Raw genomic sequence first — 54,550 nt, forward strand, 5'->3', positions numbered from 1 at the left:
ACCCGTGTTCATTGGCATCCACGAGAGTCATTCTAGACATAGAATGCTAAGGGTAACGATTGCTTAGTGTTCATGTCACTACTTTGTGTCTTGACATGACACGAGGTACTCGAACGGTTCCAATTTCCCATAAAAATTGGTGGCGACTCCATACAAAAATGCAAACGCTTGTTTCTCTTTTCCTCCCAAGCGCCCCCGTGGGCCCCCGTTGTCCACAGTAATGTAGTCCTATAGACACATTACATAATAAAATTGATTACAGGCCATTATAGTATGGCATTGCTTTATTGATCTAATAAAAGTATACCACTAGTAGTGGTTAAGTATGAGGATGTGGATATATTCATGAGTTATGTGTTTCTTTTAAAACACTGGTATTCTCACCAAAAGTGGACATTACTTCACATTTGAAATACGAGTGATAATGTGACCAACATATAATATATTGTGAAGTAAATGGTCGAAAAATACAACTAATTTGAAAGTTGTTGAATCATCTCTAATCCTTGAAGGGAATAATTGATTCATAAGTTGAATTTTGATCAACTTACATGTATTATCATGCTATATAGCACATTGAAACATGCGTTGTGATAAGCATGCATATGTCATCATTGTATATGTTGACAATTATAATTGTTGGTCATATGAAAATACTCAAAGAGTAATATATTCCCTATTGGAATATTGACGAGTCTTGCTTATATATATGAGACACTTATTGTGTCATATGTCAGATGTCACATCATTTATCTAGCCGGATATAAAATTTTAATTTGAGATTTACTAATACAAGTATTGCTATAAGATTAGCATGATGAATATTGTCAACTAAACTATGGCATGTGTCCATGTGATAAGTGAAATTATTGAGATACATCCAATTCTCATTAAAGATTGCCGTGTATTTTTGGCAAACTAAAAAAGTTGACATGATATGATTCTTATGTGACAAATTAAAGTCATTCGGGTTCTTACTATATCCGTTTTGATAAACTTTGAGTTTATCTTCAAGAAAAGATAAGTGCTGAAATTCCCTAATGTAGAAATCTTATTAAAGGTAAGACAATACACTGAGATTGAGTATATATGATGTTGGAGATCTAAAAACTACTCGAAAAAGAACTTAAATGTTCGTGTATGGATTGACACTATATTGTGTGACTTGTAGTCACATAATGATTTTTCTGAGTATTTCCCAGGATTAAAAATCACATTCAGATTTTTATATAAAATCGTTGATCTCCTAAATTGGGCATTGTAAAATCAGCATATTAAAAATCCAACTGCATTATACATTTCTTCCAGAAATATTTTGTTATTGTATAAAGATGCCCATATAAATTCTCACCGATGATATGAGAAATTGAGATCTAAGGTGGTTATGATAAATATTTAAACTATACATTGGTTATAGTTTTTACCACCTTAGGGGGAGAAAGTGTGTTAAAGCTGGTAAAAACAAATATGATCCATACTGAACCAGAAGTTCAGAGAAATATTATACATTAAATTCATTGAGTAGAGGTTTTTGAATTTGATATAAGAAAATGTTTTACCACAATAATACAAGTACACATGAAGTGTAGTATAAGGAAAGTCAAGATGAATTGACGGTTCCAATGAATAAATGTGAAATAGGAAGTTCAAGCAGTTGGTATGACATATAATTGCTATATTTGAAGTGTCCCTGAAGTGACACGATATCTGAAGTATAATAGATGGCTTAAATGAATATAATGGTACTAAATACATACAAATTCAAATATCATTAAACAGTACTGATATCATCAACAGATGATGAAATTATATCGATATATTTATGGAACCTACATACATTTGCGCACGATATTTTATATATGGACTCGATAATGGGGATCTTATATAAGTCCATTTTGATTGTCGACATATAATCAATGATTATAAATGAGCTCATAGACTAGAAGTCTAATTATTGACCTCAAGTTAATCCAAATTATGAATACTGGAAAAGAAAACTGTACAGTTTGCATTTTGAGTCATCATCATGTGCATATAGAGAGTAAGTTCATCATTGCATCTTAGTTTTAATATATACATTATTATTGCATATTTGTTAGAATATGTTATTTAGAACTTAGTTTCATATCATATGCATGCATATTTTTCGTAATATTGTTTGAAATAGATAAATGTTTAAAAGGAGTAATATATTTTACTCCTATGAGGATAACTCTCTGTAGGAGCCTCTTATAAATGATCATCAATTGTTATTGGTTGATCAATTGAGTTATTGAAAACTCTTGATGAAATATATAAACCTCTACAATACGATTGAAAGATATCGTAATTAGTTCCAAAATGGAACAGTAAAACTCTTATAATGTTTATTTGAAAAGTTATTGTCTCAACTTGAAGTTTGAGCACATTGAACGAGCTTTTTGCTAAACATGTGAAATTAGTTTATGGTCCAAAAGTACCATAACGTTTAGAATAAGGTGTAGTGAACATCTACAATGAAAAATGTCAATCCATACATATATGGTTTAGCAAAGAACCGCTCAAAGGTATTAGATGATTTATTCAATAATGATCGAATTGATTCTCCTGAACATAATGAATTTAGGAATGAAAGCTACACTCTTTTTCCCTTCGACTAGGTTTTTTCTCCCAATGGATTTTTCCTAGTAAGGTTTTTAACGAGGTAGCATTATAAGGCATGAGGATCCTCTCCATTTCCTTTCTCTCCATTTCCTCTCTAAGATTCATATAATAATAGGTTTTATTCTACACCCATTTTCTCTTTATTTTCATGCATAAAATTGGAGCCTTTGGATGAAGCTAGAATACGATCCGGTCCGTTAAAAAGAAATGGACCATCCATTTCTTTTAAGAAATGGAGAGAACCTTGGCTCCATTATAAGCGCATTAATACGCTATAGTTATGATCATCATGATTGTTGAGATGACAGTTGTTTTAGACATAATGTTATATATCATCTATTGTACTCTATCATATTATGGAGCCATGGAGGTATTAATTGAAATGAAGATTTAAGAGTTATTATGAAATATTATATCCGGACTCTGAGTCTCAAAGAAATATGATATCGAAGCTGTCATGGATTTTTATTGATCGAAGATTCAAGTTTATTATTCACAATGGGTACCACTTCAACGATCGAGAAGTTATATCAAATAATAGATCATTTCAAGATTTATCAAGTTATGTAATTATCAGGGGGAGCACGCGCCGTACTCTTTTTCCTTAGCCATGGTTTTGTCCCACTGGGTTTTCCATGGAAAGGTTTTAACGAGCCAGCTTGTTATGCGTGTTTGAAGATTAGTGTACTCTTTTCCTTCACTAGTGTTTTTCCCACGGGGTTTTTCGAGGAAGGTTTTAACGAGACATCTTCTTCAGTGATGGACATCCAAGGGGGAGTGTTATGAAATATTATGGTATAATATTATATGGATGTCCATATCTTAGAATATTCTAGAGTATATTATCTTATGAAAATTCTACCCTCATTGTACATGTATATATACCCCTTCATAATAGAATAATAGACAGTTATGTCTCCCTCTATATTCTCTCTAACTTTCTCTCTATAATTATCTTTTGTCTTTATTTCACAATAAGGTGAGATTTTTCTTAATTGAAGAGAGTACATCGTTTAGAAAGAAGCATTGAAGTGACATAAAACATAAAACATTTTTATAATTTCATAAGCGCGAAAGTGGCAATTGAGCCCCATTAATTTGACTAATCATGAGATTAAACCCCTTAAGTTTGGATTGTAGCAATTAGGCCCCATAAGTTATGCAAAAGGTAAAATTAAGCCCCTTACCCAAAATCTCATGATAAATTCAATATATCATATTACATAAGTGAAATTGATTACACTTTTTACAATATATACAATCAAAATAAAAGTTAACAGTGAAATCAAAATTGAAAATGAATTAGCATCAATTAGAGAAGATTTTAGATTATTTTATAAAAATAAAATATTTATATTTTATTAAAGAATTGGATATTTTTCTTAAATTTGTTAACAATTATTTCCGGAAAAAAAATATATATAATGCTTTTTATTTTATTTTGTGAAAAGATGAGACATACCAAAAATGTAAAATGATGATTTTCTGCGAAAAAAAAGTAAAATAAAACTAAAGTTTTTTTTTTCCAGAATTTTAAAATATTGTCTTTGTTTACATCTAACAAAAAAAGAATTTTGCACTTTTCTTTAAACAAAATATAACCTAATTGAGTTATTGTGATATAAGAAAATGAATTTTTATGAGATTTTGGGTAAGGGGGCTTAATTTCACCTTTTACATAACTTATGGGGCGTAATTGTTACAATCAAAATTTAAGGGGTTTGATTTCACCATTAACTAAAGTAATGAGGCTAAATTACCACTTTTGCGATTTCATAAGTTTTCCTTAACTTTTCAACATATATTTACTACCCTATATTGAAGATTGATCCCCAAATGACTATTGCATAGTAGGTGTTGATGCAATGTGGTGTCGATTTACTTTAATATCTTGACTTTTTATCTAATTTATAAAATAATTAGATATCTTGACTTTTTAATTTTCATACATTTTTATAAATAATACATAGATAAGCAGAATTATAGATAAATAGATACTAGATTATACCATTTCTAAAGACGGCTTATCTCACCTCCATAATCAATACTATATATTAATTCCAGAAACCAAGGGACTTCAATGTAATTAAAGAAAGTTATACAAATTAATTATAATATATAGTTTTAAATTACTAGCACCGTGTGATGGACCCGATTAAGGGATTTCAATGCAAATATTATATAGTTTGGGTTAAAATTAAATTATATAGAAACTTGGTAATTTTCCTAAATATTTGTAAGAGGCTAAAACATGGTTAATTTTCTTAAAATAAAATAATTAATTAAGATGGTCAATTTCAAGGAGACTAAAAGAAAGAAGATGTTTGGTAATTTTCCTAAATATTTATAGAAGACTAGAAGATGGTCAATTTCCTTAAAATAAAATAATTAATTAGTATAAACATGCACACTTATGGTGTTAATTATTATCATCATAAATTATATACTAAATTTAAAACTATGCAATTTTATTAAACTTTTAGTTTATTAGATGTATAGATATGTTAATTATTTAACATAGAAAAATATAATATAAGTAGGTTATAAATAATTTAAGTTGCATAATTTTTTCGAATTGATTTAATGCATATAAATATATAATCCTCTTAAAATTGCATGCCTAAGTAGTAAAAATAATTTCGTCAGTAAAGAAAAGAATTGTAGTAACATTGAATATAGTTATATGATAGTAATCACTCGATCATTTGAATAGTGAGTAACAGTATTATCAGCGAGATTAGTGAATGTGGTAGAAACAACAACGGGAGTATTGAAATAATCAATATTAATCCGAGAATAATGAAAGTAACAATAATTACGGCGGGAGTAGTGAAATTATCAATATTGATGCGGCAGTGGTGACAGCAACAATAATTACGGCGGGAGTAGTGAAAGCAACAATGATTACGGGCAAGTAGTGAAATGTTATTACTATTGTTTCATTAATAAGAGTAAAATATTAATAGCGGGAGTAGTGAATTTGTCTCAAAATTTATTTTATCGTAATTTTAGGATACGTCATATAAAAATATGTTAATTTTAAATTTATGGGTGACAACTTTTAATTTTATTTAATAAAAAAAAATTAATGGTAAGTAGAGGTAGCCCGGGCGAAACCGGGCACCAATACTAGTTCAATAATATTCTAGACACCTTTAAAACCACCTGAGCTACAACTATACAAGTCAATTGATATCTTCATTATATATTTTTTATGGACAATTTTTAAAATAAAGTATATCCCACCTTACCATACAATACAATGTCCATAAAACCCGATTACCTAAAATCCTTAACTCCTTGGATGCTTTACCTATATATGAAAAATTCTTATGTCCTTCGGGATGATTGTATTCCTTACGCCTAAGCCTTTATAATGTATTTCATTTGGTGGATTGCCTTTACTTATGTAAGTTTAAGGAGGACGGTCTTCCCAGACGACACATGCATTTTTTTTACCTATACTCGACCCTTCATTATCAAACTCACTTCATAAATCGAACCATATCTTATCAGAGCAAATCTCCCTTGTGACATTCACAAGCTTGCGACGGGTCAAGTACTATATATGTGGGTCAATAAAATAAAATAGATTGCTACTTCCTAAACACCTAAACACTCTATTTTTATCTTATCTACTTACATAAGCAACGAGTGAATGATACTTTAACCGTTATAAACTTACGATGAATATATCCGTCACATATTTGTGATCTTAAACTTGCGATGAATATATCCGTCACATATTTGTGATCTTATCACACTCCAACTTTCACAGTCCCACCAATTCTTAACCTTTTTCTTCATCTCATTTAAAAAAACACCTCATCATTGATTTACTCCGCTAGTAAATAAACACAATACAATCAGACACAATTATCGCCTGCCGAAGAAGACGACTACTCCGTGTTTGTTTCCGTATCCGTATCCGTATCCGTATGTAGGTAAGCCACACTTTTCTCCTCCTTCTCCTAGTATTTCCGTCGCTATCTTTATTCTTACTCTACCTCTCAACTATTTTGTAGGGTTTTGCAGTCATGTATGCCAGCAGACGCTATTCTAACGACACCTACGGTGACCGTCGTCCGGTCACCAACCGTCACCACTATAACCCGCACCCGCGCCCTCCGTATCGTCCCCAACAACGACTCCCGCCCCCACCCCCACCTATACCGGAACCCCCAAAAAACCAAACCGACAATTTCATCATTAAACTACGAGTCGGAGTCGGAGTCGGAGTCGGTTTTTCTCGTAGAAATGCGATTGTGTTGTTAATTAAACAATGCTGCACTACTCCACCTGACACATTTTCCTATAGGGAATCCGGTTCACTTGCCGGAAAGCTGTTTTTTACTGAATGGACCGCGGCTCTAAACGCTGTCGTTTTGATTTGGGAAACTCGTCTCGCTGGGTCACATAAGTTTACCCCTACCTTAGAGTTCAATGTTACCGTCCCATCTGACGTGGATGAGCTTAATTCACGGCTTAGACCGGTTTTCTCCCGGTTTATTCAGGCTTCGCTTTCCTGTGAGGTGATGCTTAATCTTGAGGCCAAAAAAAAGGGTTTGTGGGAGGAGATTAAACGGATTTCCGAGGTTTTGAGGAAGCAACAGCCTATGAATGTCTATGAGGAGCTTGATTATAAGCGAAAGCGGTTGAAAGATGAAAAGGGTATGATTTTGAAGAGGATTGAGGAGTTTAAGGGTGCTATGGAGTGTATCAAGTGTTATATTCACGGTCTTGAGCTTAATCTAGAGTTTGATGATCGGCCTCCTGCGTTTCGGTTTAAGCCGGGGTTGGATTGGGCCAGGATTTATAGCTTGATCATGAGGGAGTGTCGTAGATTTGAGGATGGTTTGCCTATCTATGTCGACCGTCGTGAACTTCTCAAACTTGTCCAACGTCAGCAGGTATATTTACTACCTTTTCAGAGGCAATTTTACCTATAAAGTTGTTTCCTTTGTCTGACTTTATTATGCGATTGTACTGCTACCGTTGCTGGTTTATAAATGTAGGCTGTAAATTTTCTAATGTAGTGCTATCTTGATGTCTTGCTTGTTCCATAATCGACACCAGGACCTATGTCTTAGCTATACAGTGTATCGTGTAAATTGAATTTATTTCTATGTTCTACTCTGTTGTAACGACAAAGGCAAGCCTTTCTGTGGCTCGTTGTAAGCAATTTGGGAAATTAGGAAGTATTGGAATGTAATTAGCTCATTAAACCTAAAAAACGACCTTAGACACGTGATTTTGTAATCCATTGCTTAACGTTGGTATGTTGCTCCTCTTTAGTTTGTGCGCAAGGGGTACAAGGAAGAGAGAAGGTACACAGAAAGGAGAAGTTGGCTAGGTGGTGGGTGAGGATTAGATGGGGGTTGGATTGGTGGAATTGGTTGGATGAATAACAAAAGTTGAAAATGAGATGGCATGGGAACGTCAGGTAATTGACTGTCTGTCCGGCATCCAATACTTCCAAAAGTAAGAAGAAACGAGACTTGGGTTTAGGATGATTTATTCTCTCTTTATTTAACGAATTTGAAAAATTGCTAGATTTGTTGCTTCAGTAAAAATTCCAATTTTCATCACTGATAATTAAAATTCTATTGACATAGAGAATTACACTGTTCAATGCTTCCAAAAAGGTAGGTGTGAATCTTTTGTTAATAACTACTAGTATTGTTCTCTTTTATAGAAAGATATTAGCAATTTAGCAGCTGTTTAGGTTTTTGGGAGTTCTCATGAACATTCATTAGAATAGACTATGTCAAATGCTTATTCAAACCGCCACTTTATTTATTTGTAGTGTGTTGATATGGTTTTTAATTAATCAAAAATATATCAAAGGTTTAAGTTCCTTATGTCAAATGAAGTATTTTGAAGCCTTTTCTCCGGATTTTTTTTTGGTGGTCTAGCTTAAATTAAACTATACATTTTGTATTCAAAACAAAAACAAGGCTCCTTTTCTTTTTGAGTAAATTAAAGTATCGCAAACGGGGTGTTGGGTTCACCGAATATATGTATGAAGTATGGATTTAGAAAACGCTCTCAAATTTCTAGAATTTTGAAGAGATCTAGGATCCCTTTGTTTTCCTGGTCTTCTTCCTCAACACTTCTTCCCTTCCCTTCAATTCTTTTTCTTCGTAACCATCTTCTCTATGTTCATGGTTATGTAGATTTTGTTTTTCTGTTTAGTCATTATTGAAAAAAAGTCAGTTTTCTTTCTTGATTTTTACCTTCTTAAAGATTCGACTTTAATTTACTCTCCATATTAGCCTAGGAGAGTTTATTTTAGTCATTTATCTTGCCTATAGAAGGTTTAAATCAAGGATTTAAAAGCATCTTTTGTAAGAGTAGATGATATTACCATATCATTCTTAATCTTCAAGAGTATTTGAGAATATGTTTGACTCGTTTGGCACCTTTGGATTTCTATGAAATCTGTTTTGGTTAGTTTTGGGGATCTCGTTTTCTCATTGGTTGGTTGTTTTTCTATTTTAGATTGATTGTCAAACAGAGAAACTTGGTTGGTTGTTTTTCTATTTTAGATTGATTGATTGTCAACAAGATTTGAAACTGTGAGAGTAAGAGTAAGTTAGCTTAACCTGATAAATTTTAGTACTTTGTAAGACTTTTACTTTAAGTTTTTTTTATTTTAGTTTATATTCTTTAATTCTTTGATAGGAGCTTTAAAGTGACTTTCTTTTTAGATGAGAAATTCCTCTTATTGCTCTTATTTATATGTTTTCTTTGTATTGTGAAAATCATTGATTTTCATTTACCTTTCTCATCCGCAAGGATGGTATATATGTTGATTTCCGATCAATCTAATTTCATTACCTTCTCAAAAAAAAAAAACAAAAAAAAGAAAAAAGAAAAAACCATAGCAAGTGTTTGTGTAACAAAAATGAGGTATTCATACCCATACCTCAAACCCATAACAAATGGGTTTCTTATACCCAAGGAGGGGTGGGGGTATGCAATTGATACCCTTGGATATCAAATTACAAAATTAGAAAAAAACAAAAAAGTGAAAAAAAATTTATGGCATACTGCAAATGACATCTTTTATACATTTATTTGATTAAATTTATCTACATGATTTTATAATATTGAAATTTTTTACTTAAAATTATATTATATTTTAACTTTGATTGAGTTTCAACCTCATACCTTGCTTGGATTGAGGGTAAAAGGAGGGGAATGCATATGGGAGTAATAGTTAAGGTGCATTTTCCATGTTTGGCATGAGAGTAAATTATTCACTTCCTGAATCTATTACCCTCATGAAAGGGTAATACATTATCCACCCTCCCCCCGGGTAATGATTAAGGGAGTAAAACATCTACTCAGTAATCATTACCCTTATGCCAAACCTATCATCAATGAACTCATTACCCAAGTAATTAACTTCTCCCGTAATTATCACCCAATTAAAATTTACCCCCGAATTATTCCATGGATTCTAGGCAACCCCTTAGAAGTTAGACTTGATATAAACACAAGGTATGAAGAATCAAGCTCCAACCCTATACCACCGGGGTATGATTACAGTAAAAGAGGCATGGCCATTTGAGTCACAAAACAAACCTATGCCCACGCACGAAACAAACGCGCCCTACGGTATGTGATTAGGAGTTACTTACTTTTTCTGGTTACGGTAAAAGGGGGAAAGGCCATTTGGGTCACAAAAGTGTCGACATATCCATTTTGTTCACTTTCTCTAAACTCTAATTATGGTATAGGTTTCAAAGAGCTATAAACTTGGACTGATTTGGATGGGTATATCAATATGGCATTGTGTATCATTCGAGAAACAAATCTAGGATGATTAATAGAACACAGGTGACTAAGATCGATTGAGAGGGGTGATAAACATTAGGCTGGACATGTTTGTATGAGTGAGTTGAAAGCAATGGAGTCTCCCGCTACTTGAGGGTGCATATTTACTCGAGATTTTCTAATTGGCAAAAATGAAAATGATACGCACAAATGTCAATAAGAATTGTAATCGTCTTACAAGTTCATGATTTGACGTTTATATTGCTTAAATATGATAAGCCAATACGGTGGAATGGTGGATTAATGAAGGAATTATGTGAGCCTAACGCTAGTGGTGCTATTGATTTGTGGTTAGTATAATATGTTGTTCACACACCATTAACAAGTTTGCTATATGTTGTACATCCGACCCGCTGCATCAGCGGGAGCCTTTGGGCGATATTGTTGGCATTCTATAGTTTAATGATAAGGTGGATAAATGAAGAAATTATGTTACCCTGTGCTAGTAGGGAAATAGATTGTGCTTTATAATTATATGGCACAAATGCATAATGTTCAATTGTCAGGTATCTTTTAAATACTTGATCTAGCGAACTACTTTTATATTTAGTTTTGTGAAACACCAATTTTTTTTTTTTTTTAATTATTTTTTTATGTTTAACACTTCCCAAGTTTTCTTCAAGGAAAAAAAATCAAGTTTTCGGGGTTAGGCGATTGATCCGATGTAGAATGGCTGATGGCACATGCCAATATGCCATTAACAAGCTTACATGGAGACAGGAATTTCAAAATGAAGAGATTACTGATAGGATTTACCGTTTATAAAAAAATATTGAATTTTTTTTGGTGTTGCTTACAAGAATGGTGTAATTCCATGACTACTATCTGCATCGTTGTTAGTGGATATTATTAGTTTTGGCGATAAGATGTGCAAGGGCTTTGATGATAAGTAGGTTTAGTGGATATCACCGTTTCTATAAAAATAAGATTTTGGCATACTATAGTCGGAGCAACATGAGTCTTACAGAGAAAGTTGTCATCGTTGGAATATTCTTTTCTTCAGATTTCTTAATGATTGTGAGGAACCCTTTCTGTTGAAATTTTTGAAGTTGCTTTTTCTCTTAAAATTGTGTAACAATGGCTGATAAGATATCTTCGAAGCACAATTCTTCTGGATCTTTCTTTGCTATGAATTTCTGCAATCTTTCTAAAAATCCACAAACAACAACTTCTCGGTATTTTCGCTTAGGCTGTAACTAAAGGGAATTACTTACAGAGGATATGCTCGAAAGGAAAATTTTAGCTTTGCTAGTTGTGGTTCTTTCTGTGGTAATGTTTTCTGGAATTTATCCTTTTTGTTCTTTGAAAGTCAGTTGGGTACTTGGGTCCATCCTCGAAAGGCGAAAGATGTTATCTCTACTGAAAGGGTTTCTGAAGTTTGGAAGATGGTTCCTTTGGCTATTTTGTGGTGCACTTGGATTGAATGGAACGATCGTATTTTTGATGACGTAGCCTCTTCATTTCAAGAGTTCATGTTCATATGTTTCACCCAGATTGAAACTTGTCTTTTCTTAGTGTCGTTGATATGATCAGCCACGATAGCTTGAGAGCATCCTTTTCCATCTCTCATTTTGTATATGGGTGTCACATTTATGGTGTTTTTTGTATATGGGTGTAACTTTTAGGGCGTCTTTATCTATATGGGCGTCACCCAGTGGCGAATCTAGGATTTATGGAATGGGGGTGTTTAGTAAAAGTTATAGCATAAAAAAACGCCAAAACTCAAATCAAGGCCATCCCTAACATTTCGGGGGCCTTGTGCAATATTTAAAAAATAGACACTTTTAACAATAACTTATATAGTTATATTAATATATAATTTTTAATTAATGCTTGATAAATACTAAAACAATAATCTAATAATGGAGAGCGGTAGCAAGGTTCACGGAAGTACTTATTTTTAAATATGATTATGCTTCTTTAAAATATCACTATATTGTCATTGTCATGGTGGGTTGATGAAGGTAAATAGCAAATAAGTTGATGTAGGTTTGATCCTTCCTAACAACACTTTCAATTGATTTTTAATATGCAAATTTAAAAATAAAAGTAAAAAATGCAATTGTTGGGGCTCGAACTCAGGTTGTTTAGTAGGTGGGTGATTGTTTCTATTTCTACCACTAAACCACTTAAGTTAATTGAAATATAAGCACACAACTATACATATATCTTTTGTTTTCCAGGATTAATGGGGGTGAGGGTTTACCCCCATCACCTCCTGTAAATCCGCCCCTTGCATCACCTCTATGATATCTATTTTACATAGGTGTCATGTCTTTGATATCTTTTTGTACATGGGCAATTGGGCATCACCCCCTTGGTGTCCCTTAGTAAGTACTCTGTATATTACAGTTATACAGTATATCTTACTTTAAAAAAAAATTTGTTGTTAAGAAAATGATTGATGGTGTAAAAGGGCTGATGATTTAATGGGGTAGAGTGAAGAGTCCAAAGACATGCATCAGGAGTAAGCTGATATAGCCACACACACTATGTTGTTGGATATTTGAACCTAGACACTACAATATATTCTTTCATTTTCTTGCAGTATGCTTTTGCTTGTTGTACTATCATTTGCATAACAGCTAGAGCTTCTGTTGTTGATTCATTGGGATTCGTTTTTTTCTAGTGTAAACTTTTCGTTGTGTTTTATAAGTTTGAGTATCATTATGTAATTGTATGATCAATTGTGCAGATTATGGTATTGGTGGGAGAGACTGGATCAGGAAAGAGTACTCAGCTAGTGCAGTTTCTTGCTGACTCAGGTCTAGTTGGCGATGGTTCTATTGTCTGCACTCAGCCAAGAAAGATAGCTGCAATTTCACTACAACACAGAGTGCAAGAAGAAAGTCATGGGTGCTATGAAGAAAACTATATCACCTGTGTCCAATACTATTCCTCTGCTCAGCAGTTCGAGAGTAATCTAATATATATGATGGATCACTGTTTGCTGCAACACTGTATGAATGACGGGAAGCTCAAGGGGATTTCCTGTATTCTTGTGGATGAAGCTCATGAAAGAAGCTTAAATACTGACCTCCTTTTAGCAATGCTTAAGGGTTTGCTTCCTTACAGGCCTGACCTGAGGCTTATTATCATGTCTGCGACAGCTGATGCCTATAAACTTTCAGAATATTTCTTTGACTGTAAAATGGTTGAGGTGATTGGCAGAAAATTTCCAGTAGATGTGAAATATGTGCCGTGCTTTGAAGGTACATGTCAGTCTGTGAAGTCGTCTGGCGATATCGTAGCCCATTATGTGTCTAGCACCGTGAAGATGGTTACTGAGATACATAGAACAGAGCAAGAAGGGACAATTCTGGCATTTTTGACTTCTCCAATAGAAGTTGAATGGGCTTGTGAAAGTCTTAAAGAGACCAATGCTGAGCCTTTGGCTTTGCATGGCAAACTTCCGTATGAGGATCAGTTGCGTGTCTTCCAAAATTACCCTGGAAAAAGAAAAATCATATTTGCGACAAATGTAGCCGAAACTTCCTTGACAATCCCTGGGGTCAAATATGTTGTTGATTCTGGCATGATGAAAGAGAGTAGGTTTGAGCCTGGTTCTGGGATGAATGTTTTGAGTGTTTGCCAGGTCAGCCAGAGTTCTGCTATTCAACGAGCTGGCCGTGCTGGGAGAACTGAACCAGGGCGCTGTTATCGGCTGTATTCACATGGTGATTTTTGTAATATGGCTAAGCAGCAGAAACCTGAGATTTGTAGAGTTCATCTTGGTGTTGCTGTCTTGAAAATTGTTGCAATGGGCGTAAAAAATGCAAGGGAGTTTAATTTTATTGATATGCCTGACCATGATGCAATTGATAAGGCTATCCAGAATCTTCTACAGCTGGGAGCTGTTACTTTGAAAAATGGTGACCTGGAACTGACTGATGATGGGAGCAAGCTAGTGAAACTTGGCATTGAGCCTCGCTTGGGTAAATTGATACTTTGCTGCTTGAGTGAGCGCCTGGGCCGAGAAGGTCTTGTTCTTGCTGCTCTTATGCCAAACCATAGCAGCATATTTTGTCGAGTTGGTAATCAATCAGATAAGCTGAAGTCAGATTGCCTCAAGGTGCGTTTCTGTCATGCTGACGGTGACCTATTTACTCTTCTCTCTGTTTTCAAAGCATGGGAGAGTGAGCGTCCAGATTGGAGGAATGGATGGTGTTGGGAGAACAGTATCAATGCCAAATCAATGCGCAGGTGCTATGATACTGTTTCTGAATTGGAGAACTGCCTCAAAAATGAACTCCACATTGTTGTACCAAGCTACTGGAATTGGACACCTGATGAAGCAACAGTGCATCACAAGAATCTGAAAAAGGCCATACTTGCTTCTCTTGCTGAAAATGTCGCAATGTTTTCTGGCTGCGATAGGCTCGGATATGTGGTGGCATTGACTGGAAAACACGTCCAGCTTCATCCTTCATGTTCTCTGCTAATGTTTAGTCATAAGGCTGATTGGGTTGTCTTTGGTGAAGTTTTAGATGCATCTTGTCAATATCTGGTTTGCGTGACTGCGTTTGACCGAGAGTTCTTGTCTACAATTACTCCTCCTCCCCTGTTTGACCCCTGTGGAATCAAAAAGCAAAAGCTACAATTAACTAAGTGGTCTGGTTTGGGGAAGACTATTCTTAAGAAGTTTTGTGGGAGGTTTAATAATGGTCTGCTTTGTCATGTGTCAAGAATCAGGGAAAACTGTGGGGATGACAGAATTAGAATAGACGTTGATATTGACAATAATACAATCCAAGTATTCTCCGGTGCATATGATGTTGAAAAGGTTTTGAAACATGTCAATGATGCTCTGGATTGTGAAAGAAGGTGGCTGTTGAATGAGTGCATGGAGAGATGCTTGTATCATGGCAGTCCTAGTGCAGTGCCACCTGTAGCATTATTTGGATCGGGAGCTGAAATAAAACATCTGGAGTTAGACAAGAGATGCTTGACTGTCGATGTATTTCATTCCAATGCAAGTGCAGTTGATGATAAGGAGCTTCTGTTACACATCGACCGTCATACCTCAGGGATTGATGTATTTCATCCTAATGTAAGTGCAGTTGATGATAAGGAACATCTGTTACCCACCGAACGTCATACCTCAGGGATATGTTCTTTTCACAAATATGAAGGCCAAGAGAAATGGGGTAGCATAACATTTCTGACACCAGGTGCTGCTATTAAGGCGACGGAGTTGAATGATATTGAGTTTTATGGTGGTAAGATCAGAATAAATCTTTCAAGGGTTACCTTCGGAATGAATCGGGCATTTTCATTTCCTGTTGTAAAGGCAAAATTGTTTTGGCCACGTAGGCTCAGTAAAGGATTTGGGATTGTTAAATGCGATATTCACGATGTTGAATTCGTAATCAGAGACCTTTCTGATCTACTGATTGGCAAAAGGAACATTCGCTGTGAAGCTGGCAAAAAGTCTCCAGATTCCGTTGTCATAACTGGAATTGATCGGCTAGCTTCTGAAACTGAAATTTTACAAGCATTGAGGAGTGCTACAGATCGTACAATCCTGGATTTCTTTTTGGTCAGAGAAGATGCTGTTGATAATCCTCCTTGTCATGCTTGTGAAGAAGTTTTGTTTAGAGAACTATCTGCCTTTATGCCAAAAGGAAGCCCTCAGATAAATTTTTGCACAGTCCGTGTCTTCTCTCCTGATCCCAAGCATGCTTTTATGAAAGCTTTAGTCACATTTGATGGAAGGCTTTATTTTGAGGCAGCAAAAGCACTGGAGCAGATTGAAGGAACAACTTTACCTGGTTTTCAACCCTGGCAGAAAATACAATGCCAGCGGTTATTTCATACATCAGTGTCCTGCCCTTCATTTGTCTACTCTGTGATAAAGAGTGAGCTTGATTTAATGGTTACCAGATTCAATCGTCAAAAAGGTAAGTGCTAGCAAGTATAGATTAATTGCTTTACCAATTCATGATCTTCATGTTCTAATATTTGATTTCGTACTTACCCACTCCACCCCTCATTTCTGTTCATTTTTGGCGTGGCCAAAAACCACTGCTTTTCTGGCTTTGGGATATGCGGAATCTTAATTCCTATGTGCTTATCTCATGAAGTTGCAAATAGGTTTCTTGTTTACAACTTTTGTGTACATCCGACTCCCCATTACCTCACTTGGAGCAGTCGCCTCTTTGGAGGTAGTAGAAAGTGGGTAGTTGTGTTGATTTTTTCTTTAAGTTGCCAATGCTTTTGATTTACTGCCCTTCGCTGATACATTTATATTTCTATTTGTGTTAATATTGGTAGTAGTGGTCATCATTTTCGTGAATTGCTCATGCTGCAAACTCTGTGTTTTAAGGTCTAAGCTTTATTTAATTTGCCAATAGTTGCTTATGTTGTACCTTCTTATTCTTTGGAAAATTCGAACTTTCCAGAGGAAGATTTCAAGAATCCATTAAATGTCTACTTAACCCTCACCCTCATCTGTGTCCCACACCTTCTGAATCTCTCTCTCATAGTCTGACCCTACATATCTCCAGTGTCCGCAAATACTACCCCCGCCAAAAAATTGGCCCATCCACCACAGCTACCACACAAAACTCATCACCACCACCCACCCACCTGTCGTCACCACCGACTTTTAGAATCCACCACCATCCGCATCACTACCCTCTATATGAGCTAGGAATCACCCTAGCTCACTTGAACCACCACTCCCCCACCCCAAAGCCTCCACACCACAACCCCTCACGAGCCCAACCCACCTCATCACCAACCAGAATGCAACCTTGACCCCAGCCACCAATTCCCCCACACCAGATATGCCCTTCTCCCCTTTGAAACCCATCCGCCCACCATTTCATTCTCTGAAACCCCTTCACTACCACCAAGCCCGCATATTCTTCCCTGCTCTCTCGACACGCCCTTGCATCAGAACTGTCGCACCACAACCTCGAAACACCTAGTCTTAAACCCTGAATCTCCCTCCTTCATCCTCAAAAACCCAAAATCTAGGGTTACCAATCCCACATCTACTTCCCTGCTCTCTCGACATTGATAGTGATAAAATGTTCTGGACTTCATGCAGGAACTTTGTCAACAAGTTGAGGTATACTGTATAAGCAGGATCTGGGATTGTCTTAATTTATTTACTGTAGCTTTAAGCCTTCGACCATTGAGAGATGGAAGGGAGGGATTTTAGACAAGGGACATGATTTTGACGTTTGTGGTTGGGGAAACCGTAAGGAGAACAAGAAGTTAGAGCTTTGATGAGTATCGACTTGACCGGGTTGGGCTGTTGAAGCGTGCCATGCGGCTGGATGCGATAAATGATCATGATGTACCTCAAGTTAACTTTCACTGTCTAGGTTTTGTAGTTTGAATGGGTGATCAAATTTTGATACAACAAGTGTGTGCAAAAACTTTGCTGTTGATGTGTGGCCTTGGATTCAAAATCTGTCTTGTGTTTCTTTCTAATATTTTTATTTTTATAATTTATAATTCATTCCTTTCCAAACCAACTATGTAGTTTTCATGCTGAAGTATACATATCCTATCTTCCAATTGCCACAAATTTTCTTCTTTCAACTTTTTACCTTCCTCTGTTTTAGGCCATTTCAATGGCAGTTGTATGCTAATTAATTTCTTGCCACATGCCTTTGCAATCAAGCTCATTGATATAAGTTTTCTGTTTTAGGTGCAAAATGCATTATCAACAAAAATAACAATGGGTCTGTTTGGGTAAAGATATCAGCTACAGCGACAAAAACTGTTGCTGAGTTAAGATCATCTCTGGAAGAGCTGATGAAAGGGAGGACAATTTTGCATGCCAGTCTCACTCCAGATGTATTACAAGTTCTGTTTTCTAGAGATGGGAATGCACTGATGAGGGCACTTGAACGAGCGATGGAAGTGTCGGTGTCTTTTGATAGGCAGAGACTAAATTTGACATTATTTGGGCCATCCGAGAAAGTACTATTGGCAGAAGAGAGGTTTATTCGGTCTATTGTTAACCTTCATGAAGAGAGGCGACAGGTAATCCATCTCCGTGGTGTTGGTTTACCCCATGACCTGATGAGAGAAGTTGTAAGGAGATTTGGGCATGACCTCCGTGGTTTGAAAGACAAGGTACCAGATGCAGAGTTCAGTTTAGACACACGACGTCATGTCATTTTCACGAATGGTAGTGAAAAGGCAAAGCAGAAAGCTGAAGAGATCATAAATGAGATTGCTCAAGCAAGTGGACAATGTCCTGCAGCTAATAATGATAATAATGATGGTGCAGAGATGTGCCCAATATGCTTCTGTAAAGTCGAAAATGCGTATAAGCTAGAAATCTGCTTGCATGTTTTCTGCAAATCATGCTTAGTGAAGCAATGTGAGTGTGCGATACGAAACAAAGACAGTTTCCCACTAAGCTGTCTTCATGAAGGCTGCAAGCTTCCTATTTTGCTTGTAGACTTGAAGGAATTGCTGTCTAGTAAACAGCTGGATGAGCTGTTTGAGGCATCCCTGGCGGCCTTTGTTTCATCAAGTTGTGGGGCTTACAGATTCTGCCCTTCACCAGATTGCCCTAATGTTTATAAGGTGGCAGACGCTGATAAGCCTGCAGAGCCCTTTTCATGTGGGGCGTGTTACGCAGAGACTTGTACAAAGTGTCACCTTGAATACCACCCTAATTTATCATGTGACAAATACAAAGAGTACAAGGAAGATCCAGACGCATCCTTGAAGGAATGGACAAAAGGGAAGGATGAATTTGTGAAAAAATGCCCTGGCTGTGGGTATACAATAGAGAAAGCGGAGGGATGCAACCATGTCGAGTGCAAGTGCGGGAGGCATCTCTGTTGGGTCTGTTTGGAGCACTTTCTCACCAGTGAAGACTGTTACTCTCACTTGCGCACTCTTCATCAGGGGATCACATAGATTATACCGCTGTCCTGTTCTACTTGTCCATATATATATATATATATATGTAAATAGAGTATTTATTAGTATTCCGTCATATATATACACAGATATTCAGATGCTTATGTAGATATGGCGAGCTTGTCCCTGTAATGTGATCATCTAATGTCGATGCAATGTCTCGAGTTTGATCCTCTAATTCTGACCTCTCGAGGTTTGCAAGACTATGCTATAAAATACAGTATTCAGTACCAGGGAGCCATACTTTCGGCTGGATATTATCGTTAATATCCATGTCTTCGGCGTTTGATGGGTAATGACCTGGCCACCATCAAGAGGCCACCTTAATGTTCACCGTCATAATGTCCTCCATTTCCGTCCGGTTCTAGTAGCCGTGCGCTTGAAAGAAGCAGATGAGCTCTTCCCTATCAACTCACTGCACACATATTAATGCACCGTTCACTGCAAATGGGGCTTTTTTTTGACAATGATTAACTTTCATAAATAAAATAGGAGACTACACAAGGTTCGATTACATACTCACCAACTACAATCCAAACCGTGAGGAGGTGGTCCTTAAAACTATTAGACATCCAACCTACTGAACGGAAATTAAAAACATGCGAGACACAAACAGAAAGACGGTCATTTTCTATAACTATGAGACAATCTCAAAAGTAATCCTCTACCCTTATCAACAACTATAACATTTGCCTTATTGAAATTTTAATTTTAATTGTTGTAGTGAAAATCTTAGCCTTCCATCAATTTTGGCCAAAGACCGTACAAGAACCAAAAAATTAGTTCGGTCCTATCCAAGACCAAACATACAAGATTTGGTTTCCGGTTCACTTGATTTGTCTTTCCTCTTCGATTCAATCTGCTTCAGTCTGGCAAACATACGCTCACCCAGTCACCCCTAGATTACACGACTACTAGAGTACTAGAGTATCCAATTATGTCTGAAAAGCATGCATTCAGTATTGTCCGCGAATTGTATAACCAATGACAATACTACCTCAGTGTCGCATAGGCTCACACCAGTAGCAGGGTAACCATGTATCCAGAGCACAATGAGATTATTCCCACATGCCTCCTATCGAGAATTATAGCAATTCACAGCTTTGTGACTACCCAATAGCACAATGAGAGTGTTCCAACATGCTTTGTATAAAGATTATAAGAATTGACGACTACTTCACGACAACATAATAGAAGCATGTTCACAAAATAGGACACAAGAACAAATGTCCCCTTAAATTCGCCAAATTAACAAGTCGGTCTGTGACAAAATCCAACTATTAGATGTGCTGATAACAAAAACGATTTTCGAGTTTTAAGCTAGATATCAGAGAAACAGCAGTTAAACAATAGCATTGGCAGCACTTGCTATCCTCGGCCAAAGATCAGCGCACTCTTTCCCGATAGGTCCTGTTATGGCCGATCCTGTCCACAGAAAACAACACAGTCAATGTCATGTTCGGACATTCATTAAACTAGATGGCTTAGGGCAGAAAGGGGATAGAAGACTAATATTTACCTTTCATTTCTCCCTTGGGATTCACAATCACACCAGCATTATCTGATAAAAAACACAAGCCAATTATTAGAAAAGAAAATATACTGGCAGACAAGCAAAAAGTCATTTGAAGGTGGTTTTTCAATAAGCTTCTGATAAACCCTCGTCAGAGAAATCAAAACCCTACCTTAATTACGATAGTAACAGAACAGTCTCATTACAGGGGTATTAGGGTAAATAACTTACAGTTTACAAAAAAAATGCTGGTGTAAGACCATCTTATACATTTATAGCAAATAAAACCAGCATCCTAATGATGAATATAGACCTTGTTAAATAGACCGATTTAAATTTTAAACAAGCACAAGCTCCAAGTTAGAAAGAAAAAGCAGTAGTATTTTGTAAGACAGTTGTACATTTTTGTAACACTTCTACTTTAGTACTCCTTCACATTCTTTGGAATTAGCCCATATGCTTTTGGCACAAAGGTATAGGAGAGCAAGCAAAAGAAAAACGATGAGTGTTCATTAGGTAGCCCTAAGCTATCCACTATGTGTCATTACAATTCAAATGCATGGTTGAAAGAGACATTTACATGACAATAATTTGTCAATTTAGGAATGACTCAATTCAATTGGATTGGCAACCAAACGAAAGCAGCTCAATTAATAAGAAAAGGTGTTAGAAACCATTAGAGCGACAATACACCAGCAGACAGGCAACACCATGGCACGAGTAAGTGACAACATCACTATGCTGTTTAAAACCCGTAAATACTTTCTGGTTCTAAACAAAGACAGGCCAAGGATTAGGTATGGTTCTAAACAAAGAGAGGCCAAGGACTAGTTGCTCATGCTTTTGGTTAAGAAGCAACAAACAGAAATAACGACATTCATCAATGTCATCAAAGGCCGAAAACTAGTAAAGCTAAAACGGAAACCAGATACGCCTAGGCCATACAAACTTAGCATATACCTATGTCACTTCTACAAGCCTACAAGTGTCGGACACAACACACTTACAAAGTGCCAGTAAAGAATATTGAACACCCGAGACATGAAGCCAAAGCACAACGACATAGTAACATAAGTACACCCACCCGTCATCTTTTCTATTGTTCCCATTTAATAAAAATTGAAGCTTGTCTTTTAATCTATATGTATATTCAAGAAGCATCAAAAGTCAATGAGTACCCAAAACCCGCAACTCCTCAAATTCAATCACTAATCCTCTAATTTCATCACCTCATCAAACTATACAACTTGACGCGCTAAACACATAAATTGAACATCCAATTAACCACCAATTAGGGCTCTGAGTTCAATCACACCATAATAAATAAATCCCTAAAATAGAATAGGTAAACAAATAGAGGGGGTAAAAGGAAAGGCAGAAACCTTCAAAGTACATGAAAACACCATCCTTTCGGCGCCAAGGTTTACGCTGACGAACAATAACAGCAGGCATAACTTTCTTACGAAGATCAGGTTTACCCTTCTTAACAGTAGCCATAACCATATCACCAACACATGCAGAAGGCAACCTGTTAAGTCTACCCTTAATACCTTTCACTGATATTATGTATAGATTCTTAGCACCTGTGTTATCTGCACAGTTTACTGTTGCTGCCACTGGTAAACCCAGTGACATTCTGAACTTGTTTCCTGCTGATCCTCCTCTTCCTGCACCACATCATATTATACATCATATTATGTGACGGGTATTTTAATCCATGGTAAATAAATGATCGAGACGGAACGAAATGAGTGTATTAAAAAGGGAGTTAATGTGATTACCTCGCTTCGACATGGCTGCTGCTTTCTTCTTACTAGAAATCTAAGGGAGGGGGAAATGTGGCGTTATATCATAATGTGAATGTTAGGGTTTTTTGGGTTTCTTGGGCTGGGCTTGTGGGTTGGATTGCATGGGAATTGGGAATGTTTCGAATTTTGGAGGTTCGGCCCATGGCAGATCTTACCCGACTCGAACCAGAGCAAACCCGGCCTGATGACGACCCGATAATCTTGCAAATCCAGATCGACCTGACCCGATTACGACCGGTAGAGCTGACAAGTCTTACCTGACCCGAGCAAACTCGACAAAAAAAAATACTGCAAGCCGAGACCGACCCGACTAGACCCGCTGACGACATGACCCGATGACCAGTGTCTCGAACCCGAACCGATATTGACCCGATTAAAGTGATGACCTGACAATTATTAAACTTAATATTTATCCAAATAAAGCGGTTTAGTGTTTAGTTTGATACGTTTTGACTTAACAAATAACAATGAAGTAATTAAAACCAAATAATGTGTGGAAACTAAATTTAATGGTAAAAAATTGAACTGATTTTACAAAGTGATCGAACCCGATAATGATCCTTCTCAATCCCGACCCGTCCTAATACATCATTTGACCCGAAATGACTCGCGGCTCGACCGAAAAGGTAGACTGACAAGGCCCAAACCTAACCCTATTGACCCGATTGCCACCTTTAGTAGGGGTGTTCGTCCTCGGGACCCGCGTCCATTACGATTGAAACTTTTGTTAAAAATTGTGTTCGTCCTCTCTAACCGTAAGCCCCGGCTCTACCGTAGTAGCAAACTAGCAATAGGTATGAGTATAAAGATGTTATTTGAAATTGAGATTTTGCTCAAATTTTGGGTTTGTTATGGCGATCACCCCATTTCCCCCAGCTAACTGTCCCTTTTCTTTATCAATAGTGTCTGTTAGTGTCGTTCCTTTGTTTGGTCTGGTTGCATGTAAAGTGGTGGTCCTGGGAGGTGTCGTCTGGTGAAACGGTTGTCTTTCTGGTGTCTTTGATCCGCTTGGTGGTTTTGTTGTTGGGTCTTCTTCTCCTGTTTTTTGTTGCATGCATGTGTGTTTTCGATGTTTTGTGCCAATTGCAGTTGGAGTCTTAGGAGCTTGAAGTTTTGGGTGCTCTGGTTCGTGTGATTGTTGACGGTCTTGGGTCCTTTGTGGTCCTCCTGGTGGTCATCGGGTCTTTCTTTTCGGTTTGGTGAGTCTTGGGTGTTTGTGTGGCTTGCGTGGATTTTGGGTGGGGTTGGTGGTTTAAAGGTGGTGTCTCGGTTTATGGTTGATTGGGTTTTTTTTATATGAGATATTGAGATGTGCTGGGTAGGGTGAAGTCGGGGTCTGGCAATGTTGTTGGTTGGCCGGATGCGGTGGTCCTGTTTTTCATCTCCTCCATCTTGATTGTGTGTCTCGGATTGATTCGTGCTTGTGGCATTTTCAGTTTGGTCTCGGTTCTATCTTGTGATGGCTTTGAGTGTTTTTGATGATTCTAAGTTTCTCGATCATCGTCTTCCTGTGTTCCGTCGCTGTTTGAGCTAGCTGTTCCATTAATGGCGGTCTCTTCGACTTTGGCTTTTTTTTTTATAAGTTTTAACCCTCCTTGGTGGTGCTGTCCGTTGTTTTCTTCGTCGGCCTCAAGGAGGATTCGTGTGAGGTGTTGGATTTTGGTCTTGCTGATGGCTTCCAGTGCGTTCTTGGTTGGACATGTTTTTTAAAAAGGAAAGGTGGTTATTTTGATGACTAGTCTTTGTTGGTGTTTATGAAGAATTAGTCTTACGCCTGTTTTGTATTAGTTACTATTTTTAAAGTTTAAGAGTGTTTTATCCGTTCCCTCGGGTACTTTGTCCTGTCACCGCCGTTTTTCGTTCACAATTCAGGGGTGATCCCCCCATTCCCCCCACCACTGGATTGTTGGTCTTGTTTAAGACCTCGCTTATTTTGTGTAAATGAGGTTTTCTCATCTGTTGAGGTTGCTACTCACCTAAGTGGTTGCCTTTTGGGTCAGATACGGTGATCCCCCCATTTCCCCCACCTGTCGTTCCCTCTCCTAGTGTCGTTTTGTCTGTTTGCTTGCTTGGCGGTGGTCCTGGGAGGTGTCCTTTGGTGTTTCGGGTGTCTTTGTGGTGTCTTAGTCCACCTTGTCGTCTTTCTGGAGGGTCTTAATTTCCATCTCCTGTTTGTGCTGTTTGCAAGTATGCATTTGAGGTTCGAGTCGTCGAGACATGTTGGCTTGGCTTTTTTGGTGTGTGTGGCTGTCGATGGTTTTTGGCTTCTATGTTGATTTTAATGGCGGTCTTTGGGTCCTTTCTATATCTTTTCGGAGTGGTGAACTTGGGCGTGTGATCTTGTTTGTTGGGTTAGATGGTTCGGAGATGGTGGGTCTCATGGAGTTAGTTTTCGGGTTTCGGGTTTCGGGTTTTGGGTTCCCGTATGAGATGTGCTTGGTAGGGTGAAGTTGGGGTCCGGCAATGTTGTTGGGTGGCCCGAATGCGGTGGTCTCAACCTCATTGTTCTCCATGAAAGGTGTGGCTTGGAATTGCAGGGGTCTTAAGGATCCGCTTGCCCCCGCTATTCCTAACATTAGAGCAATATGTAGATCTTTCCATAATAGTTTAGACTTCGTCTTCCTTTGTGAAACTAAGTGTGATGTACGATCAGTTGATATTCTTCTGCGACCTTTGGGGTTCCTTCAGTCTGCTGGATGTGATGTTGTCGGCTTAAAGGGGGACTCTGGGTTGGCTGGAAAAGTAGCTGGAAATTAGAATGTGTCTTTATCAGTTGCAATCTTATTATCCTCCTGGTTAATCAGTGTAAGGGTAGCATGTGGTACTTGTGTTGTGTTTATGGTGAACCGGATCTTACAAAAAGAGGTGCTGTTTGGGAAAATTTTACCTGTCATATTAATTCCCTTGATAAACCCTTCTTGCTTATTGGTGATTTCAATCAAGTTGAGTTCTCTTCTGATAAGTTAGGTGGCAATGATAAATTGATCAGAGGAGCAAACTTATTCTCATATTGGAAGAATACTCATTGTCTGATGGATATCCCCTTTAAGGGACCTAGATTCACTTGGTGCAACAATAGGGAGAATCCACATCGAATATACGAAAGACTTGATAAGGGCTTTGCTTCTCATGATTGGCTTTCTCTATTCCCAAATACCTTTATCAAACACTTACCTATTCAAATATCGGATCACGCACCTATAATCCTTGATACAAATATGGTTCTCAATACTAAGAAGAAAGTTTATAGGCTAGAGACTTGGTGTTTTGATCATGTCGAATGCAGTGGTCTGGTTAAAGAAAGCTGGGAAAGAAAAGATAAGGGTGATGCTTCTCATATCCTTTTGGCAAAATTACGTCGTATAAATAACGCTTTCAGAGTTTGGACCTGTAACAAAAAAGATGAATGGGGACTAAAGTGGAGTGCATTTGATCAGGATCTTGAGTCTTATCTTATGGATATTGAGAAGGGTGGGGATATTGTTAATTACGAAGCATGTCACAAAAAGCTTATGGAATTCTCTATTGCTGCTGGCACTTATTGGCGTCAGCGTACAAAATTAAAATGGAATTGTGAGGGTGACACGTGCACAGAGTATTTTTTCAATTGGGTTAAAGGACGCTCTGGTGCTAATCTTATCTTGGGTATTAAGAAGGAGTCTAATGAATGGACTTTTGATATGAAGGAGATTGGTGGTTTGTTTCTTAAACACTTCTCCACTATCTTTACTTCTGATTCTGAGCCTGAGTGTTTTGAAGATTACTTAAATAAGTACGGTTACTTATTTGATAATCTTAAGCGTAAAGTGGGCATGGAAGAGAGAGCTAGGTTGGGTCGTGTATATTCGAAAAATGAAGTACGTGCGGCTGTTTTCCAATTGGGACCTCTAAAATCTCCGGGTCCTGACGGTATTCCGGCGGCTTTTTACCAGAGGTATTGGTCTATTGTTAAGAATGATGTTATTAATGGAGCTCTCAATATTCTAAATTCGGGTACTGTGCTTAAGGACTTCAATAAAACCTTTATTGTTCTTATACCGAAAAATGATTGCCCGGAGAGAGTTGGGGATTTTCGGCCGATTAGCCTCTGCAATGTTATTATGAAAGTTGTCACTAAGTGTATTGCTAATAGATTAAAAGGGGTTATGGATGACCTGGTTAGTCCATTTCAAAGTGCTTTTGTCCCTAATAGAAGTATTGCAGATAATATCGTCATCGCCCAAGAAATACTTCATATCATAAATCATAGGAGTTACGACAAGAAGGGTATGATGGCTTTAAAGGATGATATGAGTAAAGCCTATGATAGGTTGAACTGGAATTTTATAACAGGGGTGCTCTCTTACTTAATTTGCCGGGCTCTATGGTTCAGCTTATTATGAGTACTATTGAATCTGTTTCTTATAAAATTCTGTTGAATGGTGCTCCTATGGAAAAAGTTGAACCTCGTTGTGGAATTAGACAAGGTGATCCTTTATCCCCTTATATATTTGCGATTTGCACGGAAGTCCTTTCTCAAATGATTCTCTACGCTCAGGATGGCAATCTCATTAAGGGTATTAAAATTTGCAAGAACGGGCCGGAAATCTCCCATTTATTGTTTGCGGATGATTCTCTCTTCTTTATTCGAGGCGACTTTGGGGATTTGGACTTTCTTATGAACATAATCGATGAATATTGTGTTGCCTCTGGGCGATGCCTTAATAAAGATAAGTCCTCCTTACTTTTCAGTCCAAATTGCTCACTTATGACGGTCAAAAAGTGCTTGACTGAGTTTAAATTTGCTCCCAAGCATGATCTTGGCAACTACCTTGGCTTACCAACAAGTATTGGGTCTTCTAAGAGGGATTTATTTAAATTTCTTGTTGATAAGACTAAGCGAAGGCTATCCTCCTGGAATAACATTCTTCTATCTTCGGCCGGTAAATTGACTCTTATTCGCTCTGTTCTGTCTTCACTATCTCTTTTCTCTCTATCGGTATTTCGCATACCGGTAAGTGTAACATCAAAGCTTCAGTCCTTGATGGTGCATTTTTGGTGGAGTGGAACTAGAACTAATAAGTCCATTCATTGGTGTAGTAAAGAATTTCTTAGTAGGCATGTGGGAGAAAGGGGTCTTGGACTTCGCAACATTGGGTGTTTTAACCAAGCTCTTCTGGCCAAGTCTGCTTGGAGAATCTTATGTGTTCCGGAAAGCCTTATTAGCAAAGTTATTGGTCCCAAGCTTGGTGTTCATGATGATATTTTTTTCCAGAACCGTTGGAAGGCTCCCCAAGCTTCGTCATGGGCTCTTAAAAGCCTTGTCTGGGGCTTTGATCTTATCTACAACAATATTGCTTGGACTATTGGATCTTATTCTCGGCTTAATGCTTGGAAGAGTAAATGGATTGAGGGCTATAGTCTTCATGATCTTTGTGGGGATATTATTAATGCTCCTACTGATTCCACGCTACTAGTTGGTGATCTTCATGAAAATCATAGGAGATGGGATCTCTCTTCTCTTGGTTTCGATCCAGGTGAGGGAGTTACAAATAAAATCCTCGCAACTTATATCCTGAAGAGTCTATCGATCCAAAATACTCAAGAGGGGGGGGGGGGGAGGTGAATTGAGGATTTAAAACTTTTTAAAGCTTTTTTTGATTGTGCGTATGTAATTGATTATTTAAAGTTTATTGATTAAACTTTAACTAATCAACTAACGATTGTAAGCAAAGTAAACGAAAGAACGAAACAAGAAGAGACACACGGATTTTTGAAGTGGTTCAGTTTCACAAGTCGAAACCTACGTCCACTATTCTCGATTAATAAATTTAGTACCTTTCTACGGATTACAAATTTACTAACCCAACTCGTACAACTAACTCTAGCTGTAACTCAATGAGTACCGTTAAATACTCGAGTGACTAACTTACGCTAATAAGAAAGCACTAATGATTCTAACAATGGTTCACGTTAATGAACAAGTTAAGAAATCAACTAAGCACTATTATCTTATAACGATAAATGAAGAACAAGTATGCGAGTTTTGTAACACACGACCTTTCAAAATTTGCAAATCGGTTTTCGTTAAAAACACACGGTTTGCTCTTTAAAATATGAAAACAATTTTTATGCTTAAGGTCTCTATTTTAGATGTTGTAAATAACAAAGTATTTATAGGCAAGGAAGATGTAGGCTACACGGTTTCTACAAAAACCCTAATAGCCGAAATAATAAGATATAATTACAAACTATATCTTCTTATTATCTCTTTCCTAAAAGCCATAAAAGATAATAAAGAATATTCTAAAAGATAGAATATAATCTTTCCAAACATTATCTTTACTATAAATTCTAAGATTATGATAAGATTTCCTAAAACAAGAATATCTTTTACCATAAACAAATATATTAAGTAAGATATAAGATATGTAAAGATATTATTATAGAATAAAATCTTTACCTAATATCTCATAGGCAACACGGCACAACACGGCTCATAGGCTCGTGAACCATGCAAACCCTAATATTAGTATATAATTAGAGTTTAGGTTTTAGGAGAGGCTAGATGGAAACCCTAATTGATAGTAAAGTCCAACTCATAAGTTGATCCAATAACCATCAATTAACGCTAACAATATAACCGGACTCCTCAATAAACCGGGCTTTATAAAATAAATAATTTCATTAAAACATATAAAATAAACTTTAAGAAATTGCAAAACAATTTTCGAACCATTTAAAAATCGTGTATAAAAACTCAGCATTTCAATGTTATAGTAGAAGAGCTATAACATTGAGCTCTTTTACTAGTAATGTTATAGCTGCAAAGCTATAACTTTACTAATTAAGAAACTCATTCTTTGATTACCATTACGAGATAATCACCTATACTATTCTAATCTTCAAGGAGATCTTCGAGTATAGGCTACATCATCATCCAAGCTTGATTAATCTTCTAGACGAACTTTGTCTTCACATAATACTTGAATGAATCTTTGAATTGTTTGATCTTGAACAAGGGCTTGAACTTCTCGTGTAATCATCACAATCCTCTTTGTTGCTCGTAATAGGTTAATGCTAAAACACTTAACAAACGATTACACGCAACAAGTATATAATATGTAAAGCACCTTGACATCATCAAAACATAAACATATAATTTATATGGTCCAACAAATTCCCCCTTTTTGATGATGACAAGTCTCCTAAAATTGTGACTAATTCAAAAAGTTCCCCTTCAATATATTACCGTTATCTTGACAATAAAGATTAACGCAAGATCAAGACAATTTTCCAAAACCGAAACTTTAAGGACTTTAAGAGACAATTGGTCTTGACAAGGAGCAAGCTTAGGTAGATGCTTACTATAGACATTCTTTCCCCCTCTTGACATCATCGAAAAGTTAAGAACAAATCAAAAATGACTAGAATAATATAAGACGAGACAAGAGATAAAAACGCCATAAGAAATAAAATAACATGCAAGACTAGAAGCATCCAAAAGATAATTAACATACAAACTAAGAATTAAACATGTCTAAAGTCAAAGTGGGCCGAATGATCACATGTCTAATAGAACACTTGGGCCATAACCACAAGTGTATTGCCAAAATGGGCCGAATAAGAATTTGATTAACACACCATTAGATGAAATAAAAGAAAAGCTAATTAAGGTAAGGGCTAATGAGGATAGGACGAGAGGAAGTCCGATGTTGCGGGTCTTATACGGGTTCACGTAGTCGGGTCTAGTACGGTGCTCCAAAGCATCCAGACGGTCGAATGAGCTCCTAACCAACTGCGAAAGAGTACCAATGCTCCTTTCAAAATTAAGGACCTTCAAGGAAAGAGCCTTTGTAGCTTCCAACGTAAGAGCTTGATCTCCCGCCATCGCTTTCCCGTGCATCACCAAAGCACCACCCTGACTCGTAAGGAAAGTGAGACGATCACCGTGTGGGAACACTTCCCCACGTATAGCCTTCAGCTCCCTCTCAAAACCCGCTAATCTCTTGTCCACATCCTCCATCCACGAGTACACCCGACTAGCATCCAAACCCGAGTCTAAAGACCGAGATGGTCCAACCCGTGATAATTCCGTAGCCAAACTAGTCGAATGCTCCTCGAATTTTTCCATTAAACCACTCATAAATCCCTCCAACTTCGACTCAATAGCTCCTAAACCCGAATCCACCGGGACTTTCTCAACATCCTTTGCAAGTTGTAATTCGGGTCCATCAACAACAAGATCCATTAGCTTGATTAACTTGTCACACATACAATCTCTAGCACTAACACCGTAACTATCAGGCCCGATCACTTGTTTAATTTCCAACAAACGAGATATCCACATACCATACGGCAAATCGATTGTAGTGCTCAACTTGTCCTTAGTAACCGTAAGACTCGTCTGAATTATACGGTGGAAAACAACACTACCCAAATTCACCTTCTGACCATCCAACCAAGAATAAACCATAATCGCCTCATAACTCGACACCTTATCACGGCCTCCTCTCCTCGGCACTACTGTGTTCCACAAAAAGTTCAAGAGGAACTTGATTTTAGCCGAGAGAGGATGAACCACGATATTGACACCCTCCGTCATCTCCTCAAAATACTTCTTCACTAACAATTCCTTTTCACTTCCAACATTAGACCATTCAAGACTCGGATTTAATTCAATCCCTTCATTAGGAACCGAAAAAGCAGAGCAAAAATCCAAAACAGAGACGGTAACATCGACATCATTAACAACCGCAAGCAACACTCCCTTTTTAATCGACACACTAGCAAAGAACTGTACCACCTCAACCGGGTATATAGGACCCGAAAACTGACTTATGTGACTCCACCCTTGAAAATGAAGAAAATTAATAAAGAAGGCAAGAGCGGGTACACTAACCAACCAAGATTTCGGATAATACCGACCACCATGAATAGAATACCTTAACACTCGATTAACCAAGATGCTTTCATCATGAGTAAGCCGAACACGATTCAACCCTTCCTTTGTCGCGGCTTTCGAAGCATCCCTAAGCAGAGTACGAGTAATACCATTCCGAACTATCACCTCGGGTTCTTCTACAATCGCTTCACCATTATCAACAACAACTTTATTTTTACCCTTGAAAAGACGGCGTCTTTTGCCTTCGGAAACCGATTCGTCCCGACTACGAAACAGGGGTGAGTTTTGGTTTGGTTGTGGTGAAGGACAATTCATGGAATGAGGAGTATGTGGTGGCAAAGGTGATGTTTGGTGAGGAAAAGGGCGGTTTTGGTGGTGACGGGTTGAGGATCGGGTGTTTTTTGCATGGGATGTGTTCATGATTATGGAGATTGTTTGAAAAAGGGGATGATGGTGATTGTTGGAGTAAAGGAAAAGATATGTAATGATGGTAAATATTTGGAAGAAGAAAAAGTGAGCAAGTGGGGATGGGTGGACGGTCAAGCAAGGGTAGATATAGGTGTAGGTTTTAGGGTTAACAAGTGTAGGTGTAATATGGTAAGTGTTATTAATTAGGAATAGGAAAGTGATAAGTATGGAAATTTATGATGATATGACATGAATTAGGAAATTGGTTTGGTATAGGAAAGATATGAGCCGTGTATTGTGAGCTTGTTTGTGAGATTTTTATTTTTATTTTTTAATTTGGAAAGATAAAAGATATGGTGTGTTTATTTATTGTGATAAAAATAAGTTTGTACATCAATTAAATTCTAAAAAGCAAATAGAATCTTATGAAAATAATATTTCTATAAACGAAATTATTTATGCAACGCAATATACGGACACAGTCATACAATCTTAACTTAACTAGTCAGTCATAAAAAGATTGAACAAATATAGAAGCTTAGGTACCACTGATTAAACCAATTTCCAACCGTAAAGTCTCAAATCGTTCTCTAGCTAATGATTTTGTCAAAATGTCTGCCCATTGTTTTTCAGTACTACAAAATTCAAGTTTTATATTTCCCTTCTCAACATGGTCTCTAATAAAATGGTGTCTTATTTCAATATGTTTGGTACGTGAATGTTGTGCGGGATTTTTAGAAATAATAATCGCACTAGTATTATCACATAAAATAGGAATACATCCTACGTCAACACCATAATCACGTAATTGTTGTTTAAGCCATAAAAGTTGAGTACATACCAGTCCTGTGACAATATACTCGGCTTCAAAGCGATTGAGAGAGCAAACGAATTTTGTTTCTTGAACCCCACGTAATGATACAAGGTCCGATAAAAGTGGCGACACCCGACGTGCTTTTCCTGTCTAGAGAACATCCTGCGTAGTCGGCATCGGAATAACCGACTAGATCAAAATTGCACTCCATTGGATACCATAGGTATAAATTGGCCGTTCCAATTAAATAACGTAAAATTCTTTTTACGGCTGTCATATGCGACTCTTTGGGAGACGATTGATATCTCACACAAATGCATACGCTAAACATAATGTCAGGTCTACTTGCGATCAAATATAACAGTGACCCAATCATCCCACGGTAAGTAGTTTCATCAACTGATTTACCGTTTTCGTCCAATGTCAATTTCTTGTTCTCGACCATTGGAGTAGGCATAGCGTGTGAATTTTCCATCCCGAATTTCCGAATCAACTCTTTGATGTATTTCTGTTGATGGATCTTAATGCCTTCATCTGTTTGTTGTACTTGCAGACCTAGGAAGAATTTCAATTCTCCCATCATACTCATCTCGAACTCGGAAGTCATCAACTCAGAAAAGTATTTGCATAGGCTTCGATTTGTCGATCCAAAGATGATATCATCGACGTATATTTGAACAACCAAAAGGTCAGAACCCTCAGTTTTTAGAAATAGGGTTTTGTCGACGGATCCTCTACTGAATCCACTGTCAAGTAGAAATTTAGATAATCGATCGTATCAAGCCCTAGGTGCTTGCTTCAAGCCGTATAAGGATTTATCTAATTTGAAAACGTGATCCTCAAATTTGATATTCTTAAAACCAGGGGGTTGTTCAACGAAGACTTCCTCTTGTAGATAACCGTTCAAGAATGCCGTCTTGACATCCATCTGGAAGAGCTTCATTCCTTTGTGTGCAGCGAATGCAATCAGAAGTCTAATAGCTTCAAGACGAGCAACAGGTGCGAAGGTCTCGTCATAATCTATTCCTTCTTGTTGATTATACCCTTGGACCACCAATCTTGCTTTGTTTCTGACAATGACTCCGGCATCATCCAATTTGTTCCTGAAGACCCACCGAGTTCCAATGACTGTTCGATCCTTTGGTCTAGGAACTAAATGCCAAACCTTGTTTCTTTCGAACTGTTGCAGCTCTTCTTGCATAGCGACATTCCAATCTGATTCAGCAAGAGCTTCATTGATATTCTTTGGTTCGATCATGGATAGAAAAGAGTAGAAGGAGCAGAAATTGTTCAAGGAACGTCTTGTTTGAACACCCTTTTTAATATTCTCAAGAATATTATCCATGGGGTGTGAATTCTTGTATTTCCACTTCGTTGAAGTGCTTGGTTCGCCATCGTTATTTGAGCTTGTCCCGACTTCATTTGGTTCGGAATTAGAGGAAGTTCCCCCTGAATCCAATTCGGGTGTTGTGTTTGAGTCGATTATAACTTCGGACTCTACACCTTGATTTGGATTCAATGTTACAGTAACATCATCTATAACATTGGTTTGGGAGTTCTTATTTTGAGTCGATGTTATAGTATCATCAACTATAACTTTGTCCTTCTCCTTTTTGTCTTTTGAGGAACGATCAAGTTCATCGTTTATTCCCTCAATCTCATTATCCTCTAATTCCTAATCCGGGGGATCATCTCTTGAAAGACGAAAGTCGGGTTCATCCATGTCTTCTTCCTCATCCTGTAAAGGCTTATCAAACATGTTATCTTCATCAAAGATAACGTGGATACTTTCTTCAATACAGAGAGTTCTCTTATTGAATATTTTGTAAGCCTTGCTATGATTTGAGTATCCTATAAAAATCGCCTCATCACTCCTAGGGTCGAATTTACTTAAACGGTTTTTCCCGTTATTATGTACAAAACATTTACTCCCAAAACAGCGAAGATGGGAGATATTAGGTTTTCGACCTCTGAGAAGTTCATAGGGGGTTTTCTTAAGGATAGGTCGGATCATAGCACGATTATGGATGTAGCAAGAAGTACTAATGGCTTCAGCCCAAAAGTTACGAGGTAAACCGCTACACAAGAGCATTGTACGTGCCATATCTTCTAAGGTTCTATTCATACGTTCAACGACACCGTTTTGTTGCGGAGTTCTTGGTGCAGAAAAGTTATGCCCTACATTATTAACTCTACAATATTCTATAAAGGTTTGATTATCAAATTCGGTGCCATGATCCGTACGAATAGATACTAGATTAGTCTTATATTTATTTTGAACATGTTTCATAAGACAATCAAATTCATCAAAAGTTTCGTCTTTTGAATGAAGAAAGATAGGCCATACATACCTTGAGTAGTCATCTACAAGAACAAAGACGTACCTGGATCCTCCTCTACTCCTTACCTTCATAGGTCCACATAAATCCATGTGTACTAGTTCCAAGGCTTCATTTGTGCTCACTACTCTTTTAGGTTTGAACGATGATCTTACTTGTTTACACCTAGCACATGTGTCACACATCTTTTCTTGGTCGAACTTGATCTTAGGCAACCCTTCAACCAAGTCCCACTTCTTGAGTTTATTCAAGGTTAGCGAGCTAATGTGACCGAATCGTTTATGCCATAAACAAGGATCATCAAGTATAACTTTCATACATGAAAAAGAGTTAGTAGGCACAACATTTAAATCTACCATATAAACATTCCTTTTTCGGTGGCCTTCAAGAATAACGTTGCTAGTTCCTTCAATAATAATGCGACAACTATCAGTATGAAAAACTACTTTGTTACCTTTGTCGCATAGTTGAGATATGCTTAGCAAGTTGTGTTTTAGGCCATCTACGAGATAAACGTCACTTATTGCGTGAGACTTAGAGATTCCGATTTTTCCAACGCCGATTACTTTTCCCTTTTTGTTGTCCCCGAACGTCACTTTTCCTCCGTTGAAGGGTTTAAGTGAAAGAAACAGATTCTTATCTCCGGTCATGTGTCTCGAGCATCCACTGTCAAGATACCATTGATTGTTTTCTTTCACCTCTTCCTGCATAAAGGATTAGATACAGTTTTTAGGTACCCAAGCTAAGTTGGGTCCCTTATGATTAGTTATTCTATAAACTAGATCCTTTCGAATCCAGACTTGTCTAATAACCGTTTTTCTAACTTTTGACTTGGGAGGAGTTCTAGGGTTAGGGTTTTCTCTAGGTCTCGGAACTTCTCTAGGTCTCGGAATTTCTTTAGGTCTCTCTGGACTAGTTGCCTTGTGAATAGGTTTACTAGGTTGAGATTTACAAGGGCTTTGTAAAGTGCTAGGTTTCTTAGAGTAGTCAAAGGCCATGTCATAGAACCAACGAAATTTATTGTTCCTTTCTTCGTTAGGTTCGTTAGTGGGAGTTTCCTTATCCTCGTCAACTGTGTCAACAGTTTTGGCATGTTCGGCATTTTTTCGTAAATCATGAGCCTTTTTGACACAATTGATTTGGATGTGACCCGTATGACCACAGTAATTGCAAATCAAATATTCAGGAAGATCAGCATACTTCCTTTTTCTAAAATCAAAATCCGAAGGTGTTGATTTGTATTTAGAGTGATCTCTACGGCTGTAGCACTCATGTCCTAACCCCATCTTCATATTATTGTCGGATTGTTCGGTTAGGAAGTTTAGGACTTTTGTGCTACCTTCCCACTTGTCATGGACTTTTCTAGCGTGTAGAAGAAGGTCTTTTAGGGTTTTGATTTCCTCTTGACATTTCGTGTGATCTACATCATTGTCCTTTTTAAAGTTGTCACGAAAGTCTTGGAATCGTTTGTTAAGAACGAACACAACATCGGTGTGGTGTTTCTTAACATTGATCATATCGGTCTTAGATTCTTTCAATTGCTTTGAAAGAGAACCTATCTCTTTCTTTTGATCCAGGATCACTTCTTCATTAGATGTGACCTTAGTTTCCAAGAGTTCTTTGACTTTTCTAAGTTCTAAAGTTATAGCTTCATTAGCTATAACTTTGGCTTGAAGGTGCTTGATATTAAGCTTGAGATCGGAAGTTATAGCTTCATTAGCTATAACTTTGGACTCTAGTTCCTTCTTTTCAGCCATAGTAGAATCTAATGTTGTAGCTTTCTCAGCTATAACTTTAGATTTCAACTTCTTAGCTTTAGTCTTGAGAGTATGATTCTCTTCCGCGATTTCGAGAATCTGTTCCTTTAGATCTTTCAATTCCAGATCCTGTTCGTGACACTTATCAAGAGATTGTTCAAAGAATTCAATTAAAGCACTTTTAGACAATTTCCTAACACGTTTCTTAAGCTCAAGGTAACTTACCTCTTCATCATCGTCTTCGTCTGATTCTCCAAGAAAGCAGTAGTTTGAGTGAGAATTTGTGCTTTCATCGTCATTTATCGGAGATTAGGTCAAGACTAACACTTTGCTAAGACAAAGGTTTGCTACTTCGTCGTCTTCAGATTCCTCGTCATCTTATGAGTCAAGGTCTCCCCAACACGAAGCCATCATAACTTGCTTGAATTCTCTCTTTGTCTTCTCACGTTTTGTCTTGTCCTTAATCTTCTCCCATGTTGGACAATCTTTGATCATATGACCAGATTCTCCACACTTGAAGCAACCTCTATTTGCGAAGGACGCCTTTGAGTCATTAACCTTTTTGTTGAATGACTTGTTGTTATAAGATGATTTTGCTTGTTTATTTCGAAAAATCTTATTTTTAAAACGTCGTGCAAACAAGACAGTTTCATCCTCTAGGTCAGAGTCCACTTCTTCGCTCTTTAAAGCCATACTCTTATTGCGACTTGGTTCAGCGTCGTCTTTGTTAAGAGTAATTTCATGGGCCATGAGAGCACCTATGAGTTCTTGATAGGATAGGGTTTCAAGATCTCGTGATTCCTCCATTGCAGTGACCTTAGCACGCCACTTCTTAGTAAGGCTCCTAAGAACCTTTCTAGCAATGTCCTCGAGATGAATTTCCTACCTAGGTTTTTCAGTTCGTTTATGATGCTTGAAAACCTTGCAGACATGCTATCTAAGGACTCATTAGGCTCCATAATGAATAGCTCATATTTTTGCATAAGCAAATCAATTCGGTGCTTCCTAACAATGGAAGTACCTTCATAAGCTAATTCGAGCCCATCCCATATCTCCTTGGCCGTGGAACAAGAAGAGAACCGATCAAACTCAGTAGAGGTCATTCCGTTTTGCAGGAGACTTATTGCTTTGGAGTTTTTCTCGGCTTTCTTGTAGTCGGCCTCGACATAGTCCTCTTCTTTCTTTTCATAGGTAGTGCCTTCCTCAGATGCCACAAGAATTTTATGCGGTCCGTTTTGAATAATCCTCCAGCACTCCCAATCGTGTCCTTTCACATAGTGAGTCATCATGTTTTTCCACAATCCGTAATTCTTCCCATCAAAGACGGGACACTTGAGATATTTGGAATCCATTTATCACGTGATAGGCAGCGGAATATAAAACAGTAAGATAAATGAAAAACAAGATAGATCAGTCTCTTTGCGGTTAGGCAATCAAGAGCACGAGGCTCTGATACCAATTGAAGAGTCTATCGATCCAAAATACTCAAGAGGGAGGTGAATTGAGGATTTAAAACTTTTTAAAGCTTTTTTTTATTGTGCGTATGTAATTGATTATTTAAAGTTTATTGATTAAACTTTAACTAATCAACTAACGATTGTAAGCAAAGTAAACGAAAGAACGAAACAAGAAGAGACACACGGATTTTTGAAGTGGTTCAGTTTCACAAGTCGAAACCTACGTCCACTATTCTCGATTAATAAATTTAGTACCTTTCTACGGATTACAAATTTACTAACCCAACTCGTACAACTAACTCTAGCTGTAACTCAATGAGTACCGTTAAATACTCGAGTGACTAACTTACGCTAATAAGAAAGCACTAATGATTCTAACAAAGGTTCACGTTAATGAACAAGTTAAGAAATCAACTAAGCACTATTATCTTATAACGATAAATGAAGAACAAGTATGCGAGTTTTGTAACACACGACCTTTAAAAATTTGCAAATCGGTTTTCGTTAAAAACACACGGTTTGCTCTTTAAAATATGAAAACAATTTTTATGCTTAAGGTCTCTATTTTAGATGTTGTAAATAACAAAGTATTTATAGGCAAAGAAGATGTAGGCTACACGGTTTCTACAAAAACCCTAATAGCCGAAATAATAAGATATAATTACAAACTATATCTTCTTATTATCTCTTTCCTAAAAGCCATAAAAGATAATAAAGAATATTCTAAAAGATAGAATATAATCTTTCCAAACATTATCTTTACTATAAATTCTAAGATTATGATAAGATTTCCTAAAACAAGAATATCTTTTACCATAAACAAATATATTAAGTAAGATATAAGATATGTAAAGATATTATTATAGAATAAAATCTTTACCTAATATCTCATAGGCAACACGGCACAACACGGCTCATAGGCTCGTGAACCATGCAAACCCTAATCTTAGTATATAATTAGAGTTTAGGTTTTAGGAGAGGCTAGATGGAAACCCTAATTGATAGTAAAGTCCAACTCATAAGTTGATCCAATAACCATCAATTAACGCTAACAATATAACCGGACTCCTCACTAAACCGGGCTTTATAAAATAAATACTTTCATTAAAACATATAAAATAAACTTTAAGAAATTGCAAAACAATTTTCGAACCATTTAAAAATCGTGTATAAAAACTCAGCATTTCAATGTTATAGTAGAAGAGCTATAACATTGAGCTCTTTTACTAGTAATGTTATAGCTGCAAAGCTATAACTTTACTAATTAAGAAACTCATTCTTTGATTACCATTACGAGATAATCACCTATACTATTCTAATCTTCAAGGAGATCTTCGAGTATAGGCTACATCATCATCCAAGCTTGATTAATCTTCTAGACGAACTTTGTCTTCACATAATACTTGAATGAATCTTTGAATTGTTTGATCTTGAACAAGGGCTTGAACTTCTCGTGTAATCATCACAATCCTCGTTGTTGCTCGTAATAGGTTAATGCTAAAACACTTAACAAACGATTACACGCAACAAGTATATAATATGTAAAGCACCTTGACATCATCAAAACATAAACATATAATTTATATGGTCCAACATATCCCGTGTCAAATCGCGGATGACTCTTTCTACTGGAAATTCTCTAAACATGGTGATTTCACAGTCAAGTCGGGATACTATGTTGTCGCTATGGCCTTATCTAGAGGACCTACCTCGAATGCTGATCGCTCTAGAATGTCTGCACCAATTGTGGCCTTCTGCAAATCAAAGCTCTGGAAGTTGCCTATTTCTAACAAACTAAAGGTTTTTCTATGGAAATTCTTGGCTAATGCCCTTCCAGTGGGCTCTGAATTCCTCAAACGAAAAATGGATTGGCGCTCCTTCTGTTCTCTTTGTAATGAACCATCTCCTTGTGTGGAATCTTGTTCTCACCTCTTCAGAGATTGTAGGTTTGCAAAGGCTTTATGGTTTGGCTGTCCTTTAGGACTTAGAAATACGGGAGGGGTGGACATTGATGTTAGGGTTTGGGTCACAAACTGGGTGACTTATTTCTTAGGTTGCCCAAATCCTAACTCCCTTCTCTTTCCCCTTATTGCTACCCTTTGGAGAATTTGGTGTTGTAGGAATGAGATGGTCTTCAAAAACCGTCGTCCTTGGCCTTTGAGTGCTCTCAATTCTATTCTTGGTGACATCCAGTGTATGAATGAGGTATTGTGCAGTAAGGATGTTGGCCTCTGTAGATACCTCATTTCTGCACCTCTCGCAAACCACCCGGTGATGATTGGGCCGCATGTTTGGTACGCGGAATGATTTGTGACAGTTCATAAGTTTATAGTCAAGTGATTGCTCAAACACTAATGTCTACCTCTTAGTTGTCATCTACGCGCTGATACGGTCGTTTTGGCAGTAATTAGAGTACATTTGGAGTCCGGGTCTAAAACCGTCTTCATTTTCTGATAACCGTTAAATCCCGAGTCAGAATGTTTTGGAATGATCCGGATATTTCTATTCCATATTTTATAAATATTTCACAATCTTTATTCTTTGGTAAAAAATTTCCCGTAATATTCATACAAGATATTAAGGAAAACCAAATTATCCCGTCCTTCCATAACTTAAACACAGAAATCTTTCTTCCGTAGGAGGAAACCACTTGGGAACAGACGCAGCGGGTCGCGCCTCTTCCAAGAGACGCATGATCGCTGCGCCTCTTCCCAGTCCTTTCTGCGTATTTTTCGTATCTTTTTCATATCTTTCCGAGATTCACTTCCAAAGTCTCTCCGAAAACCCTATTCCTTCACGTGATTAGTATAAATAGGAGCCTTCGCTCCTCATATTTCTCACGCGAGTGTCCGCCCTTCTCTTCTCCCTTTGCATTCTAGACCTTTGTTCTTACTTTTTGGCGTCTACGTGCTTGAACATTCGACCACGTAAGCTCGGATCCTTCTGAGTACCAGCCTCGTTTGCATGACCGACCAATTTGACCAACTCCACAACTAATCAACTTAATTAATCTAATCGTTTTTCCTCTTACGAGGGCACTTTCGTCTACATTCGAGTCGAGCATCACTAATCGATAACTTAGTTCATCTCGTTTCGTCAAACATGTAAGTCCGAGGGTGTAAATCTCTCTTTTATTTATTGTTCTTTACTTTTGTATCATCATTAATGTAAGGTTTACGTCGAAAACATCTCTTTAAAACCGATTTCTAAAACCGTGTTTAAAACCCTTTTTACGAATTTCCAGAAGACAGACCGTCGAGAAAGGACGCAAAGAATCGCTGCGCCTCTTGAAGGAGCGCGATTCTCGCTGCGCCTCTTCGTGAGGGCCGCTGCAGCGATTCTGCTTCCTTTCTTCTTCCTTAAATCTCTGTAATTCGTCAACTTTTCTTCGTTTTCGTTTGCTTTCTTTAATTCTTTGATACAATAGCATAATCATCACACCTGTATATTATTGTTCATCATTAATACGTTTAATCCATCCTTAAAATTCGACTTAAATCCCTTATAATCTCACATTTGCGGGTTTTCGTCATTAAACTCAATCCGGGTTGTAGGAATTCGATTTGTTCATATCGGGTTTCTGGAATTCGATCTTTGATATATCTTCATCTGTCTTTTGTCATATTCGTCATTAATTTGTCGTTAATTCGTCATATTAAACCTATTTTGTTCACCCATGTCATTAATCAATCGTTCATTCATGTAAATAATCCGTCTTTAATCCATCTCATCCATGTTTTATTGCTTTTATGACCTTCATTCACATGTAAATAACGTGTTAATCACTTTCATCCGAGTAAGTATATTAATTAACCATTAAATTCACCAATTTACATTAACGATTTGCGATTCAAGCACTGCCCAGAACTCACCCTTGGGAATGACGCAAAGAATCGCTGCGCCTCTTCCAAAGGGCGCAGTTCTGCTGCGCCCGTTCCAGGTTGAATTCTGTCTCTGAACTCCGTTGTTGCTTGACCTAGTTTAATTAGTTTATGTATAATTGACTATTAACCGTATTATCACCTACTGACCTTTTCGTTGATTCTTTCTTTTATTCTTTTTCTCAACTTATCCGTTTTAAAGGTATTTTCGACATAAATCGCTAAACCCGTTGTAATTATTGTATTTTTCATTATTGTAATTTTATTTATCATATTTCTTTTATCATTTGTATGCCTTCACATGTAATTGAACATTAAATCCTACTTCGACATTAATTGTATGATTAAATTACATGTTAACCGACTTAGTCTAATCTTCACATGCTAGGATTAAAACTTGGATGTTGCATTGCATGCATATAATCGACGATATATCGAGTATAGATGATGTCCCTAATCATTAGTAGAGGCCGCTATCGAGGCGGACGGGATTAGGTGTTCGGTCAAAAGAGCTTCCTAATACGTACTCTCACCCCTTACTCCAGATCTCTGTGAACATCCGTGTTCATTGGCATCCACGAGAGTCATTCTAGACATAGAATACTAATGGTAACGAGTTCTTGGTGTTCATGTCTCTACTTTGTGTCTTGACATGGCACGAGGTATTCGAACGGTTCCAACTTCCCATAAAAATTGGTGGCGACTCCACAAAATGCAAACGCTTGTTCTCCTCCCAAGCGCCCCCGTAGGCCCATTGTCCACAGTTTGGCGACTCCGCTGGGGAAAATACACTTACGTGTAGCCAAGGGTGAAATTTGAACAAGGTTAGGGAATAGTTTGTACAAGACAATTGTCGGTTTTCATAACTCGGTCTTCCTAGATCGTTTCATTCGGCCTTCCTAGGCCCAACCCAACCCGTTCGACCAATCATCCTGTCTAAACGGTCCTAATTTTTATTTGGGCCTAAGGATGGATAGCGATTGACGTCATCCATACCATGATGCTTACTCTTGTTTGTATCAAGGACCTTCACTACTTGAGGAAATGGACCAGGAATCGGCCTTACTCTTGTTCGGTACGAGCCTCTCCACAGACTTCGGGTTTGATTGTTCGGTATGGCAACCCACCCTTTAAACCAAAACCCTTTTAAATGCACTCAGCATCCCGTTATAATGCTTGTATAAATGTTTGTACCTTACGTGATCACCATTTCTAAACGAAACCTTGACGATTTTTTGTAAAAAAAAAAAATAAAAAAAAAAAATCCTTTTTTAAACGAAAATTTCGAAAAAAGGCCATTGATTAGCGCAAAACCCAGTCAAAACTTTGTCCGTTTGTCGAGTCAAAATTCGGGCCTAAGCCCATTTCAAAACCTCACTTCGAGTCCACTCCTACAACTACACTATAATTGACTAGGATACACATTTTCAAAACTTTGTCATTTTTCAAAGCTCACTCGACACAAGTGGCACACACCCACTTCACAAGTCAAAACATTTCTTCTCTTAGCAAGTGTGTTAGAATGGTCGATAGTGTTTTGATTCGTCATCGATCTCTTATCCAGTTTTTAATTAGATGTCTGAAACAAGTGACGCGAACTTCAATCAACTTCAAGATGGTAATGATCGAATCCTAGCCGCACTAGCTCAAATACAAGTCACCCAAGACCAAGTGTATGATCGCCTCGATACCATCGAAGGCCGGATTTACGCCGTAGAAACGAGGATCCCTCCTCGAGAAAGTGAAATCGTTGATGACTTCGTGAATGACTTTAGGACATGACCCTCCCATGGGTGTGACTGCAGCTGAGAAAAGACTTCAATACTTAGAGGAGCAATTGATGTATCTTAAAGGGGATGACATTTATAGGGAGAATAATCGCGAGTATGAGGCCGTCAATTCCAAATTGCCAACCAATTTCAACATGACGGATATCCCTAAATTCAAGGGGCACGAAAACCCTTTGAACCACATCCGTGGCTTCAAGGATTACATGTCTATCAAAGGCATCAAACCCGAGATGTTCTTAAGGATCTTTCCTTCATCTCTTGACACCATCCCAAAGCAATGGTTCTACTCTTTAGAACACAAGAAGATCGCCACTTGGGAAGATGCCGCAATCGAGTTTTCTAAGCAATATGCGGATAATGCTGAGATCCAAGTTAACATGCGCACTCTAGAGGTTCTTACCCAAAATGACAAAGAAGGATTCACCGACTTCCTAAGTAGGTGGAGGAAGACTAGTACCCAACTAGTTGAACGCCCGGATGAGGCTACCCTTGTGGAGAAGTTCGTGGACAATTTCAAACCCATCTATGCCAATCATTTGAGATACCAAAACATCAAAACTTTCAAGGACTTAACCGTACTGGGAACAAGGATTGAAGATTACATCCGTAAAGGGCTCTTGTCCAAAACGGTAGGTCGAGGATATGAAGGCTCAACGAGTCGTTCATACGGCTCCACTAGCAAGACCGATGAGGTTAATCTTCTCGAGCCATCCAAGAAAAGTACCCCACCAAGTAAATTCACAAATCTTGGGGACACTTGCTCCAACGCTCTAAAGAGGTTAATGAAGCAAGGCAAACTCCAACCCATAGGACCTACTCCCGAACCTGAAAAGAAATCCAAATTCTGGGACGAGAACTCGTATTGCGAATACCATAGGGGCAAGGGGCATGACACAGAAAAATGCTACAAATTGAAAAATGTGCTTCAAGACATGATCGAGGACGGTCGACTACCAATACCGCCGGGAGGTAAACCCAACAACACTCAGAACCCTCTTGGGATTCTAGTGATCACAAGTGAAGAATCTACCTTAGATTGTTCACACCTCATTTCTCCAATTGAAGATGAGATACACGCGATTGAGAATGAAGGGTTCTACTCTACCATCTCCCCTACCATTTCCGACTTCATCACATGGGCAAGGAGTGTGGATAGACAAGTTTGGGAATTAGAAAATGTGGTGACAACTTTACATGACCCCAACGCGACACCAAAAGAGCATGTGCCACTAATCTTCTCTCAAAACACTACTATGCAAGAAATAGTCGTCGTGGTTGATAAACTAGTCGACCAAATCACACGACTAGAAGACGAAAACATGAGAATGAGGGGACTAGCTACAATCAATGGAGTATGGGCCGATGATGATGAAGACGAGTATCTCATTGAAAACTCCCTAGTCAAAGAAATAGTTCAAAATGGTGAAGACCAAGATGTGGATCACCTAACTCGTTCGGGCCGTCCATATCAAAATACTACTCAAAATGGTCCAACCAACGTTGTCACATCAAATGACAACGAAGATGACTCCACTGATCATTTGCTCAAGCAATTACAGAAGACAAAGGCTGATCTTTCAGTCTGACAATTAGTAGCAAGCTCTTTCCCACATCGCCAAGCTTTACTGCAAGCTTTGGCCAAGCTAAGTGTGGCACATAACTCCACACCCGACGAGGTAGTCAACTTGGTCTTCCAATAATCACCAAAGCTAAGTAATCCTATTACTTTCTCAGACGAAGATTTGCCACCCTTTGGCGCTAGTCACAACTTGACTCTTTACATCACTGTCATTTGTCTAAAGAAGAACGTGCCAATGACCTTGGTTGATGATGGTTCCACGGTCAACGTCATACCCCTCAAAACGGCATACAAGCTAGGCATGAAAGAGTCAGATTGGACCCCTACCAATCAAGGTGTCCGCGCATATGATGGTACACGACGAAAGGTAGTAAGACTCGTTAACCTAACCATAGCCACAGGGCCAATTGGACGAAAGGTTAACTTCCAAATAGTGGACATTGAAGCTTCCTTCAACATACTTCTAGGAAGGCCTTGGATTCACGCTTCCAAAGCGGTGACCTCAACCCTTCATCAAAAGATCAAGATCCCACTAAATGGCAAAGTGGTGACGATCACTTCGTCACCCATCAAGGCAATAATCGAAAAGAAGTCAAACAATCAAGTCCTTGCGGATCCAGTATATGAGCTTGGGGGCTTCCAAAGCATAAGCGTCATAGAAAGTGAATTGGCACCCTTATACTACGATCCCTACTCCAACTTGGTGGTCAACCACATACTCAAATCCCAGGGATACTTCCCTGAAATGCCTTTGAACCCTATCCGAAGAAACACCTTCGCACCCTACAAGGAAGACAACTAAAAAAGAATACCACTTGGACTAGGGTACAAACCCACCAAAGAGGAAGTTCTCGAAATGCTCGCTCAAGTTCAAAGCCGTAAGTACGTGGGAGTCAAAATGCGACCCTATCTCCCTACCCTAAATGGATACTTTGTTAAGGAAGGAAGTCTAGAACTCTTTCACGGATTTCCCGAGCCTTGGCATTATCTCGAAAGGAAGCTAGCCGGAATCGAGATCTTTCACGATTGCTACTTCATTCCTCCAGAAACGGTTCCTACCGTCAAAACCCGTCAAGCACCTTGCTTAGACGAACAAGCTATTAGTCTATTGTTTGGAGAGGATCGATTTGTTAGAGCCGCGCAGGATGAGATCATTACCATGATACTTCAAGACGATCACTTCAACCCTACCGCGTTAATCACAGAAACAAATGCGAATCAACAGAAAGGATGGAGAAAATCAATCAAGTGGACCAACAATCAAGGAAGACTCTTCAAGCTCACCACTGGAGAAGGAGAGATGTTCAAAGGAGAACCAGAAGACGATGAATTCGAGTCAGAGTCGGAGTCTAGAGAAGTCACTAAGGACTAAGGAGTCTCCTCCTGTCGTCATCCTCATTCCCTTTGTTTCTCCTAGCTTAGCCTCGAATAGTAATAGTAGTTCGGGAAATGTCCCAACAACTGTCCCTTTGCCGCCACTGACCACAGATCAGATGGCTTCTTTGTTTCAACTTTTCTCAAACTTTAATATGAATAAATCATGTTCTGCTTACTCTTTGTGTTATCTTGAGTGCAATTATGTTTACGATGATACTGAGGATGACCAAGACCCAGACTCAATTGAAATACTTCCCTACGTAGCCAAAGAAATACTACAGGAAGGGGAAGGGGGGCCAGTAATAGAGAATACCGAACCCATCAATGTAGGAACCGAACTAGAACCCCAAGAACTTAGGATAGGGACTACCTTGAGCTCTACCGAAAGGGACGACTTCATAGACCTCCTACACGAGTTCAAAGACGTTTTCGCATGGTCCTACAAAGACATGCCAGGGATCGACAGGGATATCGCCGAACATAGAATCCCGATTAAGCCAGGTTTCAAGCCTGTAAAACAGAAGTTTCGTCGAATGAGAACGGAATGGGCTCTCAAGATCAAGGAAGAAGTCGATAAGCAATTCAAAGCCGGGTTCATCAAAGTTTCCGAGTATTCTGACTGGGTAGCCAACATAGTACCTGTACCCAAAAAGGATGGGAGAATCCGTGTTTGTGTTGATTTTAGGGACTTAAACAAAGCAAGTCCTAAAGACGACTTCCCTCTACCACATATCGACATATTGGTGGACAATACTGCAAACCACGCATTACTATCCTTCATGGATGGATATGCGGGTTATAACCAAATCAATATGGCCATAGAAGACATGCATAAGACCGCCTTTGTCACTCAATGGGGAACCTATTGCTATACGGTAATGCCGTTTGGGTTAATCAACGCCGAAGCTACATATCAACGCACCGCAACTACACTCTTACATGACATGATGCACAAAGAAGTTGAGGTATACGTAGACGACATGATTGTCAAGTCCAAGGATAGAGAGGGGCATATTGCGAACCTTCGCAAATTTTTCGCAAGGCTACGAAAGTACAACATGAGGCTCAATCCTCAAAAGTGCGCATTCGGAGTAACATCGGGTAAACTCCTGGGATACGTTGTTAGCCAACGAGGTATAGAAATAGACCCTTCCAAGATCAAAGCCTTGATCGAAATGCCACAACCTCAAACAGAAAAAGAAGTCAGAGGATTCATGGGAAAAGTGCAATATATAAGTCGATTCTTATCGAAACTCACCATGATTTGTGAGCCTGTCTTCAAGAAGCTCAAGAAAACGGATCACACCATGTGGGATGATGATTGTCAAAAGGCATTTGACCGAATCAAGGAGATATTGGCTAAACCACTAGTGCTCATGCCACCTCAACGTGATCAACCTCTTGGTTTGTATCTCACAGTAACCGAAACAGCCATGGGTGCCATGCTAGCTCAAACCGTAGGGAAAGAGGAAAGGGCTATCTACTACCTTAGTAAGAAGTTCTTGGAGTACGAGTGCAAATACTCATAACTCGAAAAGACATGCCTCGCTCTTGTGTGGGCAACGAAGAAGCTACGCCATTACATGCTTAGCTACTCCGTCAAAATATACTCCAAAATGGATCCAGTCAAGTACCTCTTCGAAAAACCCGTCCTCAACGGACGTCTAGCAAGATAGACTTTGATGCTCTCAGAGTTCGATCTCAAGTACGTGCCCCTGAAAGTTATAAAAGGGTGCGCCGTTGCCGAATTCTTTGCAGAAAATCCCATCAATGATGCACAAACAATAGACACTTGGTCATTTCCAGACGAGGATATACTCCAAACCGATGTAGACTCCTGGGACCTTTACTTTGATGGAGCATCAAACTTAAGAGGATTTGGAATATGAGTGTTGCTCATTTATCCTGAAGGTGAGCATACACCAATCTCCGTCAAACTCGACTTCGAGGTGACAAATAACGCTGCAGAATACGAAACTTGTCTCATTGGACTACAAGCGGCAGTGAGCTTAGGCATCAAAAACCTCCGAGTACATGGGGATTCATCCCTGATCATCAATCAAGTTACGGGATCTTGGAAAATTCGAAGCGAAAGCCTAGCACCTTATCAAGCCAGAATGGACCAAGTTGCCCAATTCTTTGATCACGTGACCTATCTACACCTACCTCGGGAAGAAAATCAATTTGCAGATGCTCTTGCAAAACTTGCATCTTTGATTAATATGCCAGATGACATGGTAGAAATGCCTTTATGTATCGAACGACGGTCAGAGCCGGCTTATGTCATCAAATCACCGATGAAGAGGAAATCGCACAGGAACCCTGGTTCCAAGCAATCCTAAATTTCAACCTCAACGGCACCTATCCACCGGATATGGACAAAAGGGGACAACGTGCTATACGCCTGCTAGCTTCCCAATACGTTCTCATGCAAGGAGAGTTATACAAAAGAACACCTCTTGGTGTAATCCTACGTTGCCTTGATCATTCACAGGCGCGTAAAGTGATGGAAGAAGTTCACGATGGAGAATGCAGTCCTCACATGAGTGGGCCCATGATGGCAAAGAAGATCACACGTTTGGGGTATTATTGGACCACAATGGAATCCGATTGCATCAAATACGTAAGACACTGCCACAATTGCCAAATCTTAGGGAATGTACAACATGTCCCTCCTTCATTGCTCTACACGATGACATCTTCTTGGCCATTCTCTGCCTGGGGAATTGATATAATCGGGAAGATAACCCCAGCCGGAACGGGAGGTCATTGTTTCATCCTAGTGGCAATTGACTATTTCACCAAATGGGTAGAAGCGGCTTCCTACACTAGTCTTACGGCAGCGGCTTCCTACACTAGTCTTACGGCTAAAAACGTGGCAAAGTTCATACAGAACAACATCATCTGTCGATACGGTTGCCCACATGAGATCATTAGTGATAATGGATCACATTTCCAAGCTGAGACTGAGCAATTGCTAGCCAAGTACAAAATTAGGCATCACCACTCTTCGCCATATAGACCACAGACTAATGGCGCGGTAGAGGCAGCAAACAAGAATGTTGTCACAATATCAAGAAAATGATTGACAACTATCGAGATTGGCCAAGCAAGATACCCTTTGCTTTGTGGGGATATCGCACATTTGTTAGGACGCCCACTGGGGCCACTCCTTTCTATTTGACTTACGGCATGGAAGCTGTACAACCAGTCGAGTTAGAAATACCATCATTGCGTATCTTACTCGAAAGTCAAATCCCGGAAGCCGACTGGAAGAGGGATATATATGAAGAACTCATCCTCCTGGATGAACGTAGGCTACGCGCCTTGCATAATGTCCAAACATATCAGCAGGTATCAAACGAGCTTTCAACAAAAGGATTAAGCCAAGGAACATCAAAGAAGGAGACTTAGTACTCAAATAGGTTAGAGCACTTTTATCTGTTGATCCACGGGGAAAATTCAAACCCAATTGGGCCGGGCCATTTCTAGTCAAGTCCATACTTCCAGGGGGTGCGGTTAGGATCACAGACCTAGATGGGAATGAGTTTTCCAACCCGACAAACCTCGACCAACTAAAACAGTATTATGCCTAGAATAGGAACAAAAACGCGCCTCGCGTAACCGTACGTGTCGCTCTTGTGGCACTAAATAAACGGCCCCTGGCCAAGCTGAAATAAGCTAATGTCACTCTGCTCTTGCATTTTGACAAATTTATCATCCTCATATCATCAAATAAACTAAATTTGCACCTTAAGAGTAAGTAAAAAGCTCATGCTTATTTTCTAAAGTTCATTACAAGCTCTTGCTTAGAACAATTATTCTTTTACATTTACTCGAACTACGCGTAAGGGTTTGATTTCATTTTCTTAATGAATACGTAGGCAATCCTTCACGGGATACAACCCATTATTTAAAAAAAATGTAAATAGAAGGACATTTGCATTGCATTTGGAATTCGACAAGAATAATAAATAGAAAATCCCAACGGTTTCATAACCAATTAACCTTTTTTTATTTAATTCATTTTCTAATAATAATACATTACATAATAAAAATAAAATAGGCTAGGATTCTAAAAACCCTACCTTTTTATTACAACAATAATAATAATAATAAATAATAATAAAGACTTGGGCTATTCCTCCATTTTTCCTTTGCCCTTGTCATTCTTGTCATACTTCTTGTCACGACCTCGAGCCGGACGCTCTTGCGCCACTTCGGACCTAATCACCAACGGTCTTTCTCGAGGCCTGGACTTCCCATTCTTGTCAATCACTTTATCCACGGCAGGAGAGGTCTTCGGTTTCTTCGAAGGATGAACAACTCGAAACCCGACTTCTTCCTCTCCCTCAGTCAAATGCTTCTCTTTCTCTTTTTCCACCTCGCGCACCTTGTAATCAACAGGCTCGCACTTCCTCAATCTCTCGCGCTCTTCCGAAGTAGTAGCTTTCCTCCATCGCAGATAAGAATCCGACACCCATAAGGCATTCGCAGAAGAGTTCAAGAACCACACGTTTCTTTGGGCCCATTTAATGGCCCAGTCCCTTCGACTCTCAGTAGTAAGCGCCACGGCAGTCTGGGGAAGATCAAGCTTCGGGATTGTCTGCTTTAGTCCAACCTGTCTCATCAGCCTTTCTGGGAAGATGCACACCATGAATTCCAAGCCAGGAATGCGCACAGATCGAGTAGGATCCAAGGAAGATACTCCAGTGACAGATTTGAGGTGCCACCATGGTACAATCCACCTAATCAAGGGGCCATCATCACTCTTCAATTTATTCTCTCAATAATTGCAGACTCGAGTGAAGTCCACCATGTACAGCCTAGTCCTCATTGCAATCGAACGAGCATGATAAGAAGGAACATGAACTGGGGCTCGATCAATCGAAGGCGCTCCATAAGCCAAACCTACCAAAAGCGGGTATTAGAACGAAAAATGAAAAAAAAAATACGAAAAATGAAAAATGAAAAAAAAAAAGACGAAAAAAAAAAGAAAAAAAGAGAAGAAAAATGTTCTTTTACCTGCAGAATAACGGGACTTCCCAAATACGGTAGGTCGCGGTTGACTTTCCTATTATCCAAGCCCAATAGGATCTCTCCTAAGCATAAACAAGCTGGGCTCCTGCGCAGCTCCATTTGCTCAACTAGGCCCAGAAGACGGGGATCACCTCTCAAGTCTTCATCAACATGCCCTTGGAGGAAATACACATGCAACAAACATAATCCAAATGCCCTTCGCCTAGCAACATAAGAAACGGTGGGGTCGGCCCTGTTAATGAACCGGTCAATGAAGTCCAACATTCGCACTCCCTTCGAGGTCACTAGACGGTCCACCTCAATTCTAGTCAATCCAAGCAAGTCTCTAAATTTGCTCTTATACCCTTGCGAAGTAGAAGGAATGGCAGGCAAATGTAGAGGCAAAATGAATATAAGTGAGATGCTCACGCTGTCCAGCTGAAGAGCGTTCACGTCCCGCCGGTAAACACCGTGAGAGGAACGATTGCTCCTCGTCCTGCACATCACCCAATCCCTCACGACGGGATAGGCCTTCTCCAGCGGCTCCGTCCTTTTGGGCGAGAGGCTCGGAAAGTAGGAGTACACCCACGCCTGTAAAGCGAGATAGTCAATAACGATCTTTCGTAATTTGATAAGGAAAACAATTGATTTTAATCCATATGAAGGTTCATACCTCCAACAGTAGTCCAGGTGCGACGGCACCAGGAGAGGTCCCCTTCTCCATCAACTCTGGACGAACCATGGCCCTCATGAAGCGGATGAGGACCGCAAAACCAGCAGTGACCCAGTCCCAACGCCATAGGGAGCTCAGGTCAGAAAGGAAGGGAAGAAGCTTCGTCGACAACCTCTCTCCATTGTCTCCGAGGTAGATCGAAGACAGAAACCACCAAAGCCACAAACGAGCCCTCTGCTCAGCTGTACAGGGAGGAGGCGTCGTCTCTCTCCCGTCAATCGTAACCAGCGCCGGGGTCTTCCCCACAAAGTAGTCTCGGACATAGGAACTGGGCACCAAACCAGGCACTGTAACGGCCTTCGGCGACAAGTTCCAGCCAATCAACCTCCTAGCCTCGTCCGAGTCCACCCTCATGGCAGTCTCCGGCCACTCCACCGCCTCAGTCCCACACGGCAGACCCGAAATCATGCCGTAGTCCTCCAGAGTGACTCCCACCTCACCAAAAGGCATGTGAAACGTGGAAGTCGTGTCCCAGAATCGGTCCAAGAAAGCGCGGACCAGGCTAAGGTTAGCCCGTAGCTTCCTCTTCGCGATATCCCTCCAGGCCTGCACCAAGGCACCAAACGCTCCACGCTCGATCATGGCGCGCTCCTCCGCCGACAACCGCTCGTAGCACTCCATCGCTGCCGTGTAACCCGAGAACGACCTGATGTTCCCGGCCTCCTATTGTGATTTGAAAAAAAAAACTATCTTTAGTTTTGAGTGAAAATTGGAAAAGATATGAGTGAATCGACATGAAAGGAGATGAGTGATGAGTAATGAATTCAATATTACCAAACTCTTCACCGTCCTGTAGGACAGGTGACCCTCGGCAGCCCAAAGCAAGTGCCTGCTGTCCCAGGTCTCAGCCCACGCGAGTGCTCCCCTTAGCTGACGACCTCCTCGTCCCATGTTGGCCCTCCTCGGGGCCTCCTCCTCCTCAACAGCCTCCTCCTCGTGGACCTCGTCCTCAGCAGCCATCACCGCGGCGGTGAAAGCCTCCTCCAAATCCTCCTCGATAGCACGAGAAGGGTCCACAACAGTGTCTATCTCCATGGGAGCTCTCACAGAAGTAGAAGCCTCATCACCTGCAGCATTAAAGCAATTTAGGCCGAGTCAAGTGACGACGAGCCTTAGTTAGGGGATTTTCGAGCCTTCGGAAGCCCTGAAATCGCTCTTTTCTCGCCATCTTTGGCTATATTCACACAAACCCAATCACTCATGTGATATTTAGGGTCAAGTCAAGCCTAAGTTGAAGCCTAGTCATGAGTTCGAGTCGAAATTTCGGCAGCATTTCGTTATAACGACGATTATGCCCTAGAAAAGTGTCCTGAAAAAGCCGTCACAAACCAAAATTCCGAGATGGTAGGAAGTTTACCCATCATCCAAGGATCCCAAATATCAAGTTTCATCGCAAATGGGCAATCCTAAGGCTATTTTCGAAGCAATTTACGGTTTAGCTGTGAAACCGTCTCAATTTCACTCAAATGCTCAAAATTCAACGAAAATTCAAAACAAATACATGTTTATGATCCTTATACTATCAATTATCCATTTCTAGTACCAATTTTACAAGGCAAATTCATTTGGGGGAAAAGCCCTAAATTTTCGAATTAATTGGGTTGAAAACCCTAATTTTTTCGATCCAAATTGAGCAAAGTACAGAAGATTGATGCAAGAATGATATACATACCTCGATTAGTCATGATGAATGCAAGCTTTTGAATCAAATTTTGGCGGAAATGGTTAAGATTTGAGAGAGAAATTGAGGAATTTGTGTTTCGAACAAATGAATTAAAACCCTCTGTTTATCGCGTTTTTACGCAGAAAAG

At 38.9% G+C, this 54,550-nt stretch overlaps 2 protein-coding genes across 2 annotated transcripts; one reads left to right on the forward strand and one right to left on the reverse strand.

Moving 5' to 3' along the window:
- Positions 1 to 6,477: 6,477 nt before the first annotated feature.
- On the forward strand, positions 6,478 to 19,623 carry LOC141591841 (ATP-dependent RNA helicase DEAH12, chloroplastic-like). Its single transcript, XM_074412325.1, has 4 exons — positions 6,478 to 6,587; positions 6,669 to 7,553; positions 13,181 to 16,385; positions 18,149 to 19,623. Exons 2-4 carry the CDS (start codon positions 6,681 to 6,683, stop codon positions 19,375 to 19,377), a joined length of 5,307 nt encoding a protein of 1,768 aa, XP_074268426.1. The 5' UTR covers positions 6,478 to 6,587; positions 6,669 to 6,680; the 3' UTR covers positions 19,378 to 19,623.
- An 888-nt stretch (positions 19,624 to 20,511) lies between these two features.
- Positions 20,512 to 22,774, reverse strand: LOC141591842 (large ribosomal subunit protein uL14). Its single transcript, XM_074412326.1, has 4 exons — positions 22,675 to 22,774; positions 22,276 to 22,560; positions 20,900 to 20,941; positions 20,512 to 20,805 (listed from the first exon to the last, which is right to left on the reverse strand). The coding sequence occupies exons 1-4, from the start codon at positions 22,685 to 22,687 to the stop codon at positions 20,723 to 20,725; spliced, it is 423 nt and encodes a 140-aa protein (XP_074268427.1). The 5' UTR covers positions 22,688 to 22,774; the 3' UTR covers positions 20,512 to 20,722.
- Positions 22,775 to 54,550: the final 31,776 nt, after the last annotated feature.

The sequence above is a fragment of the Silene latifolia genome, chromosome 7 (genome assembly GCF_048544455.1).
Source record: "Silene latifolia isolate original U9 population chromosome 7, ASM4854445v1, whole genome shotgun sequence".
Classification (NCBI taxonomy): domain Eukaryota; kingdom Viridiplantae; phylum Streptophyta; class Magnoliopsida; order Caryophyllales; family Caryophyllaceae; genus Silene; species Silene latifolia.

Bases quoted from the DNA above. Each gene is read 5' to 3' on its own strand.
- LOC141591841 (XM_074412325.1), top strand. From the start codon at position 6,681: ATGTATGCCAGCAGACGCTATTCTAACGACACCTACGGTGACCGTCGT. The intron at 7,554-13,180 runs GTATATTTACTA...TCAATTGTGCAG, and splicing joins AACTTGTCCAACGTCAGCAG to ATTATGGTATTGGTGGGAGA. The intron at 16,386-18,148 runs GTAAGTGCTAGC...TTTCTGTTTTAG, and splicing joins CAGATTCAATCGTCAAAAAG to GTGCAAAATGCATTATCAAC.
- LOC141591842 (XM_074412326.1), bottom strand. The intron at 20,942-22,275 runs GTTTCTGCCTTT...GTTTTTTATCAG, and splicing joins TGTTTTCATGTACTTTGAAG to ATAATGCTGGTGTGATTGTG. The intron at 20,806-20,899 runs GTAAATATTAGT...TTCTGTGGACAG, and splicing joins TCCCAAGGGAGAAATGAAAG to GATCGGCCATAACAGGACCT.